The sequence below is a fragment of the Triturus cristatus genome, chromosome 4_1, assembly GCF_964204655.1.
Source record: "Triturus cristatus chromosome 4_1, aTriCri1.1, whole genome shotgun sequence".
Lineage (NCBI taxonomy): Eukaryota > Metazoa > Chordata > Amphibia > Caudata > Salamandridae > Triturus > Triturus cristatus.
Genome location: NC_140585.1, coordinates 757808511 through 757880599, shown reverse-complemented (window position 1 = coordinate 757880599; position 72089 = coordinate 757808511). Strand labels below are relative to the sequence as shown.

At 41.8% G+C, this 72089-nt stretch overlaps 2 protein-coding genes across 2 annotated transcripts; both read left to right on the top strand.

The window, feature by feature from the left end:
* The first annotated feature begins 15218 nt into the window (after positions 1 to 15218).
* Positions 15219 to 20008, top strand: LOC146855495 (interleukin-17A-like). Its single transcript, XM_085650615.1, has 3 exons — positions 15219 to 15466; positions 16336 to 16583; positions 19160 to 20008. The coding sequence occupies exons 1-3, from the start codon at positions 15434 to 15436 to the stop codon at positions 19398 to 19400; spliced, it is 522 nt and encodes a 173-aa protein (XP_085506741.1). The 5' UTR covers positions 15219 to 15433; the 3' UTR covers positions 19401 to 20008.
* Positions 20009 to 26670: 6662 nt separating this feature from the next.
* LOC146855494 (uncharacterized) lies at positions 26671 to 68414 on the top strand. The gene is made up of 4 exons (XM_085651148.1): positions 26671 to 26736; positions 30719 to 30895; positions 64889 to 65136; positions 67716 to 68414. The coding sequence occupies exons 1-4, from the start codon at positions 26671 to 26673 to the stop codon at positions 67954 to 67956; spliced, it is 732 nt and encodes a 243-aa protein (XP_085507274.1). The 3' UTR covers positions 67957 to 68414.
* Positions 68415 to 72089: the final 3675 nt, after the last annotated feature.

Here is a 72089-nt window from a genome sequence, read left to right as displayed (position 1 = left end):
TCACAAGTGGGTGGATCCATAAGAGAATCCTGCAATGTCAGCAGAAATATTTGGCAGAGATGCGCGCGCAGCCGCATGACGTGTGATTGACGTGCAACTAGAGGGTGAAGGGGACTTGACATTTAGCTCTACATGTGGAGACAGAAGTCTGGGGGGTCATGTCAACCTAATCCCAAATCATATCTAATATCTTATGTTTAAAGAACTGTATTATCCAAAAGGAAAGGTCTCTCGGACGGAATCTATTCTATACTGACTGTTAGTGCGTGTACAAGCGTCTAAGTGTCTACATGAGATGCGAGGGGGCAGGAATCTTCCATGGTAACAGGGGCTATGAATTACTTGCATGAGGACAGTGAGGCCTGGCCCTTTGCACGGTAGCTGGAAGAATGTTTACCTAAACTACTAGACAGGAATGCATCGGATGAGGAGCGGAGCAGATAATCTTGAAGGTGAAATACAGTTTTTGGCAGGCAACAGGCTGGATCAGGCACCGTTAGCCGCGCAGGGAGTAGGACAAAGTTCATGGATACAGATGCGGGCTCGGACTGGAGCTTTCAGAGGCAGAAGGCAGGAAAAGGCTTGATGGCAGAATTCAGGGCCTACTCGCCTGAATCTGTAAAATGTGGAAAGTGAACCACATAAAGTCGGTGGCCTTTCATACTTAGGAATGGAATATCTGACCCATTCATGGCGGATCTGAAAGAGGACATGTTGACGGTGGACGCACATGTATTTGCGTCTTCATAACTGGAACTGGAGGGAACATACATGTACTTATAGCATGCACATGGAGCCGTTGGGGTCTACGATAGGGGACATAACTGATCACAAAATTCATATTTCCTCATTCCCTCCTTGTCCCCTACGGACCCTCAGGAGATATCGATCTTCATCAATCCATCGATCTGTTCATATAGCATCATTTGTTCTTCTTTCTTCTTCCGGGATCTTGAACGAAAACTTGGATGCGGGATACACGATGTGGCACACAGACCACAAATCGCTGGCCCACATTGTAGACATAAGCAGCAACTGAATAGTATGAGAAAGCCAATACCTAGGAAGGATAGGATCCTCCATCCCCAGGCTGACAACACGCTCCAGAACCAACCGGACCAAGTCCAGGTGCCTGGACTCTGGTGTATCTGGCTTATAATCTTGTGAAGGCGAGTTATGGCTTTATATACTGACGGCGAGTTTTCTGGTATGAAAACACAGCAACTTGATCCGATGACCCTACAAGCTCCGCCCCTATCGGCCAGGATGACGTCAAGGACAAGACGATTTTGAAGCACAACAATCCGCATCGCAGACTGCTCCTCTGTTAAGTTGCCTAGGGCGGAAGTAGTCTCATTCACTACTGCTTCAAGGGTTCTGGTTAATCTACGTATCAGCTTACTATTAGTGACTGTACCTATATAGGGAAAGAAACCTTTATTGAAATCTGTGTATTGCTCCCATGCCGTTTCAGTGTAATCGACAATCGGGAGATCTCTCTGCTGTCTATTGTGTACTAAATGGGTATTTCTGTGATAGTCAGGAGGGGCTAGGAAAACAGGTGGCAGAAGGAATGCTATGTAACAGGTACCATCCCAATCTAGAGGTAAACGTATATATGCAGTCTGGCCACATATGAAGTAGGAATGACGGGAAGCTCTAAATGTAGACTTGCCTTGATCACTGAATTTTATTACAGTGGTGCATTTACTATGGCCCATGTGTATGGAACCATTCTTTCTTACACATAATTCCCCTTTAACTGGGAATACTGACATAGCGGGCAAGATTGGTGTAGCTTCGGATTCAACATTCAGAATCATGAGGTTAAGTGTAAAGTTACCTAATCCATATACTTCATTTTCTAGATCAGTTCCTGTTCTTTTGGGAAGTCCCTCCTTGTTAGGGTAGCAGACCTTAAGCAAAACTAGGTTCAGGTTTCCCCATACCCAGTTGTCTTGATAAACTACAGAATTTGAATCTAGGGAATTAATCAAACTAAACCATGCTCCACAGGAGCCATTGTGTGTGAACGGATACGGAAAGAGAGGCAAAACTCCCTTATAGTTCTGATAGGGAGGGAGTCGGCCACATATCCAACAATTGGTAGCATTGCTGGTCTGATGGGAATGATGTAACATACTAATGAATGTGTTGTTGCGCAGCGCAAATCTATAAGACAACTCATGCGGAGGTAATTCGCTAAAAGAATGTTCAGCAGTAGCATTGTAAGCACGCTTAGAAATAGGGTAATACATATGTAGCAATACACTAGAAATGATGATCAAAAGACTTAGAAAAAACAAAATTAATAATGTCACTATGCAGTGACTACGAAGCGATTTACAGTACGCATGTTTTCTAAGCTGTATCTGTCTATTTTTCTCTCTATTTCGGTCTAGAGGATACATGTCAGAGACAAATTCAACCGATTCACCTTGGAGAGGACTTAAACAATCAAATTGTCTGACTTGCTAGACCTTAGCTTCAGTTTATAGAGTTCGTGTTTTGTCTGTTCAACCAAGGGAAGTTTTGAGTCTGTCTGTGAGGGAATGCAGGGCTGAGTGTTCACATCGGACGGTAGTCCATAAAATTTCTTGATATGACTCGAGTGCAACCACCCTTTACGTCCCTCAACCTTCACGGCTGTCCTTGTTGTCAGCAAGACGAGTTTGGGCGACTTCCACCTGGGCTCCAACTGGGTCTTTCGGTCGAAATTCCTCACAAGAACCAGATCCCCTGGAACCACGTCATGGGGCTTCACCTCAGTGTTATCGGGAAAAACTGCAGCTACCTGTGAACGACAAGATTGTAGTGCAGACATCAAGGAAGCCAGGTAATCTGTCAGCATATTACAGTCAACATCAGTGATTTTACGAGGTATAGGCGTCCCCCACATATTTGGTGGTCTACCGAAGATCACCTCGTACGGGGATAGCCCTGTTCGAGAATGTGCTACCATTCTCATGTAAAAGAGCGCAACTGGTAAGGCTACTATCCAATCGACACCTTTTTCTCTACATATTTTGGACAATCTAATTTTCAGAGTTTGATTATGACGTTCCACGAGACCTGCTGCCTCGGGATGTCGAACACAGTGGAATTTCCATTGGTAACCTAATAGAAGTGAAACGTGTTTCATTAGTTCGGATGAGAACGGCTGGCCGTTATCTGAGTATACAACACGTGGTAAACCGTACCGTGGGAAGAATTCTCGAACTAGCTGTTTGGCAGTAGTCGGGCCGTGTAATCTGAAACGGGGTAGGCTTCTGTCCAACGGGAAAGAGCACAGACAACTACGAGAACATATTTGAATCCTCGACATCGTTCCATCTGGATATAATCCATCTGGAGGACTTCAAAAGCATGATCGGGAGGTTGAAATCCACCCTGCTCTACGGGGATGCTTTTACCTGGATTAAACTGACAACATATCATACAGGTACGTACTTTCTGTTTGGCTGCTGCTCGCAAGTGTTTGTTGAACCAAATGTGTTGAATGCTGTCTAGCATAGCTTTTTCTCCTAGGTGCGCTGGACTATGTATTGTGTTAATGATGACTTGAACCATGGAGTCGGGAAGAAACCATATAGATTTTCCCTTCGTCATCCATCCTTGATCCGTTTGGATCCCTCCTAATTCAGTCCATTTCTTTATTTCTTCTGTTGTAGCATGTGTCTGTATGTCAATTACATCAAGGGCGGGATCCTTAACTGCCATGCAATGTGTTGGTGTCGGAACTATTGTCTTTGTCGTGTCAGTTGTATGAGTCTGGTTCTGAGCAGTCTGTTTAGCTGTTCTGTCAGCTAGGTCATTACCCTGAGAAATGATATCGGTAACTTTTGTATGGGCTTTGCATTTCATAATCGATATTGCAGTAGGTAGATGAATCGCGTCTAATAGGGCTTGAATGAGGGGTCCGTGTTGGATGTGGGCACCGTGAGAAGTTAAATAACCTCTCTCTCGCCACAGTACGCCGAAGTCATGGACGACTCCGAATGCATAACGTGAATCTGTGTATATGTTGACTTTCTTATTTTTAGCTTGAATACAGGCTTGTGTCAGAGCGATGAGCTCTGCTGCTTGAGCTGACAGAGTGTTAATACAATTTGTTTCAATGACTTCAGTGTCTGTTGTGACTGCGTAAGCGGCCACTAACTCTCCTGTACTTGTTCTCATACATGAACCATCTACATACAATGTTAGGTCTGGATCTGATAAAGGGATATCTGTCAAGTCTTGTCTGGGTTTCGTCGTGATAGTAATGACTTCAATACAATCATGTGCTAATGGATCTGTTCCGTTTACTGGCAAAAGTGTGGCAGGATTTAATGTATTACAACGTCTGATTTCTATGTGTGGCTGAAACAATGTTAATTCATAACCTGTGAGTCTTGCTATAGTCAAGTGTTGTGTTTGTGTGCGGTTCAAGAGAACCTCTACTGCGTGTGGTACTTGTACTGTCAATTGATGTCCTAACACTATGGCATCGCTTTGTCTGATTGCTAAAGCTGTCGCTGCCACTGATTTCAGGCACGCAGGAAGAGCCTGCGCTACTGGATCTAATGTACTAGAGAAATAAGCACATGGTTTGTGTGATCCTGCTTGTTCCTGAGTGAGTACTGACAAGGCAGTACCTTCGCGTTCTGTAACAAATAGTGTAAAAGGCTTACTGTAACATGGTGTTGCTAAAACAGGTGCTTGGCATAAAGCTTTCTTTAAGCTTTCAAAAGCATGTGTATGTTCTTGAGTCCAAGGGAGGACAGTCGATGTGGCTGCCTCCTGTGTTGTCAACTGGATGAGTGGTTTTGCTAGAAATGCATATTGAGGGATCCACTGCCTACAGTATGAAGTGAGGCCTATAAAAGCCCGCACCTCCTTTTGTGTCTTGGGTGGTGACATGTTAGCAATTAACTGGATGCGGTCGGGTGTAAGCTGTCTTCCCTCCTTGGACAGCAAGTGCCCAAGGTAAACAACTTGCTGGACACAGAATTGCAGCTTAGAAGGGGACACCTTGTGCCCCTTGTCGGCCAGAAATCTTAAAACCATCAGTGACGCTTTTTCACATTCAGGTTCGCTTCGGGCGGTGATCAGCAGATCATCGACATATTGAAGCAAGGCAGTGCTAACTGGCATGTGTATACTGTCAAGTTCTCGTTTCAGTGCTTGGCTATAGATGCTGGGGCTTTCTGTGAATCCTTGAGGTGCGCGCGTGAATTTAAAACTTCGTCCATTTAAACTGAATCCGAACAAATATTGACTTTCCGGATCTATTGGGACGCTAAAGAAGGCATTCTTGAGATCAAGTACAGTAAAGAACGTTGCTTCTGAATCAATAGCTGTTAATAATGAAGAGATATCTGGGACCACAGGGTATTGTGGTACAATACATTTATTTAATTCGCGCAGATCAATAACTAATCGATATACTGGTGGTGCTTTTGGATCCGATCTTTTAAGAATCTGAATTATCGGAGAATTACATACATTGGAGTCGGTTTCCACAACCACTCCTTGTGCAATGAGCTCGTCAATGATTTGCAGCAAAGCCACAACAGCATCTGGTGGTAACTTGTATTGTCGCATTCGTGGTAGTACTACTCCTGTTTTTAGTGTGACTCGATATGGTGTAATGTTCATGCAACCAACATCAGTGGGGCCTTGTGCCCATAAATGTGTAGGTAAATTCTGCAGCCGGTGATCCATATCTCTGGACACGTAGTGACCTTTGAAGTCACGTAAAAATAATCGTACTCCTTCCGGAGAACAACATATTATAGCTCCTAGAGCTTTCAATGTTTTTATACCTAACAAGTTTTCTGGACATGATTTAGTAAGCAATAAATCTGTAGTACGTGTCAATGGACCAACCGTAAGTGGAAGGGGTTGCGTTACTTCATTAATGATAGGCTTTCCTGAGAATCCAAGGGAAATATTCTGTGAGCCTGAGAGGGGTGCCCCTGGAACTTCACTGCGTCGTATAGTTGTTCTGCTTGCCCCTGTATCAAGTAAAAACTTTCTGTCTTCCCCTAATAGTTCACTATGTACATAAGGTCCCTCTTGATCTACAGGAACCTCGATAAGGGGTAAGCCAACTTCCCTCTCAAGGCTATTTCATGTGTAGCGCTGATAATCGGGATAGTCAGTTTGTGCATACTGGTTCATCTGTTGTGTCGTTGCTTGTGTTGCAGCAATAGGCTGCGCTTGTGGTGGTGCTACGGTCTGTTGTGGAGCTGTTTGTTGCGGAGCTGGCCTAGATTGTGCATGCTGAGGGATTTGTTGTTGGTTCTGATCCTGTCTAGGTGGACGTAGTCTTTCCTGGGTTCTACCCGTGGCGATATTATGTTTCAGAACTGGACAATCGTGTATATAATGACCTTGTTGTTTACAATAGTTGCATGTCCCTTTCGCCGGACCTGCGGAATCACCCTTTTTATGACCATCAGCTGGAACTGACTGAGCCACAAGCATTTTCATTTTCGTATCTTTCATACGTCTTTGTTCATGTTCTTGTTCTTCTCTAATTCTATTGTGGTGATATTGTAACATCTGTAACATCTGTGACGGGGTGGTACCTTGCCAGGTACTCTCAAATTTCAATACTCTATTCTTAACTTGCGGCAGGGAATTTTCAACTAATTTTGTCACAAACAGATGTGGATATGACTCGCTACTTGCTTTTATGCCACTATTAATACCAAAACATTTTTCAAATCGGGAATAGAAATCACTAGTGTCTTCATCTTGCTTTTGTTTACAGGCTGAGATTGCACCCCAGTCTTCTTTTTTCGTAGTTAATAAACGTGGCAGTACCTGCACTAGTAATCCTGGTAGTGCTGTAGTCTTTTCCCCAAGCCCTGATCCTGCAGCTCGGGCCTTTTCTTCGTTTTCTAATGCTGTCCAATCTATCTTTTGGTCTCCCACCTCCCATTCCTTTTCTTTGAGTTTCTCGTAAACACCGGCAGGCATTAACACTTTTAATATTTTCATAATGTCGGGGTAGGTATACTCTCCCATGAGTAACATGTCTTTTATCTCACGGTGGAAACCTGCTGGATCCTTGTCATGGCTGGGTACTACTTTCTTCATTTCTAATAATTCAATTTTAGTTATAGGCGTGTACACAAACACGCGTGTAAAGTTATTATCTTCACCTCTGATTGGGTGTACTTCGCGTAAGGGATTCTGTCTATCTATGTGATACATTTTTCTTCCCATAGTGGGAACTGGAACATGTTCCGGGCATACGAAAACTATATACTGGTTTCGAAATTCTAGAATTTCATTAATTAAATCAGTACCTGACCCTCTCCATTTATTCGTGAGTAATTCGGTCAATATGTCAGGTAAGGGTCCAGGATCGGAGTGTTGGCCTTTATATAATATAAGGAGGTGCTGAATCATGTATATACTAGCTAAACGCTGTTCGTCTGGGGTAAGGTTCAGAAACGTGTGTGCAAGTGCATCATCACTGTATTTGCTGGGACTGTCAGCCCATTGTACTGCTGACCTGGCTAATTCTTGTTCGTCCATGGAATCGAGCATATGGTACCCCCTTCGGTCTCGGAGTAATTTATCAGCAGCTTGGAATAGGTGTTCAGGAGACCTTGTATTTAACATAGGGGCTTGAAAATGTCTGTTACATTCTGGACGTATCGGACGTATCGGATCATTAAAGCATCTGGTATTATTAAAAGATCTTCCTTTACCTACATAAGCCATTGTTTCTATTTGTCCTGTAGGCATTTCGTCCTCCTCTCCCTCTGATTCATGTTGATCTGACTCTAATCTTTCTGTATGTATTCGTTCTACTTCTTTGCGAATCTTACGGCACATAACTACTATACATGTCTGTTTATCATGTTTCCCTTCTGATATATTCTGGCCCCATCTGGTAAGTACTTGCATTTCCTCCTGATCCACCCCAGGCCTATCTCTGTTTCTGATCACACAGTTTATGAAGAAGCGTAACAGTTGTCTCTGTACATCCACATTCTGGTATTCCATAGCTTCGTCGATACTTTCAGGGCCTCGCCCTGATTGGACAAAGTGATATATATTGTCTAAATGTGTCACCATTCCTGGTAGCGTCGCTAAATACCTTGAAGCTTGTCGTATACGTAGTGATGACAGCAGCATACCGTCCCGTCTACCGGGCACAGGATCATATCTACAATCCACTAGATGCTCTTTAAACAAGCCGGAAGTTGCTAGTTGTGGTGTACGTTCGTATGCTAAATCCCTAAGGGATAATTTATTTCCTCGGGGTGGCGTGGCAAAGATTTCTGTCGTACCTCCTATCGCACCGTCTGAGGTGCTAGGCACGAAAGGATTTGTCGGATGTAAGATAGAAACTGTAGAGGTAGGAAAAGCGGTAGAAACAGATGGACCTGTGGGAATGTGCGTAGGAGTTTGTTGTTGCGGGGATACAGACGGATGATCTTGGCGTTGAGCACCATCGGTGGGCGGTGTGTGTGGCGGAGCATTAGCATATTCAGGAGCTACATCATCTAAATAGGAAGAAAGGAAAATATCCTTTGCTGTTTTGGGATGTGCTTTTATCGGGAGCAATGGGGGTGTCAAGTTTTTCGGTATTTCCGGGGTGGCCTGAGGTAACCCTTCGGCCAGAAGAGGATACATACCATTCATAAGAGTGTTTCGTTGTCTGTCTACTTGTTCTGCTTTTACTCGGGTACCTTCCTCAATTAATAAATTTTCTCGGGTTTTATTCGAATTCTCCCTACCTTTCTCTTCCTGTCTGAGCGCTTTTTCTGTACGTCTATATGATTCTTTACGCCATAATTCAATGGCATCTTTCTGTGACTGTCTGGCTTTCTTTTTCCATAATTCCTCTTCTACTCTCATGATGCAATCTGCATCCCAGGTCCCAGCTGCGGGCCATCTCTGACTTTCTGGTAAATCTTTGGTGTAGTCCACCCATAAATCAAGAAATAATACGGCATCTAGGCCATGCTTATGATACATAAAGTACCCTGGAGTGTCCCTAGGTGGAATGGGAACAGCTTCTTCGAGTACCCCTTTTCTGGTTTTGATCTGTCTTAATTTTGAAAAGAGCGGCATTTTTAGACCTTATTACTGAACACACTTAATACAATAAACACAATAATGAACAATCATTCACACCACAATATGTAGAACGTATTAAAACATTTAACATTTAACAGTTTAACGAACGATGATAACTAATAGGAAACTAATTACTGACATAATACTAACACTAGATAATACTGAATTATACGCAAGACATACTAGATATACTGCTAAACAGTACAGATACACTGCTGAAACAGTGCAGACCGGATTTGTGTACCCAAACCCGTCTTGACCGGCACAACCTATGTGCACGTCTAACTGCCTCCCCGGCAACGGTACTCACCGGGTAGCACGGAACGGAAGGCCTCGGAACTGAACTGGACTGGACCGGACTGGACTCGACTCGACTGGACTCGGAACTTCGGAACCTGGTGGGCCTCGGTATACCTCGGATCTTGCTCTCTCAGCTAGGCTCTGGTCGGGATACTTCGCACTTCTCACCGCCTCGTCTGGGTGTTGATCGCAGCCTCAGTCGCCCCCGCTTGGCCGGAGGGAGATACAGGAAATCCTGCAGGTACGCGTTTTTTTGTCCGTTCAGCTGTGGCAGGAGACCGGGCCTGCAACGCACCTCCGGCGCGTGAGATGAGAAAGTGTCCCTATTCGGGCGCCAATTTATGTGGTAAATATTTCATTACCGGTACTATTTTTTATGCGGTAAAGTCTAGTAAGAATAACTCAGTAAAAATAAGAGGCAGAATCCGTGGTATTAGAGGTTCTGAAAGGCTTTATTCCTCTACAAAGGAATTACAGTTCGAACCATAGGCTCCAAATTCCATCACCACGAAGGTTCAGGAAGGGAAGGCAATACATTATTGACAAGTAAAGATATTTATATGAAAAGTATTACATTAAGACAGATGCAGGAGGCGTAACAGCTGATAATACAGATAATGATACACATACGTAATAGAAAAAGGCGTACATATAGGCGTAACTAGAAACGTCATTAAACATGATGTCACAAGTGGGTGGATCCATAAGAGAATCCTGCAATGTCAGCAGAAATATTTGGCAGAGATGCGCGCGCAGCCGCATGACGTGTGATTGACGTGCAACTAGAGGGTGAAGGGGACTTGACATTTAGCTCTACATGTGGAGACAGAAGTCTGGGGGGTCATGTCAACCTAATCCCAAATCATATCTAATATCTTATGTTTAAAGAACTGTATTATCCAAAAGGAAAGGTCTCTCGGACGGAATCTATTCTATACTGACTGTTAGTGCGTGTACAAGCGTCTAAGTGTCTACATGAGATGCGAGGGGGCAGGAATCTTCCATGGTAACAGGGGCTATGAATTACTTGCATGAGGACAGTGAGGCCTGGCCCTTTGCACGGTAGCTGGAAGAATGTTTACCTAAACTACTAGACAGGAATGCATCGGATGAGGAGCGGAGCAGATAATCTTGAAGGTGAAATACAGTTTTTGGCAGGCAACAGGCTGGATCAGGCACCGTTAGCCGCGCAGGGAGTAGGACAAAGTTCATGGATACAGATGCGGGCTCGGACTGGAGCTTTCAGAGGCAGAAGGCAGGAAAAGGCTTGATGGCAGAATTCAGGGCCTACTCGCCTGAATCTGTAAAATGTGGAAAGTGAACCACATAAAGTCGGTGGCCTTTCATACTTAGGAATGGAATATCTGACCCATTCATGGCGGATCTGAAAGAGGACATGTTGACGGTGGATGCACATGTATTTGCGTCTTCATAACTGGAACTGGAGGGAACATACATGTACTTATAGCATGCACATGGAGCCGTTGGGGTCTACGATAGGGGACATAACTGATCACAAAATTCATATTTCCTCAATCTTCAAAAACATGCAAGTCTCCCAGGACACAGACTCACCATTACCCTCTACACTGTTTCTTCACTATCTTAAGTCAGCTCGCTCCCCTTCCCACGTATGATGTACCTCCCTTTGCCTAAGCATGTTTCTTTACTGTCTATTGTTAATTTCAAATTCCTCTTTTATTCTCACCAGTCATTCTATGTACTGCCCTGACAGGTTCTGAGAAAGAAAAAGTAGACTCGAGAGAGGGAGAACTTTAATACTCTGGCTCTGGTCTGCAGCATAATTAGGCACTTAGGGCCAGATGTATCAAAGGAATTTACCCATTCTGTGTCTATGGGAAAATGTGTTAGTACATAAGGCCCTTAGAGTTGTAATCCAGGATAAGGAAGCACATACTCTCTGTGTAGTAAATCACAATTTTGAATCCACGCCACAGACCTAGTCTACCTTCTCAGCTTCCCGTTTGAGAGGATAATCTCACACAATGCAAAGTAACAGACTTGAGATTAATGAAGCTGAATTGTTATAACATCAAGGGTAAACATGGCCTAGTGCCCTCCTCATCCAACTCCCCACAGGGGCGTGCCAGTAGAAGCACCAATAACTAGTATACAAAGGGACCTTCTTGCTTAGTAATTACTACATAAGTGCAGTCATTACACGCCGAGCATCAATTGTCTCTCTATCTATCCCCAGTGAGGAAAGCATGGGTTGAAGCTGACCCTCAGTTTTGAAGACCGTGGTGGTGCCATGCGTGTCCTCGGATTCATCAACCGCAATCTGGAAATGTTCTTCTAAATCTGGAGTCTTGGCAAATTTGCAATCCGCTTGGCAAACACTACTCTCAAATAGGCCACCAAAGGAAAAGCAGCTGAAAGAAATTGATGAAATATAGAAACGTTTCAGAAAGAATAGCCACTGACCTATTGGAATGGTATAGGGGAGCAGTGGTACCAGCTAAACAGTCTGGCAACCTAAAGATTATGATGGCTTGCGTAACATGTTGAGAAGTGATCATAAAGAAAATGGATAAGCATTTAGCTGCCCGAAGTTGTTCCTTTTTTCCAGAAGTGTCAAACGAGATATAGGAGTACCAGTTTCTGAATGCCTTTGTCCTGTTTCCTGCTGCTACAATAATGCAGCTGACAATTACATCATCAGTTAGTGGGGTTTCACCTTCACTGCTCAGCATTTAGCTTAGCCAGAGCACAATGACTGTGTCGCAATACTATTCATCCACCTTACGAAGGAACAACAGCAGGGCAGTTTTGCAAAGTAAGATATAACCTATTCTCACCTTCTGCTTGCTATGATTTGCTGTTGCGAAATTTGCATTTTCGCCAAACAAAAACATTGCATCATTGCATTTGAAAGACCAAATGGAGATATTTGGATGAAAACAGACCCAAAATGATTGTATTTATTGTAAACGTAACCATATCTGTCACTTTTATAAGCTGTGAACAAGTGGATGAACCCCAAAAAAAACTGTAATATCAGAGGACCTTTCCTGACAAAAAATGTATAACTTAACATGCAGACATAGAAGTGCCTACAAGTTGTCTGCATTTCATTTGGAGCAGCATTGTGCAGGCAGCGAGTGGGGCTTTCTTAATTACACTTCCAGCTCGGCCCAAAACAAAGGCCTGATTTAAATGTCTATCAGCCCTCTTTGCTTCAGTATTTCTTCATCATCATCATCATCATCAATCTTTTATCAGCCACAAAGACCATAAAAGCACAATAAAAACACAGTTTAAAACCATCAAATCACAATAAAATCATGAAAATTTCAACTGCCCGCCACATTTAAAAGAAAAGTAAGAGTACTTAAAGAAATATGTTAAAATCCCTGAGAATTACAAACATTTCCTGATAGCTTTTTGGGCTCACATATAAAAGTCCTTACAAACTCATAACCTTGAGATAGAGTGCATATCAACTTCACAGTTTCAGTGCTTGGGTAATAAAATGTAAGACTGAGCAGCATATAGATTTGGACTCCAAGCGCTGGAGGAAACACAAACCCTCCTGGTGATTATTAAAAAAAAATCTCCCTCTTAAAACTGGGCACAGAAATTGTAGCCTGGGAGAAGAATATAGCGTGTAAAAGAGCATAAAGTGCTTTGTAGAATGATGTGATTTTTCATCACACGGACAGTAAGGTAAAGTTGGAAACCAAGTCCCTAGCAATGGAAAAGCTGCCAAAAAGTGGATCTTATTCCCACGTAACCAAGTCAGGTAGAACCTTAGCTAGGGTTCATTTGCCCAGGTAAAATAGGGCTCCATACCTTTAGGAGTAGAAAGTGGCATGTGTGATTGAACCCATGACCATGTCTAGTGCCTTCATGAGCCTGGCTTCCTCACTATACGCAATATATTTTTCTTCCTTGAGTATAATAATGGATGGGAGCTATCTGGAGCCTAAATCCTATATGCCAAAGCAACAGAAGAAAGCAAAGACGCACAGCATGTAATCGCTTCACAAGTACTTAAGAGAAACTGTGATTTGAAGGCAGTTATGTAAGAGATGTGCTTGCACTGTAAGAATGCGAGGCGTATCTGTCTGGGTGAATAATTACACAAGTATTGATGAGAATGGCAACTACTTATTATTTCTTTTATAGCAATACACATCCCAATGTAAGGTGTGAGAGCACTTTAGATCACACACAAAGACACAATAAATCATACAAGTGTGTACCTCAAAGTACAGGATATGTTATATAAAACACTGATGGTTATAAGTTATAAGGTAAAGGATTCACATACTGTCCATACTCGCAACCAATATATATGGAGAGTGACATGACGGGAGGTACACAAAGTCAAGATATAAAGCCTAATGCACTGATTGTGGTTATCTGTACTAATAAGACTTTATTACATCCAGAAGGAACCCTTCTTTGCAATCTAAGAATAGCAACAGATTGAGAAAAAAAAAACAAGGAGGATCTAAACCCATGGCCTACAATTTGAATGCAGCTCCTTGTTGCTGGTAAATACATCAGTGTGCTATATTAGGATTGCAACTTATGAACCAGAAGTAACAAAATTGTCTCACTGTCAAAAACAGCAGTCCACTTACCAATCTGACTAAAAAGCAAATCTGTGATTTGCAACAGGCACGTTAACCCTATATGCTGTTTTATGGGTAAAATCTGTGACTGGACAAAGCACGGAACTCTCCCAGAACTGTGTTAACTACTAGAGTTATCTTACCACTATTATAATCTCCTCAAAATTGCTGCACAATTATCTGCAGACTGGGGAGTCTTAACCCTGTAAGATATTTTAAAAAAACAATGGCTTTGTGTGCAATTTAGGAACCCAGATTTACTGTCACAGATGTCCTTGCTGCCAATCTCTTTGCAGTATATTTTTTTCACAATAAATATAAAAGTTGACTGTCAGACTCTGCTTTCCAAGCTCCACCCCTCGTTACTCCATTCCCCTTCCTCTGCTACAGCTTGATGCCCAACTTAATGGTTTCCAGAGTGCATTTTTCCAATAGCACTGTGGGGTTCAAACGTGCATCTTAGGTACTTCTGTGCACGAGGTCCCGCCCCCGTCCAAAACGGTAAAATTGGTGTTCAAGTTGGCAGGTTTGCAGTTACTCATTAAAGTGTAATTTGTGCATCCAAGCAGACTATCCTACTGCATTCCTTCATTTGAGTATTCCCACTACTCGCTCAGCGAGGCCAGATTCTCCTTCCTGCCCCACAGATATCATAGTTTAAATACCTTTTCCTGCTTTCAGCTACTAAACTGTCAGTTACTATAATACTATGCAAAGAATAACTATTATTCCCCAAAAAACAGGCAGCTAATCATAGCTTCACAGCCGGATTTACTCATGCGGATTGGATTTGCGCATAGGTAAATGCAATCCACTGTTAATTGTAGATGGCTTTACAGGAGGCGGAGCTGGAAATGAAAGCAATTGTTCAGGACATGTTTTAGTTGCGAGTATAAACCCAAAGTGACGCAGGCCGGAGCTGTGGAGAGCTGCTTCTGTGAGCCTGTTACATTGAGGGATGTGATGACATCATTGAGGGGGGATGAGGAAGCAGCCACGGAAATGCCAAGTTGCCACCGGTGCGCGTGCTGCAAAGGTAATACTCCGATACGGAAGAGAAACCACCGGCGGGCTTGCAGTGAATGGCAGAGCGAAATCATAAATTATACTGTACGAGGACAGAACATTCAAAGTCCCTTTTTGTGCGCTGTCGCCAGGTTATCCCGGCGAACGGGAAGTCGGAGCTACGCTTTCCTCACTTACCCATGTTCCCTGTCTCTCAACTGGTAGAAAGAAACTTTCCTGAATGAAGGGAAGACCCAGGGCCAGAACGAGTAACACAGAGGGAAAGTCAGCTGGAAGCGGGTGAACCAAGAGGCACTTCACTATGGAAAGCCCGGGCGCCCGGAAAAGTCCTATAAATGGGGTGAACGAGTGTTCCCAAGGCAGAGACTCAAAGCTCCAGACCGAGGAAGCGACGAGCCATAGAAACCCAGAAGACCAGAATGATTTTCAGGACCTCAGCATGCTCCATTGTGGTAAGAAACCCTTTGCCTTCTATGAAATAGCAAAACGATGATCTGCTTTCAGCATATATGTATGCAGAAGGTTTGCACATTCTTTCATCAGCTGCTGGTTTGGCCACTTAATAAGTGTGTGATCTTGGGTGAAACCTTTCTAGCAGAACCTCGAAGCCATGCTGCTATTCCATGTCTGCAGGGGTGGAGCGTGAGGGCGCTTAGCAGGTCAGGCTACAGCAGTGTCTGTAAGGGATATAGCCCAATAGAAAAGCATTGAGGTCTTTTCAAAGCAACTCTTTCTATGCGACTGGAGACAAGTTCTAAAAATCTAAACACAAAACTAGAAACGGCTCTGGATCTTATCTGTTTTAGGAAAAAGGGAGATAGTTGGGGAGTGTTGTGTTGTGTTTTCACTTTGCGTCATTTAAAGAAGTGTATGTCCATCACACAGGGAACGAGTAGGACACTCTGCAGTCCTCACACAACTGCTCTTGACAGAAGACGTTTCCACTTTAAGAGACTAGATACAGGTTTCTTAGAACCGGCTTCTACTAATAGGTGGGATGCTGCAGACTGGATAGATATCCTTGTCAGTAGGCAGATATTGGTGCATGGTGTCCAAGAGCGCTGAAGGGACATTGAAAGGTATGTTTCATGAAATACTTTTAGCATAGTATAGCTTTGCATCACACAGCATTCAGTGGCAGCGTGTCACAGCATAAAAGCATGTTTCTGACAATTCAAACGTCGTATCATTCTTTCCCAAAATGATGATATTTGTATTATAATAATAGTAGAATTATTTCTGCCAAATTGTACTTGACCAAAGGTTGCCACTTTATTATTTGTAACATTCTCCATTTGTATTCCTTCATTTCCCCTTACAGGTCATCACACTACTGGCCCTTTGTTCCCCAGCAATTTTACTTCCGACCGAATATCCTGGCCAAGAGCTGTCTCATGAAAATGATCCAGAAAGAGACCTGGCAGCGAAGACCAGAGACAGGTGCCCTGGTAGAGGGAGTGCCAGGTTCCCTCACAGTGCCAAAATTGACCTCCGGGCCATTGACGCTGGTGCTGAAGACAGGATGATGGCAGACATCAGTAGCCGATCACTCTCACCTTGGGCGTACAGGTACGGATTCACAGCTCTTGACACTACAGGATCTGATTTGATACATCTTATCTAAGAATATGCCATGTTACCTCGCATGCTTTTTTAACGCATGCCATTACAACGCGGTCATTACAACGACCGCGTTCTAACAACGCATGCCATTACGACACAAGTCAGAACAACGACTTGCTCTTGGGGGGGCGCTGGATGTTGGAATAGTATAATTTACTATTCCAACTCCAGTCTGTGCAACAGCAGGGAAGGTGTTGGATTTTAAACACAACACCTTCTGACCCCTAGAGCAAGTCGTTGTTCCGACTTGCAGAGTAATGGAATGCGTTGTAACAACGCGGTCATTGTAACAACCGTGTTGTAATGGCATGCAGTGTTCCGGAATCGTGGCAAATGATGCTTACCCTTATCTAAACATGGCCAATGTGTACATCCTTTGAGAAATGTTTCAATTTAAGAATCCATTAGTTGTCATTTTAAATATTTGGTAATGGGCACACAAAGGCAGCCTGGGCAGTGCCACCAAGGGCTAGCTCAGCCACTTTCTTGAAGTCCCTGCTGTGGTCAGGAGTAGGAGTGAAACAATGAATGCCTCCCCAAACTCGTCACATTAATCCTCCAATCAACATGTTGTTTTTAGGTCACATCAATGTCTTCCAGTAAATGATGCGCCGTGGTCATATACATATTAGAGCCACATCCTCACTGCTATTTTTAAGAATCTGCAAAAAAATTACAACAATGTGGATAGATCCAACAGTGAGTGGTCAGCAGATATCATGTGATAGGTTATAATAAATCCTTTCTGAAATAGCCAGCGGCTCGGATAAAAGTGGATTCAGAGCCAGCTTGCTGAAGGAATTTTAATATATTTTTAGGGGTGAAACCTAATCAACCCATGGCAGCAAATGTATCGATTTGTTTGTTTTTGCAGCACTAAACACTCATGGGAAACAGCTTCAAATGTATACAGTAAATAGATGAATCGGGAATGAGAGGCGAGGCTGTGGCAGGGGAGGGTGGATGGGAAGAGAGGAGGAAGAGACAAGACTAATGCACAGTCAGAAGATCAGTATTTAGAAGAGGTCGAGATCCCAGGGATTCCATGAAGTTACAGGAAAGGCATTTCTGGGTCTACAATTCACATTCAGCTCTCCGCATTAATGTTGATATTTTTCCATGCACAGAGGATCCCATGGGCAGGATCCTTGTCTTCTCCACAGAGGCTCTTATTTTGTACCAACTGGAGGTGATAAGGAAACTGAATACAGAAGTTGGGGAAGCCGCCCCTAGTTTGATTCTGGTGCTTGTGAAAATCTAGAAATCGAAATCATGTCAGATACATATATGTGCAGCAGAAAGTGGCATTAGACTTGAGCATAAAGGAAGTGTTGTTTCAACAATGAAGCACAAAGCATACCTCACTGACTGACCCTCTGTTGCACATCAGTAGCTGGTGGTCTCAAGACTCTGCCTCTGTACTGCTCCCAGTAATTCTTGTAATGAACAAACACACAGAGGTGCCCACACACGTTCCTCACTGAACTCCCTTGCTAGAAGTCGTGGAAAGCTCTTTCGCTAGAGATCGTAAAGTAACGAGTCGATGTTTACTTTTTCCCTATAAAATCACACGGTGCACAACAATTCATAAATGACCATTTAGGTTATATAGGTTGGGCATTCGCAGTATCTTTTACTAAGAGCCATATAGCTGAATGGGGTGGGCTGTGGTGTCTAGCAAATATGATTATATTATTATTTCTAACATTTCTATCTCTTAGGTGGTCTGTTATCTTCAGACCAGTAAAGTGATAGCATTTCGTCACTCCACTCCATGGCGTACAACATTTTCTAATTGCAGAGACATTGTGGTGGCCCACAGCTGGCAGTGCGTAGTCATGCCTTGCGCATCTGCCAGCTTAGCTTGCACAGACTGATAACCCCTACCTTGGGGGCCATTGCTTTCATTCTTTCAGGTGGCTGAATTTGGACTAGAATAGTAAGCCAAGTTTATTATAAAGCCCTTAACCTATCAAATGAGATTTCTGATTAAATTGCCTACTTCTATAGAGATGAAACCGTGACAAACAGGGCCAGATATGGTGGTTACAAAATACCATTCATTTGAGCTATATATAAAAAAAAGGGAAGACAGAAAGGCAAATGGGAAATAAGGGAAGCAGGAATGAAAAACATAGATGAAGAAAGGTGGGAAGGAAGGAATGAAAATGGTATATAAATAGGGAAGGAAATACAGAAAGAGGCAAGGTAAGAGATGTAAAAGAGCGATGAATTCAGTAGAGGAAAGCAAAGAGGGGAAGCAAGGAGAGGGAGGCAAGGAGTAGGAAATTGACTAAAGAAAAAGCAGGTACAAAGGAGGAAGGTTTGAATACAATAAAGGAAATAGGGAAACACGGATCGCCAAAAGCACCTTCCTAAAGTCTTATTGCACCAAAAAACGATAATCAGGACGATTGATATTTCTCCTCACCTGTAATATACAGCCGTATTGTTGCATGTAATAGGAAAGTCTCGTAATGCGCCAACACTTTAAACTTTGCATTGTTCTGTTTTCTTTGCAGTGTGGATACGGATGTGGACAGGAAGCCTGGGGTCATCGTGGAAGCCAAATGCCTTCACTCCATGTGCCTGGACTATGAGGAGCGGAGGGACACTCGTTTGAACTCCGTTCCCATCAGGCACCAAATCCTTGTGCTGCGCCGGGAGCCGAAGGGCTGCGGCCAGAGTTACAAGCTGGAGAAGCAATGGGTCACTCTTGGGTGCACCTGTGTCCGGGCTGCCATCAGCTATGCCTCATACTGAGGCCCTGTGGGCTCAGACTGTGGCCTGGCCTCAGATCTGCTCAACACCTGTCATCGTTTTTCACTCACTGACTCGCAACAAAATGTGATTAACATCAACGCCACAGTCATAAAAACCCGAAACAGAAAGGTTCGGTAATGGCAAGTCTTATCAGTGAGTTCTTGGCATATCCATTCCATTGAGTCTTGCTAGGACAGTGACGCAACGCAGCCCTCATCAAAGCTTTATATAAATGTCTGAAGCTTTTCAGGTCATATTAAAGGGACACCATTTAACTGGCAATTATAATTGCTTAAGAAGGTTGGTCCAACAATGGGTTTTATACTTTTTTATATAGAAGTAGTGAACATTTCTAGGAAACTATTTGACAGATTATGACAGATTTTGAATCTGAAAGTCCACAAATGTATCCATTTAAATTCTAGTGGTTAAGTTAACTTCCTATTTCTTGGACTATGAGCTGGATATATTTATGTATTTATTTTTCTATCCATGTATTTATGATCTATTTACATTTTTGAAGAATTAATGTGTGTCCTACTAAGTCTCTACACAAGACAGTGCACCCAGTTTTTAACATCATTTGTTGAATAAATGTTTTATAAACTACTTATTTTGCACGTAGTTTCTTATATATCCATTAAAGGATCGAATAAAGCATATTCAATAACAACATTTCTACCATTGGCGCCATCAGATTGAAATAACTTTCAAAGTTATGCTGCACTTCAGTCCTGTATGCTCGTTCTGTAAAAGTTGATGCTCACAAAATCCATGGGTGGATGTTATGCCAACCCTCTTACTTGCAGGCGATACAATTATATAAGAAACCGCTCTGCATTCTTTACTTTACCAACAATTTTTAATTGATATTTTCAAGTACAAACATTTTAAAGTAAGCACATAAGATGCAAAGCATAGCACCCAGGCAATTTCACCATATACGTGCATAAGATGGATGGGAATCAGCTGAGGGTGGAAAGACCCCGAGAATTCTTGTCTGGGCATCGCAGGCTCCTTCTGCAGTACCAGGAGTTCAGCCTGTGCCCCTACTCCTCTGCCCAGCCCAACCCAGCCTGCATTCCCCGCAAGGAGCTAAGGATTCCTACGCAGTGGTATAGGAGGGAGACTCCAAAATGACACAAAGAGAACCATTGGGTGGACAATGGGTGGAGTGGGATGTTGGAGGGGGCTCTCCTCAGTGACCCCCATGACTATAGTTAGAAACCCTGAGGATAATAGTCAACCCCTGCAAGAGTGGATGGAATTAGTCTTCTTTCCCATTTTAACTTTAAAATATTTTCATGTTGAATTATATAAGATTTGGATTGCTTTATTATCTTATTATAAGCCAGGACACAATATTTGTACTGGTGATTTATAGCATTTCATGAATTTGCTTTTTGTTCAAAATTGCTTCTTGTTACTTTGAGTTCATCGGATTGAGGCTCTCTAGTTTGGAAAATTGTTAGATTGAGAGACTCCCTATAAAGACTTGATCACAAAAGCATCCACATTTTCATTAAAAACAACCACATTTTCATTAAAAACTGCCACATTTTCTTAAAGAAGCATTGATTATGATTTGTTTAGGGGAGGGAAAAATAACTTCAATGCTAAATTAAATGTAATCCTCTCCACTGGTCATTTTAAGCTGGTTTAATAACTTTTCCACCATCTTAAATACATAATTTGCAATGCATTCATTCAAAATCTTTCATGGAAATATATTAGGTATTAGAACTGTTAATAGTTTGGTTGCTCGAATTGATGATGAAAACCACAGTTTCTAAAATCATTGTGTCAGATGACAACCTAGGTGCCCCACAGATTCTTAATTAGATACATTCATGATCTAAATTTAAATTAAACCCATTTCCATTCAAATTGCAGCTTAATTTAATTTTTTGAGTCATTTTAAAACACTGAGCTATCAGAAAGTCTCAGGCATTTGAAGGAAATATACACATTGCTGGAAATGAAATAATATTGCTTTATAATCCTTCACACGATGAAACTGTGGGTTGCAGGACAATCCTAAAGGGAAATGATGCTATTGACTGACTGCACCGAAAGCAGATACTAACATTGCTATGAGCAGCACTTGAGCCTCTGCTTCAGTGGATTGCAAGCTGCAACCAGACAAATCTGTAAATGGTGACTCTCTATTCTATAATGAAGGAGAATGATACATTATTAATGGCTGTGGCCACATGCATGTATCTCAGCAACGCTCTGCGTTCTTGGATTTGAGCCTGGTTTGGATTTCTATTGTTTCTGAATTATGTGGTTTTTTTATGCTGTAAAATATTGCTTAGTTATTTTTTCTGAGTATCAACAGAATATATTAGATGCCAAAATGTCCCCTTACCCTCCTCAGAACCACAGTGTCATTTTCTAAAACCACTTTCTAAAGGGAGCTGCAGTTCAGAGAAATGTGCAAGGATTATATCCTTTTTGACATTAAAGCGCATTGCTTAGTCTCCTGTTGGGACATACCTAGGTAGATAAAATGCATCATTATTACCTGTTTTGGTAGGAGGTAGACCTTGCTCTGCAGCTCCTACATATGTTCAGTATATCTCAGTTCTGAGGTAACGGTGTGTCAATCAGTGACTAATTCAAGAAGTGAATTTATAAATCTGCGTTTTTAAGACAATCGAATGGATGTAAATGTGCTCTTGAATGTAAGGCTGTCCGCATTTCTTAGATTTGATGTGTGACAATGTTTCACTAATTGGTTAAGTCCTGATAGATATTATGTAATTATTTAGGTGTAACTGATAATGTTAGGTATCTTTTTGCTATCTAAAGCCACTTCAGTGTTAGATATTTACAGAGGACTTGCAGCAAGGAATTCTCTTTGATTGGGTCTTAGTATAGAAAGATTGTGAGTTAAAGCTGGTCATGAAACTAAATCTTCAGCTTGTATCATTTCATTTGCCTTGGAGATTAGTGCATCCATTATTGAATTATACGTATGCCCTTGAAGGGCTCTCAATAATCCTGAGTATGCTGGTAGAGATTCTCTGCCAGTGCATTTCAAGATGCATATCCATAGTTTGCTCCTAAAGCATATAAGAATAGAAGATTTACCTCCACCTCGCTCTTGGGCTATCATGGGATAAGCATTGAGTCTGTGTTCCTCATTAAAGTGAACACAGTGGGGAAACCTAGGGGAGTGTTTTACAACTTACACCCTTCGGCGGAGGAATAGATGGGATTGGAACAGGATGGTCCTACGAACCTACAGCTGCCGTCACAGGGCATTCTGGCACTCATCAACAACAAGCTTGGTGTGTCATTTCGCCTGTATGTTGAGACAACTGCAGCCACAGCACCACTTTCTGCCCTTGTGACTGTGCACCGTGGCCTTAGTTTGTCTGGGGCCTTCTGAAGACCCTTTAAGGATGTTTTAAGCAATGAACCAACTTACAGCATACAATCAAAGAGGTGGAGGAGACTACACCTCCCTCACTGTGCAGTAGCCTCTTGGATGTGCTATACACATACAGACTGTGTGCCCTGTTGCTCTGCAAACAGGCCACAATTTAACTAATGGATACCCAGTCCTAGACTACTCCTGGTGACACTTGATGCTCTTGGCCGTGCTGCTGGTCTCTGCTGGAGGGAGTACTAACCCCCAAGTGGTGCCCCAAAGGTCCTGGGGACCCTTGGCTGGTGTGAGAGTGTACTCCTCATGTCCCAAAGCTGCAATTCATCCTGTGCTTGGTGAAATCTATTACCTGCCCGACTTATAATATAAATGGTGTATCAGCTTTTTCGGCAAACCAATGCTCCTGACGAATAATGTGGACCAGCTACATTATCACATTTTATTTCAAACTAATGCTGATGTGATATAGAGATGGTTGAAATACTCAAAAAGGACTTTTCTATTCTATTAGTGTTGGAAATGTGCCCTCCTTCCTGCATTGTGCCTTGGGAGTTATTGTCCTTTAACTGAATCCTGTTTTTATTGGCTGTAGACTCTGCACACCTTACTACAGCTAAAAAGTGAAAAGTGCTTCTGCTCTCCATGTTAACCATGGAAAAATTGGTATATACCAGATTGGCACATGCCATTGACTTAAGTCTCTAGTATATGGTAAGGCGAAAGGCCTGTAAATTAAAGGCTACCTGTAGGCTGCAGCACTCATTGTTCCACCCACTAAAGGAGCACGGAAAAACACGTCTTAACTTGGCCTGCCACTGCTACCTGAATGTGCAGTTTTAAAACTTCAATTTCGACCTGGCAAAATAAACCTTTTGCCAGGCCTAATCTTTCCTTTTTTAATACTTATGGGTCATCCTTAAGATAGGACTTAAATGCCCAGAGGGCAGGTTGCATGGTATTTGACAGCATTACATGTATATTTATTGTTTTACCTGTCCTGGCAGTGACAAACCTCGAAATTCGTTTTTCACTGTGGCAATGCAGGCACTCCCATAGGTTAACACTGCTTTACACTATTACACTTAAGAAGTGGTAACTTCAGTTTGGTAATAGCTGGAAAATATTTCAAGAACTCATTTTAATAGTATTTTAAAAATCCAACTTAATGGTCGAGTTGGATTTTAAATTACTATTTTGGAAACACCACTTTTAGCAGGTTGTCATTTTCCTGCCTACAACCAAAGGGCTTTCCTTTCAGTGTACAGCTGCCACCTGACCCCTGATGGCTCCCCTGTGGTGAGATGTGTTTTACTCCAAAGACTCCAATATATTGACTAGATGTTAGATTGAAATTGAAACACATCGCTGGTGTTAACATGGTGCAGGAACAATCAGTGCTTCACTTGTCATTTGAATGATTGTCTGCTGCTAGTTGTCCTGATGGGGGGGGGGGGGGGAGGGGGAGTTCAAGATCCTCAGGGTGCACCTGGAGGAAAATTAATTTAGAGATTTTTTTCTTTTTGAAGGATGTGGTTTCAAGCAGGAGGGTGTCTACACTACGGACCACTTGGTAGCATCCTGAGGTGTTCAGTTTTTGCTCAAAGTAGCTAGAGGTATGGTAGTGAAGAGACTTATGTGCAAAGGCTGATGGTCTGAAGAAACTTCAATCTGGACCCATTTAACAATGAGCAATCTAGGGGAAGTGGGGACATAATGTCCTGTACCTGAGACCAACCTAGCAACTGCATGAAGGACTGCCTTCTGCAGGGTCAGGTAGATTTTAGGCAGATCCATGAACAATGTGTTGCCATAGTCTATCCTCTTGACTAGAGGATGGATAACAGTTTTGGGAATGTCAACAGGAATGTATGTTCTAAGACCTCTCTGTAGCCTAAGTTGATGGTGAGTGCTTTTTTTCTGGTGCATTAGTGGATGATGCTAATTCTCTGAGATTCACATGTTACAAAGCAGATCAATGGGATATAAGTAAACTGGATCTTTGAGGTGTATTACAGGGTGAAAGAATGCCTGTTAACTCTACAACATTATTCATTAAAAACAGCTAAGGTACCTTGGACAAGATATACTAATTCTATGAGTCTGAAGGTATGATATAGAACATATACATCATTGCAATGCGAGCATTCAGGGAGGATATATCAGAACTTTTAAGAATCTAAGCAATGCAAGATTTTAATGCTGTCAAGACTCATGACATTTCCAATGCATGAGGTGAATAGAAGATGTCTAAGAACTGCTAGAGAAAACAGAAGATGCTGCGATGTGCTACTTGGCAAACAGGCAGCAATTTAGATAATGGGGACCCAGTCCTAGACTTCTGCTGATGAATATGTCCTTTCCTTGGTGCAGTCTATTAGCAGCCTTTCTCATGTTATAAGGGGTGTATCAACTTTTTCAGCAAACCAACGATACGGCACAGTAACATGGATCACCTACATTAATATGTAGTATTCCAGTCTAATGCTTGTGTGATATAGACATGGTTGGGGTGCTCGAAAAAGACTCTGCATATATTTTAAATTGAGAACTTTGCACCTTTTCCATTGATCTGTCTGCGGTACAAGTCTATTAAATGAATGACTGGCTCTAACCTGTCACCTTTCTGTAGTACACCAATACGAGCAGTAGCGGCCACCATACATGAAAAGTGGGTGGTGGGGGACGGGTGGGGTGGGGCGGGGCAGGAGGGGGAACTAATCATTCTTAAAATTTTACCTTTTCTTCTGCTACCACAGCCGCTGCTTCTACTGACGTCCACCTCGGGACTTTCCCTGCAGTTTCTGGGAACGCAGGCTCCCTACCCAAGCCAGGATTCATCTGACTGGCCTGCTCTGCCCCTCAGACAGTCCCTGGGAGCCTGCGCCATTTCTCCAAACTGGCTGTGAACACAGACATAGAAATGCACATGTATGTTTGGCCGGCCTAGGACAGCCAACCAGCCAAACATGCATGCGCACTTCTAAGTGAACATGCATGCACACTTCTAAGTGCCCACCACTCCTCACCGCCCTGCCCTCCGGGCTACACTCATGTGTAAGGCAGTCACAGAAAAATCAAATGATGTTTTATCATTTTCTTTTTCTGTGACTGACGAGTGGGGCGGCAGACTTCCACCATTACGGAGGGGCCGCCCCTGTGTAAGCAGTGAACTATCCTGAGCAAACAATGCTTTTGAGCTTGTTCATGAGACAAAGAAAAGGGGTACGTTGACTTGATAAGACAATATTTTAATATGGCATGCTGGAGTCTCTAGGGAGTAGGCACATACGTATTTCATTTATTTTTTTGTATTTTCTGATTCGCTAGTAAGACCTGTAAAGTGTGGCAGAGCGATTCACAGATGGCAGTGGTACAATTTGCACTTGATAAGCAAAGAGCAACGCTGCAGAAGACATATAATGAACCTTGTACATTGTGTAGAAGTTTTGAAATGACTTGATGTTATGAGCGTGATATACACATTTTATGGAGGTTCAAGTGAGAGGGATACTTCAGAGCATATTTAGGAGTGGTGCGCTCTACTCCATTCCGCTAGATTGGTGGATGCATGTACTCTACTGACATGGCAGATTACATCCCACCAAAACTTAAGTATGAGATGTGTATGCCTTCAGAGGAACCACCACCACAGCAGCTCCTTTGAAGGCACTACAGTTTTGCCATGATGACAGCATGTTTATTGTCCCTGCATAGCAAAGTTTTTTGTTGATCAAAAAAATAACCCTCCCACAGCAGGAATTTTATACTGGAAAAAAAAATGTCCCTGAGGTGCTGGGAGGTTTTTCCCAATGCATAGAGATCATTAATTATATTTCCTGTTCGGGACCGATAGGCTTTCCCAAACAGTACAGGATGAGGTATAAAAGTCGGAACCTCAATCTTCTGGATGGTCTGATGTTGATTGACCAACGGCCCAATGTCAGTCAGGCTGTCAGTCAAAGGTCACTGCGGTCAAATCAGAGACTCAGTTGGTAGATGCAGTACAATTCACGCAAACCTAAATAAAGTGGGGGAAACTCGTTTTACAGTAAGGAGCCTATTTAAAGTACCCTGCCCTACCAAGTCTAAATAATCCCCATAATCATATATTCACCTAAATATCTATTTAAAATAGGGGTTCATTTGGATTATGAACATGAATAAGGAGTGTATATAAGTTATGAACATATGCCTAACATAGGAAGACTCCAAAATGTTGGCTACATATTAGTTGAAATTGAACAATTTTGCTACATTAGGAGTTAACATCGTGCTGGAACCATAGGTTCTTCGTTCTCATTTGAATGATTTGCTGCCGGGAATCATTCCGATGAATGAAGGGATGGAGTTTGAGATCCTCTGGGTGCACTTGGATAAGAAATCATTTAGTGCCTTTTTCTTTTGAAGGAGGGAGGTTTCAAGTAGCAGGTTGTCTGCTCTCTGGAGCACTTGGTGGCATCTTGAGATAATCTGTTTTTGATTGAAGTAGCTGAGGATACCAGGGTGAAGAATTTGTGGACAAAGCATGCTAGTTTGAAGAAGCTCCTAGCTTCAGACTACAGTCATTTAACATGAGTAATACAGGGAAATAGGGTCACAACGATACCCGAGACCAACCTAGCAACTGCCTGGTGAACTGCCTTCTGTGGTGTCAGGTAGATTTTGGGCAGATCCATGAGCAATGAATTGCCATAGTCTATCCTCTCATCAACTACAAGTTGGGCAGCAGTTTTGATGATGTCAACAGGAATGTATGCTCCAAGTCCTCTCAGCAGCCTGAGTTGATGGTGAGTACTTTTTGCCATGGCGTTAGAAGCTTAGGCTTTGTTGTATGTGAATACAGCATCCACTATTTGTGGGTTGCAAACCAGAATATTGACAGGGTAAAGCCAGACTTGGATGGGAAGTTTGCATCAAAGTGGAGACCTGAGAAGGAATCCAGTTTTAAGAATATTGAACTTTAGAGGTTTGACCAGCATCCAGGATTTACATTTTCTTGGATAGGAATGGCCACTCAATCATTTGTAGTTAGCCTAACCTTGTGAGCACAATTACTAATGATGCAATTTTGATGTTTACTGCGAAATCAGAAAGATACTTTACTAATGGAAAGGGGTGAGAGTGGTGGCATTACATAAAAAAGAACTGAGGCAAAGCCCTAACAACTACCAGCTACTGTCTATACTACAAAAGCAATTAAACATATTTGCATGCATGCTTCTGAATGAGGTATTGGATTGGTGAAACAACAATAACAGTCTTACATTTCCGAACAGAATTTGAAGAAACAATGCATAATCAATGTCATTAGCAACAATAACAATGCATGCCCCATTCAAGGGGCAAATCAGCTACATTGTGCCTCTATAGACTTTGTCAAGGCTTTTGATTGTGTATCTACACAAAGTATGCATACAATTGCTTAAAATAGGTGCACTAACAATCTAGTACATCAATTAGACGAAATATATATCAACACTTGGTTATCAAACCAATAAAAACCACTTAGAGTACACATAAGATATCTTGCCATTCTGGAGTAAGACAAGGTTGCGTCTTAGAGCCATATTTATTCAACATCTATGTAAGTGATTTTTTTCATTACTGAATGCTCATCTATCAAATGCACATCATCTTGGGAAGATTAATGTCCAAGCATCTTTTATGCGGATCACCTCCTATCTATGGACCACACGGCAGCAGGACTACAAACATCGCTGACCATATTAGCGCGGTATGCTCTTCTATACATCATGTTTTAGTGCAAAGGAACAATAATCTGGTGTTATAAATAGTTGAGGTGTTGTTCTGCCAAATATGATAAAATTAACGAAAATGAAATAATGGAATTTTTTGAACGGTAAAGAATTACGTGCATGTATAGCAATTGTAAAGTTTTCAACAGATTTCAACACTTAGCTTACATAACTGATTTATTAAGTTTATACGTTTTTTAGACCAAAATAAACTAAGTATTAAAGTAAACTAAACTAAATTAGAGTCCAGTTTATAGATGGGGTTGGGATAAAGGTGGTATCTGTGGGCTGTAGCAGGAATTTGGGTGCTAGGGATGGGTTCGGCCCTCTCCATCAAGGCAGCGATAACATAAATTATGCTAGAAATTTTACATTTAAAGTCAAGCAAGGACTGTAAGGATGGAGTTGAGCTGCAAAGCTGAAACACTAGCCAATTGGCCTGAATTGTATTTCATTAAACTAACCCAGGGGGACCAAAGAATACATGCATTGTAGACTACCATCTCTGCTCACTTTGAAGTAGCTAATGTAGCAGTATCCAAACTAAAACAAAGAATCCTCAAAATCAGTCCAGAAGAACAAATCTGTGGCTAATGGTTATATCAGAAAGGGGGAGGGGAAATTGCCTCAGGAAGATATGTTATGAAACTCTTCTAATGTTCAGTATTGAAATCTCCATTCTAGTCTCTGACAGTTCCCTGGATGCGTAGAGTTCCCTTTGCCAAACTAAAAGATGGTTCAAGATGATATTGCTTTTATTATTATTTCCACTTCTACTTGTTAGGTACTTGGTTTAATACTGGATTCACAAGAAACACCTTACAAATCTTAACTTTTACAATTGCATAAATAAAGAGGTATAGTCTTCAATAAAAGCTTAGAGTCACCGTTGAGGGTGTATTCTTCTTTACTTAAGTAGCATCTGTGCTGAGACCCCATCCACACAAAAGACCAGTACAACTGACACCAATCACTGTTCCAACATTACACCTTGGTGACCAGTTTACATTCTGGAATTTAATGATACAGAACACCACATCACCTCTAGCCCATTACACACACAATACTAACAATACAGAAATAAACCAAAGTATAGCTATAACATATGTGTGAACAATAAGGCAAGAATAACTTTAGCCCCTAAGTTCAAATCAACAAACATAATCCTGTAAGCAAAGAGGAACCTTTTTTGTATGAAGGGGTCTTGCAACTATCCCCTCAGTTACATGTTCAGGCACTCCAAGATCAGTTCCAGACACAGCACAAGTTTAACACTTCATCACCCTCCTTAGATTCTAAATCCTGTGGTAATCGGTTTTCACCGCATTTCTAAAGACCTTAATGACTCTGAATGGGTGACTGAATTTGGAGGTGCATTCATCTCTCCTCGGGGATTTGATCTTTACCCAATCACCAACAACCACAACAGTCGTTTTCACAGCCTTGCGTCTGTCATACCAAAGCTTCCTTCTCTCCATCTTCTCCTTCTCTCTCTCTTTCACCCTTCTGCACAACCCACCTTATCATCCACCAAACTTCTCTTCACCGTCACCCACAAAGGAGTAACTTCTGTGTTGGCAATCCTCCCTTTACACAAACGAAACAGAGTCTCACCAGTGGAATCTATACTCACATACTTTCTCCATCATGGCTAGTTCTCACATCTCTTATCTGAGTTACAACCCCTTAAAAGAAATAAGAATACCCTTCTAATTTGACTTAATCTTAACTATTAACAGATCAGGACGATACTGGATCAAGTCCCATATGACAGACGCCCTAAAAGAATCGGCATCTAAGGCCTACTAAGACATAAAATGACCATCTGTCTTTTGCAAACAGGTATTTTTTAGTAACAATCAGTTTCAATCTAATGTAGGGTATTTGGGCTAATTTATTCTTTCTCCTTTCAATCAATGGGTGTATTAAATCAAGATTGATATGGCTTTCTGTCTCTAAACGTTAAATAGAGCTCTCTACATCACAAACGGGTGTGAACTCACTTTCTATCTTCTTCCACCTGGAAGGTTTCCCTCTCTCTTTCGTTGCTGAGACCTGCATGTATAAGCAATTATAAATAAATAGATCCAAATAGTTGCTATAAATGAAACATTGAGTACTTCAATTTTCCCTATATCTTATATATAATGTGTTTATATTTTCAGAATAAAAGTCCCCTCTCTCCCTTTTTACTCTTTGATGGTCCTGAGGAAGGTGATCATAGTTACACTTTCACCGAAACGTACGTAGACCAGCTATTTCACAACTGGACAACAAGCACTAAATGGATCAACTATAACCCAATGAGAAAAGAAATCCAGCCTGTTGTTAATGTCATCAAAGTAAAACTCGACAGTTTGTGAGACTAATGTGTAAAAAGATCTATCCAGTTGTGTGTTTTTACAATTCCCTGTGTGTATATTTCTTTGTGTATGGTATGATTGTTGTGACACAAGATCAGATAGCTAGTTGTGAATGAAGATATTTATGTTTGCTTGATGAGGGGCACTTCCAATGGTTCATAGTAGTTCTTTGACACCAAGGTAATAGTTATTCACATCATTGTTTACTTATATTTATTCATCTTTAGAGTTTCTGTTAAGTACAAAAAAAAGGAAATGTAATATGAACCTATTTTTGATATACAAAAAAAACTTTTTGCTTCTTACTAAAATAAAAAAAACAAAGAAAAAAAGCAATATTTGTGTGTAGACATTGTATTGATGGGGAAAATTGTTTGTGTTGTTATTTTGATTTTTGTGAGTATTTACCATTTAAAATAAGAAAGGTCAGCTAAGAGGCATAAAAACTTATACATTTAGTTCTCAAATCTCTCCAGAGGCAATGGCTCATTGTAATGTCTCTTTTGATACCTTCACAAACCTTTCTACAACACGGTTACTTTATGTTGAATACCTCTGGCACTTAAAAATTCTTCCATCACTCTTGAGGTGAATTGGATCCCATTATCTGACAAAAGTGAGGGATTCCTTCTCTTTCAAAACATTCTTCCAAAAACTCGATAACTGCCTTAGACTCTACCAAATTAACTACTTTAATGTGAGGCCAGTGGGAACCCATATCCATGCACAGGATCACATACCTATCTTGGGACTTAAGTTTCACAGGACCCAAGAAATCAATCAAAATGTCAGACCATGGACCGACAGCTTGCTCCCTCACCACCATTGGCTGCATCCTACATTTCTAAATCTTATAACTGCACCTGCATTCAATACACTCACAAACTACTATCTCCAACTGCATTTCCATCGCTGGCCACCAGTATGACTCCCTTATCCTCTCTTTAGTCTTAGCAATCCCCATGTGACTTGCATTAGCGTTATGCATCAGTTTGTCTCTCAGGTCCCTTGAGGGAATTATTTGCTGCCTCTTATTAGCAGACAATGCACCACAGATAAATCCTCTTTGACCTGCTGATAACCCTTGAGATCCTGCTCACACTCCTTTTTGTCACATCATCCACTCAAGATCATTGTTGTGAGAAGTTGGCCTGGCATATGCTGTCCACTAGTTATAGTGGGCACCTTGCACCAGTCCAAACAACCCTTATTAATGATTAGGTTTAAGTCTTGATGGAGTGTAAAGCAGCCTGGTTTTCCAGATTATAACCTCTTGAATAACTAAATGAAAGGAGAACCACACAAGGTATACATATAAAATATATGTATTTATTTCTAAACACTCTCTACTAACCTCTTTATGAAGTTAGAGAGGAAGGCACACAATAATACAGTTCTAAAACGACAATAAATAGCACAATATACAATGGGCCCTAGGGGCGGACCAAACCATATATTAAGAAAGTGGTATAAGAACCACGACTTGACTAGACACAGTGCCTAGAGCACGTAGAATCGCTGGGACCCCAAGGAACCACCCAAGGTAGTGACATAGGAGACCCACAGGGGACGCGTGCAGTGTGAGAACACAGGCGCAAGCCCCATACTATTCTATGGGAAAGTCGCGGTTGGAATTTTAGAAGTTAAGGACACTTAGGAGAGGACTTTGAGCAAACCCCTTTAGACTTAGGGGGTTCTAGGGCCAGCACCCATGGGAGCACCGTGGTACTCGAGTTACCTCACCCAGGGAAGCCGAGTGCATAGGTGTCAAATGGTGTCGGGAATCGTTGTTTATTTTAATGGTGATCTGCTGCAAAGTGCTGCTGCCGGGAAGAAGAAAAGTGTCTGGTATGATCCAAGCCTGGATTGAAGATCAGAAGAGCCTGAAAGCAGAGGGGACAGAGTCTGGGTCACTTGCCAGTGACTAGGGGCACGATAGACGAATGCCCACCGATGTCGTGTGTTTCAGGTGCGAAGCAGTGAAGCTTGACTCTGCAGCCACGAGGACCAGGAGGCATTGACGACAACCAGGATCTGGATTCGAGCTGTCCCATAAGGAATGTCGAGTGCTGCAGTGTCGGTGCTCGGATTGAACACAACAAGCCTTGGCAACAGCAACCCATGCAGGAAGAGAAAAGATGCTTCGGTGCGTACCATCAAGGTCCTGGGGACTTCCCAAGCAATGGAGAGTCAGGGCACGTCTGGAGCAACCAGGGAGGCCCCATTAAATTTAAAGTTGCCTTCACAGAGACCCACCAGTCGATGGACCAGGGATCGTGAAGGGACCTCGAGAGAAAACACAAAGGGCTAGCTCACGGAACACGGCAATCTTTGGTGCAAATGATGCTCTGGGTCAGGGCTACAAGTAACCCAAAGCTCAGCTGCAGGAGTCATTGGAAAGCTGATTCTTCTGCAAAGTGACGCGGTGTCCAGGGGCTCGGGTTGCACGGTCGCCACAAGGGATACGGGCCTCAGACTTGCTGTGATCAAACTCTAAGACCACGGAAACCCACCTCCTGTGTTGCAAATTTCTTCGGAGTCCTCAGGAGCTTCGGAGATTCAAACTGGTCAGATGCGTCTTTGGTGCCGGCCTTGCAGGAGAGTAACTCCTTTACTCCAAGGGAGATTCTTCAGTCAACTAGTTCAATGTAGATCGTCGAATTTCCAGGATTCAGTATCAGAGTTTCGTCCAGGTGTAATCTAAAATCCTTAAGCCAGGGATACTTATCTTATACCCAAGGAAGGGGTAGGACAAACTCTAGGGACCCACCTATGGGAGGGTCAGGAAAGAGGGGTGGCTACACCCATTTCCTTTGTCCAGTTTCACGCCAGAGAAGAGGCTGGTAGGCCCTGAAACCGGTTTGAGCTGGACTATGCACAGGGACACCAAATGTGCCCCCAGTGCTGAACTTCAAAGCACTCTTGGAGTGCACCCACCCAGCTCCAATACACTAACGCCTGTCTGGGAGGTGGGGACACCTCCCTGTGCCAGGAAACCTATTGTCCAGGCCTCCCCTGCCAGAGTTTTGTCCAGCAGCAGGAGGGCAGACTCGTGTCTGTGGCTGGCAGCATCCATTTTGTAATGCCAGGGCTCTGTTAGCTGGTACCGGGTATACCGGTGCTGTCATGTCTCTTCCCCTAAAAGAGTGGGATCATACTCCCACACCAGTTACTGGCCTTCAGTTGTCCACCTGCCACATTTAGCTTCAAACCATTCTTTTTTCTCCTTCACTGAGAACACACTGTGCATATGAAAAATACATTGACCCATTTTCAAATTGGAAGTTATATGATGGAAGGAGAAGGGTTCTCTGAACTTGTGGTGGTTATGCGCTCAAAGTGTCATGCATCAGGATGCACATACTTCCACACAGTCACTGTGGTCAGCTTCACAAAAGAACATTTTTGGTTCTTAAATATACACTTATAGCCTCAGTGATGCAAATCAGAAACCTCTTAACAGATAAGGCTGAAGACTACATGTGTATGTCACATCTCACATTGTGCCAGTTTCAGTGCACTTCAGGCAAGGGCATCCACCGCCTGCATTGCCATATACAGTGTTCTTTTATGATGCAATTATTGCCATGATCAGAATGCCACATTCGTCTACCACCTTCCTGGTGGAATTTAATTCCAAAGTTTTGATTTGTTTAGGCAAAGTGCTTTGCTGCCACTGATAATGCTCTTCAAATTGAGCACGCATGATAGATAACTTTATTTTGCATCCCTTGCTCTGTATACTGCCTGAAACTAACTGAGGGAAGAGAGCTTTCTATGTTAACAATATAAAATGCGAGAGCATATTGGAGGTTATTAATGAACCAGCAAACAAGGAGGTAGCAGCCTTCCTCTGAATCGTGTGCACGGTTGTGACTAGAGACAGGTGATGGGTTTAACTTTGGTCGCAAAATGTGGCCAATTTGGCAAATTCAATATTAGTGAAGGTGAACTATGTTTTTGGATCCTGCTAAATTTACCCTCCTGAGCTATTGCTGAGGTATAACAGTCCACTAATGGCCTCTTGTGCTGACCTCACCACAGTCTTTACTGTGAGTAAATCATTAAATTAGCTGAAAATTAATTACATTTTAATGACATGATTCATGAGGGCCATGGATAAATTGTCTACAAAAACACAAAACTTACTCAGCAAATCAGTACTCAGTCATTCAAAGAAAATCTATGTAAGCAGCTTTGCAGTTTTACTAAAATGCCTGCATGATCTTCAAAAACATGCAAGTCACCCAGGACACAGACTCACCATTACCCTCTACACTGTTTCTTCACTATCTTAAGTCAGCTCACTCCCCTTCCCACGTATGATGTACTTCCCTTTGCCTAAGCATGTTTCTTTACTGTCTATTGTTAATTTCAAATTCCTCTGTTACTCTCACCAGTCATTCTATGTAGTGCCCTGACAGGTTCTGAGAAAGAAAAAGTAGACTCTAGAGAGGGAGAACTTTAATACTCTGGCTCTGGTCTGCAGCATAATTAGGCACTTAGGGCCAGATGTATCAAAGGAATTTACCCATTCTATGTCTATGGGAAAATGTGTTAGTACATAAGGCCCTTAGAGTTGTAATCCAGGATAAGGAAGCACATACTCTCTATGTAGTAAATCACAATTTTGAATCCACGCCACAGACCTAGTCTACCTTATCAGCTTCCCGTTTGAGAGGATAAGCTCATACAATGCAAAGTAACAGGCTTGAGATTAATGAAGCTGAATTGTTATAACATCAAGGGTAAACATGGCCTAGTGCCCTCCTCATCCAACTCCCCACAGGGGTGTGCCAGTAGAAGCACCATAACCAGTATACAAAGGGACCTCCTTGCTTAGTAATTACTACATAAGTGCAGTCAGTCATTACACTCCCAGCATCAATTGTCTCTCCATCTATCCCCAGTGAGGAAAGCATGGGTTGAAGCTGATCCTCAGTTTTGAAGACCGTGGTGGTGCTATGCGTGTCCTCGGATTCATCAACCACAATCTGGAAATGTTCTTCTAAATGTGGAGTCTTGGCAAATTTGCAATCCGCTTGGCAAACACTGCTCTCAAATAGGCCACCAAAGGGAAAGCAGCTGAAAGAAATTGATGAAATATAGAAACTTTTCAGAAAGAATAGCCATTGACCTATTGGAATGGTATAGGGGAGCAGTGGTACCAGCTAAACAGTCTGGCAACCTAAAGATTATGATGGCTTGCGTAACATTTTTTAGAAGTGATCATAAAGAAAATGGATAAGCATTTAGCTGCCCGGAGTTGTTCCTTTTTTTCCAGAAGTGTCAAACGAGATATAGGAGTACCAGTTTCTGAATGCCTTTGTCCTGTTTCCTGCTGCTACAATAATGCAGCTGACAATTACATCATCAGTTAGTGGGGTTTCACCTTCACTGCTCAGCATTTAGCTTAGCCAGAGCATAATGACTGTGTCGCAATACTATTTATACACCTTACGAAGGAACAACAGCAGGGCAGTTTTGCGAAGGAAGTTATACCCTATTCTCACCTTCTGCTTGCTATGATTTGCTGTTGCGAAATTTGCATTTTCGCCAAGCAAAAACATTGCATCATTGCATTTGAAAGACCAAATGGAGATATTTGGATGAAAACAGACCCAAAATGGTTGTACTTATTGTAAACGTAACCATATCTGTCACTTTTATAAGCTGTGAACAAGTGGATGAACCCAAAAGGAACTGTAATATCAGAGGACCTTTCCTGACAAAAATGTATAACTTAACATGCAGACATAGAGGTGCCTACAAGTTGTCTCCATTTCATTTGGAGCAGCATTGTGCAGGCAGTGAGTGGGGCTTTCTTAATTACACTTCCAGCTCGGCCCAAAACAAAGGCCTATTTAAATGTCTATCAGCCCTCTTTGCTTGAGTATTTCATCATCATCAAGCTTTTATCAGCCACAAAGACCATAAAAGCACAATAAAAAACACAGTTTAAAACCATCAAAACACAATAAAATCATGAAAATTTCAACTACCCGCCACATTTAAAAGATAGTAAGAGTACTTAAAGAAATATTTTAAAATCCCTGAGAATTATAAAATTTCATGATAGCTTTTTGGGCTCACATATAAAAGTCCTTACAAACTCATAACCTTGAGCTAGAGTGCATATCTCCTTCACAGATTCAGTGCTTGGGTAATAAAATTTAAGACTGAGCAGCATATAGTTTTGGACTCCAAGCCCTAGAGGAAACACAAACCCTCCTAGTGATTATTAGAAAAAATCTCCCTCTTAAAATTGGGCACAGAAATTGTAGCCTGGGAGAAGAATATAGCGTGCAAAAGAGTATAAAGTGCTTCGTAGAATGATGTGATTTTTCATCATACGGAGAGTAAGGTAAAGTTGGAAACCAAGTACCTAGCAATGGAAAAGCTGCCAAAAAGCGGTTCTTATTCCCACGTAACCGAGTCAGGTAGAACATTAGCTAGGGTTCATTTGCCCAGGTAAAATAGGGCTCCATACCTTTAGGTGTAGAAAGTGGCATGTGTGATTGAACCCATGACCATGTTTAGTACCTTCATGAGCCTGGCTTCCTCACTATACGCAATATATTTTTCTTCCTTGAGTATAATAATGGATGGGAGCTATCTGGAGCCTAACTCCTATATGCCAAAGCAACAGAAGAAAACAAAGACGCACAGCATGCCATCACTTCACAAGTACTTAAGAGAAACTGTGATTTGGAGGCAGTTATGTAAGAGATGTACTTGCACTGTAAGAATGCGAGGCGTATCTGTCTGGGTGAATAATTACACAAGTATTGATGAGAATGGCAACTACTTATTATTTCTTTTATAGAAATACACATCCCAATGTAAGGTGTGAGAGCACTTTAGATCACACACAAAGACACAATAAATCATACAAGTGTGTACCTCAAAGTACAGGATATGTTATATAAAACACTGATGGTTATAAGTTATAAGGTAAAGGATTCACATACTGTCCATACTCGCAACCATTATATATGGAGAGTGACATGACGGGAGGCACACAAAGTCAAGATATGAAGCCTAATGCACTGATTGTGGTTATCTGTACTAATAAGACTTTATTACATCCAGAAGGAACCCTTCTTTGCAATCTAAGAATAGCAACAGATTGAGAAAAAAAACAAGGAGGATCTAAAACCATGACCTACAATTTGAATGCAGCTCCTTGTTGTTAGTAAATCCATCAGTGTGCTATATTAGGATTGCAATTTATGAACCGGAAGTAACAAAATTGTCTCAATGTCAAAAACAGCAGTCCACTTACCAATCTGATTAAAAAGCAAATCGTGATTTGCAACAGGCACGTTAACCCTATATGCTGCTTTATGAGTGAAATCTGTGACTGGACAAAGCACAGAACTCTCCCAGAACTGTGTTAACCACTAGAGTTATTTTACCACTATTATAATCTCCTCAAAATTGCTGAACAATTATCTGCAGACTGGGGAGTCTTAACCCTGTAAGATATTTTAAAACACAATGGCTTTGTGAGCAATATAGTAACCCAGATGTACTGTTGCTGGAGCAGAGTTTTCTGTTGAAAATGTATCGGGTTTTGAAGCTCCAGTTTGTCTATATGTTGTGGAATAAAATTATTAATTATAATCTCTAATTATTTGTTTTGTGTGAAATTCTGATTAATCAATACGAACTAACAGGAGAAAACTACACGTGGGAATGCATTCATGTGCTTAATAATAATGTGCAGGTTTTATTAAATAGATATTGCTAAGTGTTGTTTGTTTTAAAAGTACAAAAACGCTTTTGAAATAACGTGTACTAATGCTTTTCTGTGTTGCAAAGGCTAGATAATTACATACACATAAGGGTATTAGTGGGGTTAACACTGTTTAATCACTATGCTGTGGTAACGTTGTTTTTGTCTCTTTTAATTAAGATGGTCTGTTTTGGCCTATTGAAAAATGGCTGCCGTTTAAAGCCTACATTCGAGTGATGAAATTTTGATCAGAAGGCCTTGCTGAACCTGGTCGAGAGTCATCTGACCACAGTCTTCGCCTGGTTTTAAAAAGTTTCCGTGAGGACAGCAGTTCTGGGCGAAAGTCCAAGTGTCCTTGGAGGACAAGGGAGCCACAATGAACTTTGTGATCACAATGCTGGTTCCGAGGAAATGTGAACGTAAAAAGAAACATTTGCAAATCCGAGTTTCCTTCTTCCGTCTTTTTATTTTTGTGATTTTTCTGAGCGGAGATTTTTACAAATGTAGCGATGCTACATCCTTTCCTGCTCGCTCTGCTCAGCGGTTCAGCGGATATCTAAAACATTTTTTGTTGCTTTCTTTTGTTAAATTTATTATAAATATACTAGACTAGAGAGGGTCTGTGTCTTTGCGTTTTGAATTTTGAGGCCACTTCTTCCCAAACTTGCGTTGGTGAGGATCTTCGATGCTGTGAGGACGGCGACTTGAGAGACTTCTATCGAGAGACCTGTCCTGACCCATTTATGACATTTAGCTAGAATAGGTAACTATGAGAATAATGATTTTGCTTTTGAATTGATTTTCCATTTGAACTAATTTTAGATAAATTATCGTTATTCTAAATACAGTGTTGGTGGTTATTTCTTGTCAATTATTGAGTACTCTATTTTGATTATTGTTGTTTAGATTGTTGTTTAAATCATGACTCAAGACAGTGTCAATTTGGTCTTATCGACCTTAGTGCAGATGCAGGGTGTTTAGAAGGTTTTCTCTCCACAGGTTCAGTGACAATAGAGTAATTGAGTGTATGTTAGTAAAATGGGCCCAAGTGTATGGTGAGTGTATGTGCGTGTAACTGTGAATTTACTCTATCCGTGGAAGTAGGGAGAAATTATATACCCTGATCTGGAGCAATTTCCTGGTAGCAGAATTTGATGGTTTTGATGATTGTCTTGATCTGATTAGATTGCTTGTACATTGGCTTTTGTTTATTGATTATTGATTGATGTTGGTATATGTACTAATACTATATGTTGGAGTCGTCGTGTTGAGTTTTATGTAGTGCTTCTGGAACTTGGGAGCTGGTAGCAGTTCCGTAGTAGGGCAGAGGGAAGTATATACTGCTCTCGGGAAAGACGGGATTGTTGGTCCTGTATGTATGCAGGAGAAACGTGTGACAATTGAAGTTGCGCGTCACATTGTCTGGGTTCGGAATCAGTGACATCGTCGTGTGTTACTATTAGAAATATATTTCTAGTATAAAAGGAGTGTGTATGGTAGCGAAGGTTATCTGTGAAACTCTGGTCTTAAGTCCCAGGGATCCGTAAGGTTCACCGTTAAAGCTTATCGCGGGAGAAGTAATAGGTATTCTCTGAGCTTGTCTGAAGGACTGGGCGGAGGTAGACACTGCTTGGTTAACGTGTGTTATAATTCTGTAGTAGGGCAGATTGTTCGCTGTTCTCGGGAAGGCAGGATTCTGTGTGTATGTACTATATTTTCTTGTGTGAATGTGCGTGAATGTATGAGTATTTAGTTGATTGTAAGACTCTTTGGAGCAGTCCTAGAGAAAACAGTTAATGAATGCATGTTAGAAGGGCAGAGTAGAGGGATGTGCTACTGTGTCAACGAGAGTATTAATTCCGTACTGAAAACAGAAGTGAGTGGAAGACGGGATTCTTGTGAAATAGATTTTCTTTACTATTCTATGGTTAGCGAAACAGACAATGGAGATGTTTATATGTTGTAACTAATAGATTTTGTAGAATTTGACACGAAGTCTACTGAGAAATTTTGTAAAGGAGGGGTAGACGAGTGACAGGAGACAGGAGTAGGAGAGACTGCAGCGACTGCTGACGTCAAACAGACCGCGCTCTGATTGGATAGTGGATCAGTACAGTGCTCGCGCTGGGATTGGTGCGTTGGTGTGAGCCGCGCAAGGGTTGGAAGGGATACAGGGTGACGTAGACGTTCCAGGATTGGTGCGTTGGTGTGAGTCGCGCTGTTATTGGATAAAATATCGTATTGTACAGTTGTATTACGGAAGGGATTAGAAAGTTTTGGTAAAAGCTAAAATGTATTACCAAGAAGAGAAGAAGAAAAAATCTTTGTTCGGAAAGATTAAAAAATGGTTTGACAAGGATAAAGATGTTAAAACAAGAGAAGGTGAATTGTTACCTCCAACGAAAACGCCTGCATCCTTCATGGCTGCGAGATATGGGTATCATACCTGTATATGGTTGGAGAATTGGGTTAGGTATACTAAAGAAGATGGTGTCCTAGCATTCCCAGAACATGGTTCATTTAATCTGGCCGTGTTGAGAAATTTACGGGAAAAGAAGTTGTGTCTTGACCCAAGACCAAGGCCGACACAGTTTGAGGCTCTAGTGGAATGGGAAGAGGAAGTACATGAGCGAGAAAAACAGAGGTCTGGAGGAAATTACAGATACATGTTCGGAAAGAGACATGATCGTGAAACTCATCATGATCGAATGAAGAGATGGCGAGATGCTAGTATGTCAGAGGGATTATGTCCTATGAGAAAAGTTGAGGAAAGGGTTCCTGAGGCAAAAGTGAAAAGATATGGAATTAATGAATATGAGGATGAGGTCTTGAATGACATGATTTACAAGAGACCACCTCCATATAGACCAGAACCAGAAGAGAGCTGAGGAAATATGAATTTTGTGATCAGTTATGTCCCCTATCGTAGACCCCAACGGCTCCATGTGCATGCTATAAGTACATGTATGTTCCCTCCAGTTCCAGTTTTGAAGACGCAAATACATGTGCGTCCACCGTCAACATGTCCTCTTTCAGATCCGCCATGAATGGGTCAGATATTCCATTCCTAAGTATGAAAGGTCACCGACTTTATGCAGTTCACTTTCCACATTTTACAGATTCAGGCGAGTAGGCCCTGAATTCTGTCATCAAGCCTTTTCCTGCCTTCTGCCTCTGAAAGCTCCAGTCTGAGCCTGCATCTGTATCCATGAACTTTGTCCTACTCCCTGCGCGGCTAACGGTGCCTGATCCAGCCTGTTGCCTGCCAAAAACTGTATTTCACCTTCAAGATTATCTGCTCCGCTCCTCATCCGATGCATTCCTGTCTAGTGGTTTAGGTAAACATTCCTTCAGCTACCGTGCAAAGGGCCAGGCCTCGCTGTCCACATGCAAGTAATTCATAGCCCCGTTACCATGGAATATTCCTACCCCCTCGCATCTCATGTAGACACTTAGACGCTTGTACACGCACTAACAGTCAGTATAGAATAGATTCTATCCTAGAGACCTTTCCTTTTGGATAACACAGTTCTTTAAACATAGGATATTAGATATGATTTGGGATTAGGTTGACATGACCCCCAGACTTCTGTCTCCACATGTAGAGCTAAATGTCAAGTCCCCTTCACCCTCTAGTTGCACGTCAATCACACGTCATGCGGCTGCGCACGCATCTCTGCCAAATATTTCTGCTGACATTGCAGGATTCTTTTATGGATCCACCCACTTGTGACATCATGTATAATGACGTTTATTAAATTACGCCCATATGTCCGCCTCTATTAGTTACGTATGCACATTTTATCTGTACTATCAGCTGTTACGCCTCTTGCATCTGTTTCACTGTAATGCATTTTCTATAAAACTGCTTATCTGTCAATAATGTATGCCCTTCCTTCCTGAACTTTCGTGGTGATGGAATAGAAGCCTGCAATTCGAATTGCATTCCTTTGTATAGGAATAAAGCCTTTTAGAACCTCTAATACCACGGATTCTGCCTCTTATATTTACTGAGTTATTCTTACTAGACTTTACCGCATAAAAAATAGTACCGGTAATGAAATATTTACCACATAAATTGGCGCCCGAATAGGGACACTTTCTCATCTCACGCGCCGGCGGTGCGTTGCAGGCCCGGTCTCCTGCCACAGCTGAACGGACAAAAACGCGTACCTGCAGGATTTCCTGTATCTCCCTCCGGCCAAGCGGGGGCGACTGAGGCTGCGATCAACACCCAGACGAGGCGGTGAGAAGTGCGAAGTATCCCGACCAGAGCCTAGCTGAGAGAGCAAGATCCGAGGTATACAGAGGCCCACCAGGTTCCGAAGTTCCGAGTCCAGTCGAGTCGAGTCCAGTCCGGTCCAGTTTCAGTTCCGTTCCGAGGCCTTCCGTTCCGAGCTACCCGGTGAGTACCATTACCGGGGAGGCATTTTACGTGCACATAGTCTGTGCCGGTCAAGACGGGTTTGGGTACACAAATCCGGTCTGCACTGTTTCAGCAGTGTATCTGTACTGTTTAGCAGTATATATAGTATGTCTTGCATATAAATAAGTATTATCTAGTGTCAGTATTATGTCAGTAACTAGTTTTCTATTAGTTATCATCGTTCGTAAAACTGTTAAGTGTTAAATGTTTTAATACGTTCTATACATTGTGGTGTGAATGATTGTTCATTATTGTGTTTACTGTATAAAGTGTGTTCTAGCAACCATCTAAAAATGCCGCTCTTCTCGAAATTAAGACAGATCAAAATTAGAAAAGGTGTACTCGAAGAAGCTGTTCCCATCCCACCTAGGGACACTCCAGGGTACTTTATGTATCATAAGCATGGCCTAGACGCCGTATTATTTCTTGATTTATGGGTGGACTACACCAGAGAGTTACCAGAGAGTCAGAGATGGCCCGCAGCGGGGACCTGGGATGCAGATTGCATCATGAGAGTAGAAGAAGAATTATGGAAAAAGAAAGCCAGACAGTCACAGAAAGATGCCATTGAATTATGGCGTAAAGAATCATATAGGCGTACAGAAAAAGCGCTCAGACAGGAAGAGAAAGGTAGAGAGAATTCAAATAAAACCCGAGAAAATCTATTAATTGAGGAAGGTACCCGAGTAAACTCAGAACAGGTAGATAGACAAAGAAACACTCTTATGAATGGTATGTATCCTCTTCTGGCCGAAGGGTTACCTAAGGCTACCCCGGAGATACCAAAAGACTTAACTCCTCCATTGCTCCCGATAAAAGCACATCCCAAAACACATCCCAAAACAGCAAAGGACGTTTTCCTTTCCTCCTATTTAGATGACGTAGCTCCCGAGTATGCTAATGCCATACCACACATACCGCTTGCCGATGGTGTTCAACACCAAGAGCATCCGTCTGTATCCCCGCAACTACAAACTCCTACACAAGTTCCCACAGGTCCGTCCGTTTCTACAGTTTTTCCCGCATCTACAATCTCTATCCTACGCCCAATGAATCCTTTCGTGCCTAGCACCTCAGATGGTGCTACAGGAGGTACGACAGACATGTTTGCCACCCCGCCGCGAAATAAACAGACCCTTAGAGATTTAGCACTCCAACGTACACCCCAATTAGCGACATCCGACATGTTTAAAGAACAGCTTGTGGATTGTAGATACGATCCAGTGCCAGGTAGACAGGACAAATTGCTCATATCATCACTACGTATACGACGAGCTACATTATATTTAATGACGATACCAGGAATGGTTGAACACCTAGACGAAATATATCGCTTTGTCCAAACAGGGCGAGGTCCAGAAAGTATTAACGAAGCTATGGAATACCAGAAAGTGGATGTACAAAGACAACTACTACGTTTTTTCATAAATTGTGTGATTAGGAATCAAGACAGGCCTGGGGCAGATCACGATACCATGCAAAGACTTGCCAAATGGGGTCAGAACATATCAGAAGAGAAACATGATAGACAGGCGTGTATAATCGCCATGTGTCGAAAGATCCGCAAGGAGGTAGAACGAATACATAAAGAAAGACGAGAAACAGACAGAGTAGAATCAGAAGAAGAGGAGGAGCAAGAATCAGAACAATTAGAAACGATAGCTTATGTAGGTAGAGGAAGACCCCATAATAATACTAGAGGCTTTAATGACCCGATACGTCCGATACGTCCAGAATATAATAGACATTTTCCAAACCCTATGTTAAATACAAGATCCCCTGAACATCTATTCCAAGCCGTTGATAAATTACTCCGAGATCGAAGGGGGTACCACATGCTCGATTCCATGGACGAACAAGAATTAGCCAGGTCAGCAGTACAATGGGCTGACAGTCCCAGCGAATACAATGATGATGTACTTGCACACACGTTTCTGAATCTTGACCCATACGAACAGCGTTTAGCTAGTATATACATGATTCAACACCTCCTTATATTATATAAAATCCAACACTCCGATCCAGGACCCTTACCTGACATATTGACAGAACTACTCACGAACAAATGGAGAGGGTCAGGTACTGATTTAATTAATGAAATTCTAGAATCCCGAAACCAGTATATAACTTTCGTATGCCCAGAACACGTTCCAGTTCCCATTATGGGAAGAAAAATGTATCACATAGATAGACAGAACCCGTTACGCGAAGTGCACCCAATCAGAGGTGACGGTAATAACTTTACACGCGTGTTTGTGTACACGCCTATAACTAAACTGGAATTATTAGAAATGAAGAAAGTAGTACCCAGCCATGACAAGGACCCAGCAGGTTTCCACCGTGAGATAAAAGACATGTTACTCATGGGAGAGTATACCTACCCCGACATTATGAAAATATTAAAAGTCCTATTACCCGCCGGTGTTTACGAGAAACTCAAAGAAAAGGAATGGGAGGTGGGAGACCAAAAGATAGATTGGACAGCATTAGAAAACGAAGAAAGGGCCCGAGCTGCAGGAGCGGGGCTTGGGGAAAAGACTACAGCACTAGCAGGGCTACTAGTGCAGGTACTGCCACGTTTATTAACTACGAAAAAGGAAGACTGGGGTGCAATATCAGCCTGTAAACAAAAGCCAGATGAAGACACTAGTGATTTCTATTCCAGATTTGAAAAATGTTTTGGTATAAATAGTGGCATAAAAGCCAGTAGTGAATCATATCCACATCTGTTTGTGACAAAATTAGTTGAAAATTCTCTGCTGCAAATCAAGAAGAGTATTGAAATTCGAAAGTACCTGGCAAGGTAATACCCCATCACAGATGTTACAGATGTTACAATATCACCACAATAGAATTAGAGAAGAACAAGAACACGAACAAAGACGTATGAAAGATACGAAAATGAAGATGCTTGTTGCTCAGTCAGTCCCAGCTGATGGTCATCAAAAGGGTGATTCCGCAGGTCCAACGAAAGGGACATGCAACTATTGTAAACAACAAGGTCATTATATACACGATTGTCCAGTCCTGAAACATAATATTGCCACAGGTAGAACCCAGGAAAGACCACGTCCACCTAGACAGGATCAGAATCAACAACAAATCCCTCAGCATGCACAACCTAGGTTAGCTCCGCAACAGCTAGCTCCGCAACAGGCAGCTCCACAACAGATCGTAGCACCACCACAAGCGCAGCCTATTGCTGCAACACAAGCAACGACACAACAGATGTATCAGTATGCACAAGCAGATTATCCCGATTATCAACGATATACATGAAATAGCCTAGAGAGGGAAGTTGGCTTACCCCTTATAGAGGTTCCTGTAGACCAAGAGGGACCTTATGTACATAGTGAACTATTAGGGGAAGACAGAAAGTTTTTACTTGACACAGGGGCAAGCACAACAACTATAAGACGCAGTGAAGTTCCAGGGGCACCCCTCTCAGGCTCACAGAATATTTCCCTTGGATTCTCAGGAAAACCTATCATTAACGAAGTAACACAACCTCTTCCACTTACGGTCGGTCCATTGACACGTACTACAGATTTATTGCTTACTAAATCATGTCCAGAAAACTTGTTAGGTATAAAAACATTGAAAGCTCTAGGAGCCATAATATGTTTTTCTCCGGAAGGAGTACGACTATTTTTACGTGACTTTAAAGGTCACTACGTGTCCAGAGACATGGATCACCGACTGCAGAATTTACCTACACATTTATGGGCACAAGGCCCCACTGATGTTGGTTGCATGAATATTACACCATATCGTGTCACACTGAAAACAGGAGTAGTACTACCACGAATGCGACAATACAAGTTACCACCAGATGCTGTTGTGGCTTTACTGCAAATCATTGACGAGCTCATTGCACAAGGAGTGGTTGTCGAAACCGACTCCAATGTGTGCAATTCCCCGATAATTCCGATTCTTAAAAGAACGGATCCAAAAGCACCACCAGTATATCGATTAGTTATTGATCTGCGCGAATTAAATAAATGTATTGTACCACAATACCCTGTGGTCCCAGATATCTCTTCATTACTAACAGCTATTGACTCAGAAGCAACGTTCTTCACTGTAATTGATCTCAAGAATGCTTTCTTTAGCGTCCCAATCGATCCGGAAAGTCAATATCTGTTCGGATTCAGTTTAAATGGACGAAGTTTTAAATTCACACGCGCACCTCAAGGATTTACAGAAAGCCCCAGCATCTATAGCCAAGCACTGAAACGAGAACTTGACAGTATCCACATGCCAGTTAACACTGCCTTGCTTCAATATGTCGATGATCTGCTGATCACCGCCCGAAGCGAACATGAATGTGAAAAAGCGTCACTGACGGTTTTGAAATTTCTGGCCGACAAGGGGCACAAGGTGTCCCCTTCTAAGCTGCAATTCTGTGTCCAGCGAGTTGTTTACCTTGGGCACTCGCTGTCCAAGGAGGGAAGGCAGCTTACACCCGACCGCATCCAGTTAATCGCTAACATGTCACCACCCAAGACACAAAAGGAGGTGCGGGCTTTTATAGGCCTCACTTCATACTGTAGGCAGTGGATCCCTCAATATGCATTTCTAGCAAAACCACTCATCCAGTTGACAACACAGGAGGCAGCCACATCGACTGTCCTCCCTTGGACTCCAGAACATACACATGCCTTTGAAAGCTTAAAGAAAGCTTTATGCCAAGCACCTGTCCTAGCAACACCATGTTACAGTAAACAGTTTACACTCTTTGTTACAGAACGCGAAGGTACTGCCTTGTCAGTACTCACTCAGGAACAAGCAGGATCACACAAACCATGTGCTTATTTCTCTAGTACATTAGATCCAGTAGCTCAGGCTCTTCCTGCGTGCCTGAAATCGGTGGCAGCAACAGCCTTAGCAATCAGACAAAGCGATGCCATAGTGTTAGGACACCAATTGACAGTACAAGTACCACACGCAGTAGAGGTTCTCTTGAACCGCACACAAACACAACACTTGACTATAGCGAGACTCACGGGTTACGAATTAACATTGTTTCAGCCACACATAGAAATCAGACGTTGTAATACGTTAAATCCTGCCACACTGTTGCCAGTAGGCGGAACAGATCCATTGGCACATGATTGTGTCGAAGTCATTACTATCACGACGAAACCCAGACAAGACTTGACAGATATCCCTTTGTCAGATCCAGACTTGACATTGTATGTAGATGGGTCATGTATGAGAACAAGTATAGGAGAGTTAGTGGCCGCTTACGCAGTCACAACAGACACTGAAGTCATTGAAACAAATTGTATTAACACTTTGTCAGCTCAAGCAGCAGAGCTCATCGCTCTGACACAAGCCTGTATTCAAGCCAAAAATAAGAAAGTCAACATATACACAGATTCACGTTATGCATTCGGAGTCGTCCATGACTTCGGCGTACTGTGGCGAGAGAGAGGTTATTTAACTTCTCACGGTGCCCACATCCAACACGGACCCCTCATTCAAGCCCTATTAGACGCGATTCATCTACCTGCTGCAATATCGATTATGAAATGCAAAGCCCACACAAAAGTTACCGATATCATCTCTCAGGGCAATGACCTAGCTGACAGAACAGCTAAACAGACTGCTCAGAATCAGACTCACACAACTGACATGACAAAGACAATAGTTCCGACACCAACACATTGCATGACAGTTAAGGATCCCGCCCTTGATGTAATTGACATACAGACACATGCTACACCAGAAGAAATAAAGAAATGGACTGAATTAGGAGGGACCCAAACGGATCAAGGATGGATGACGAAGGAAAAATCTATATGGTTTCTTCCCGACTCCATGGTTCAAGTCATCATTAACACAATACATAGTCCAGCGCACCTAGGAGAAAAAGCTATGCTAGACAGCATTCAACACATTTGGTTCAACAAACACTTGCGAGCAGCAGCTAAACAGAAAGTTCGTACCTGTATGATATGTTGTCAGTTTAATCCAGGTAAAAGCATCCCCGTAGAGCAGGGTGGATTTCAATCTCCCGATCATGCTTTTGAAGTCCTCCAGATGGATTATATCCAGATGGAACGATGTCGAGGATTCAAATATGTTCTCGTAGTTGTCTGTGCTCTTTCCCGTTGGACAGAAGCCTACCCGGTTTCAGATTACACTGCCCCGACTACTGCCAAACAGTTAGTTCGAGAATTCTTCCCACGGTACGGTTTACCACGTGTTGTCTACTCAGATAACGGCCAGCCGTTCTCATCCGAACTAATGAAACACGTTTCCCTTTTGTTAGGCTACCAATGGAAATTCCACTGTGTCCGACATCCCGAGGCAGCAGGTCTCGTGGAACGCCATAATCAAACTCTGAAAATTAGATTGTCCAAAATATGTAGAGAAAAAGGTGTCGATTGGATAGTAGCCTTACCAGTTGCGCTCTTTTACATGAGAATGGTAGCACATTCTCGAACAGGGCTATCCCCGTACGAGGTGATCTTCGGTAGACCGCCAAATATGTGGGGGACGCCTATACCTCGCAAAATCACTGATGTTGACTGTAATATGCTGACAGATTATCTGGCTTCCTTGATGTCTGCACTACAATCTTGTCGTTCACAGGTAGCCGCAGCTTTTCCCGATAATACTGAGGTGAAGCCCCATGACGTGGTTCCTGGTGACCTGGTTATGGTCAGGAATTTTGACCGAAAGACTCAAATGGAGCCTAGATGGACATCGCCAAAATTGGTTCTACTAACTACAAGGACAGCCGTGAAGATTGAGGGACGTAAAGGGTGGTTGCACTCGAGTCATATCAAGAAATTTTATGGACTACCATCTAGTGTGAACGCTCAGCCCTGCATTCCCTCACAGACAGACTCAAAGCTCCCCTTGGCTGAATTAACAAACTCTGAACTTTATAAACTGAAGTTAAGGTCTAGCAAGTCAGACAATTTGATTGTTTAAGTCCTCTCCAAGGTGAATCGGTTGAATTTGTCTCTGACATGTATCCTCTAGACCGGAATAGAGAAAGAAATCAACAGATGCAGCTTAAAAAGCATGCGTATTGTAAATCACTTCGTAGTCACTGCACAGTAACATTATTAATTTTGTTTTTTCTAAGTCTTCTGATCATCATTGTCAGCATACTATTGCACATGTATTACCCTATTCTTAAGCGTGCTTACAATGTAACTGCAGAACATTCTTTTAGCGAATTACCTCCGCATGAGTTGTCCTATAGATTTGCGCTGCGCAACAACACATTCATTAGTATGTTACATCATTCCCATCAGACCAGCAATGCCACAAATTGTTGGATATGTGGCCGACTCCCTCCCTATCAGAACTATAAGGGAGTTTTGCCCCTCTTTCCCTATCCGTTCACACACAATGGCTCCTGTGGAGCATGGTTTAGTTTGATTAATTCCCTAGATTCAAATTCCGCAGTTTATCAAGACAACTGGGTATGGGGAAACCTGAACCTAGTTTTGCTTAAAGTCTGCTACCCTAACAAGGAGGGACTTCCCAAAAGAACAGGAACTGATCTAGAAAATGAAGTATATGGATTAGGTAATTTTACACTTAACCTCATGATCCTGAACGTTGAATCTGAAGCTACACCAATCTTGCCCGCCATGTCAGTATTCCCAGTAAAAGGGGAATTATGTGTAAGAAAGAATGGTTCCATACACATGGGCCATAGTAAATGCACCACTGTAATAAAATTCAGTGATCAAGGCAAGTCTACATTTAGAGCTTCTCGTCATTCCTACTTCATATGTGGCCAGACCGCATATATACGTCTGCCTCTAGACTGGGATGGTACCTGTTACATAGCATTCCTTCTACCACCTGTTTTCCTAGCTCCTCCTGATTATCACAGAAATACCCATTTAGTACACAATAGACAGCAGAGAGATCTCCCAATTGTCGATTACACTGAAACAGCATGGGAAAAATACACAGATTTCAATAAAGGTTTCTTTCCCTATATAGGTACAGTCACTAATAGTAAGCTGATACGTAGATTAACCAGAACCCTTGAAGCAGTAGTGAACGAAACTATTTCCGCCTTAGGCAATTTAACAGAAGAGCAGTCTGCTATGCGGATTGTTGTGCTTCAAAATCGTCTTGTCCTTGACGTCATCCTGGCCGATAGGGGCGGAGCTTGTAGGGTCATCGGATCAAGTTGCTGCATTTTCATACCAGAAAATTCGCCGTCAGTATATAAAGCCATAACCCGCCTTCATAAGATTATAAGCCAGATACACCAGAGTCCAGGCACCTGGACTTGGTCCGGTTGGTTCTGGGGCGTGTTGTCAGCCTGGGGATGGAGAATCCTATCCTTCCTAGGTATTGGCTTTCTCATACTATTCAGTTGCTGCTTATGTCTACAATGTGGGCCAGCGATTTGTGGTCTGTGTGCCACATCGTGTATCCCACATCCGAATTTTCGTTCAAGATCCCGGAAGAAGAAAGAAGAACAAATGATGCTATATGAGCAGATCGATGGATTGATGAAGATCGATATCTCCTGAGGGTCCGTAGGGGACAAGGAGGGAATGAGGAAATATGAATTTTGTGATCAGTTATGTCCCCTATCGTAGACCCCAACGGCTCCATGTGCATGCTATAAGTACATGTATGTTCCCTCCAGTTCCAGTTTTGAAGACGCAAATACATGTGCGTCCACCGTCAACATGTCCTCTTTCAGATCCGCCATGACTGGGTCAGATATTCCATTCCTAAGTATGAAAGGCCACCGACTTTATGTGGTTCACTTTCCACATTTTACAGATTCAGGCGAGTAGGCCCTGAATTCTGTCATCAAGCCTTTTCCTGCCTTCTGCCTCTGAAAGCTCCAGTCTGAGCCTGCATCTGTATCCATGAACTTTGTCCTACTCCCTGCGCGGCTAACGGTGCCTGATCCAGCCTGTTGCCTGCCAAAAACTGTATTTCACCTTCAAGATTATCTGCTCCGCTCCTCATCCGATGCATTCCTGTCTAGTGGTTTAGGTAAACATTCCTTCAGCTACCGTGCAAAGGGCCAGGCCTCGCTGTCCACATGCAAGTAATTCATAGCCCCGTTACCATGGAATATTCCTACCCCCTCGCATCTCATGTAGACACTTAGACACTTGTACACGCACTAACAGTCAGTATAGAATAGATTCTATCCTAGAGACCTTTCCTTTTGGATAACACAGTTCTTTAAACATAGGATATTAGATATGATTTGGGATTAGGTTGACATGACCCCCAGACTTCTGTCTCCACATGTAGAGCTAAATGTCAAGTCCCCTTCACCCTCTAGTTGCACGTCAATCACACGTCATGCGGCTGCGCACGCATCTCTGCCAAATATTTCTGCTGACATTGCAGGATTCTTTTATGGATCCACCCACTTGTGACATCATGTATAATGACGTTTATTAAATTACGCCCATATGTCCGCCTCTATTAGTTACGTATGCACATTTTATCTGTACTATCAGCTGTTACGCCTCTTGCATCTGTTTCACTGTAATGCATTTTCTATAAAACTGCTTATCTGTCAATAATGTATGCCCTTCCTTCCTGAACTTTCGTGGTGATGGAATAGAAGCCTGCAATTCGAATTGCATTCCTTTGTATAGGAATAAAGCCTTTTAGAACCTCTAATACCACGGATTCTGCCTCTTATATTTACTGAGTTATTCTTACTAGACTTTACCGCATAAAAAATAGTACCGGTAATGAAATATTTACCACAGAGCACACCAGTTGTTTCTCTGATAAGAGATACATTGCGTATCATTGAGACAGAAATTGTGACACCTGAGTTAAGAAGTGGTAATCCTTTCAGGGAAAAGGAGAGAGAGAAAAGATGTGGTGATGAGAATACGAGAGAATTAGCCAGAACTACATCTGAACTGACTGAAAAGATTAGAGAGCTGACAAAGAATCTAGAAGCTGTTACGGTGCCTGTAACAATAGGTCCAGTTATGCCTATTTTTGATAAGCAGAGGACGAGTGAGAATGGTTTGGTGGTTCCATATGTTGGAAATAAGATAACAAGTTTGGCTGGTCCCTCAGGAGATTCAGGAAGAAGGACAGAAAGTAGTGATCTGAGACAATCCAGACAGGACACATGTAATGAAGGATTAGAGGTACAGTCTAATTCGAGATTGGATGATGCTAGTGATGCTGGTTGTTCAGGGATGCCAATTTTAGAACCACAGAAGAAAGTGGTTCCAGTGAGAAAATCTACTGAAATAACAGCTGAAGATTTGAATGAATGGATGAAAGTTCTTCAAAAGAGGGATAAAGATTCACAGGCAATTGATGTGGCCAAGTTACGTGTAGAATTAGAGGAGCTTGTTGCAGGGACAATTCCTACAGAAATTCTTAAAAATCATCATGATGGAGAGTTGTTATTCATGTGCAAAAACATCACCTGGAGAGCTAAAAATACACATGACAGGTTAAGAGCAATAGCGAATGAACAGGGAGTAGACATTGATAAGGTGAAAGCCTTGCAGAAGTCTTACAGGATGGATTTTACGGACAAGGATATTGAAAATCTGAATGGTGCTGGTAGAACAGGACAGATTAAGGAAATGGTCGCTTTATTGCGAAGGTGGGGTGATGTAGAAAAGTGGAAGGATAAGTGGTATAAGAAAAGAGAAGAATCAGTAGAAAGGACTTATTCAGCATTTCCTGTGAGAGAAAAAGAGAAAACAGTGGATGCTTATCCTATGAGAGAAATACCTGGAGGAGGATATGTACATGTTCCATGGACCAGACAGGATATTTTATCATTTACGAATGATTTCCCTCGACTGAGAGAAAAGCCCGTCGAGTGGTATAGGCAGGTAGATAGGTTTGTGAAATTGTCAAAAGTGCTGTGGATTGACCTGAATAGTCTGTTTGATATAATTGTTCCAGCAGACTTGTGGGCTGAGTGTAAAATAGTTGTGAGTTGGCCTACTGAGGAATATCCAAGAGATCAGAGAACAGGAGCACCAGATCCAGAGGTAATGAGGAAGTATGATCAGGTGATTGTATACCTGAAAAGTAAAGTTCCTCCCAAAGAAACAGACTGGGTTAAGATAGATCGAACACATCAGGAAGCAAAAGAATCAGTTCATGCTTTTTACGAGAGGCTGATACTGGCGTTTAAACAATTCAGTGGAGATGAGCACCTAGGTGACAAAGATTTGAGTCATTTTGTATACAGATTTGTATATGGCCTGAGACCTGAGATTAGTGAGAGAATTCGTGAGCATACAGTGGACTGGCAGAGTAAGAAAATAGATGAGATTCTGAGACATGCAAAATACTTCAGTGATGAAATTGAAGCAAAACAGAGAAAGCTGAAAGAAAAGGCAATGTGGGCACAAGTGAAGGTTGCGGAAAGACAAGAAGCACAGTTGGTGGAACAGGCAAATAATCCAGGGAATAGGCCCAGATATGCAGGGAAAGGAAAGGGGAATCTTGAGGAAGCTAAAAAGAAGTTCCCGTGTCACAACTGTGGCCAACTGGGACATTGGAGATCTGAATGTACAAATCCACCATTAGCGAATAATGAAAGTAAAACCTTAAATCAACAGGTGCAGAACGAGGGAAATAATCAACAGCAGCAACAACAGAAGGTTGTGAGACAGCAGAGTCAAGAGCCAAAACCGCCCTTGCCACAGAATAGAGGGTTACAAAAGTACAATCAGGATTCGGGATTCTACAATGATGAGCAGGTAAACAAACCAAGGCGTTCTAACCAGGTACAACAGTACTTGTTAAAGAATGAAGGGAGTGAGTCTGAAGGTGACTATTGACGGTGCCGAGGAGAGGAGGAAGAGTGCATACTTGGTGCAACTAGACCAGGCAGGACCATTTGTAGATGGGAAAATAAATGAAGAAGGTGTTACTTTTTTAGTAGACACAGGTGCGACAAGATCAACTGTCAGGTCAGCAGATATTAGAAATCTTCCTCTCTCGGATGAAGCAATCCAAGTAGTTGGTGTAGCCAATACACAAATCAAGACACGTCTTACTGAACCAGTAAGGGTACAAATAGGGAAATTTTCAGATATGCACAGATTCGTGGTCTGTGACACTAGTCCAGTGAACTTGTTAGGTAGGGACTTGTTGTGTAAAATGAGCTGTGCAATTTTTTGTACGCCAGATGGAATAGCTTTTGAAACACCAAATGAGGATGTTTTATACCGAATGACTCTAGAAAATAGAGAGAGTGAAATGGTTGGTGCATATGCTGTGTTTGATCCAGAGGATTTGCCTCAAGAGCTGAGAGACACAGTGAAGAGAACAGTTTGGGATTTTACTGGAGAGGATGTGGGATTGATGAATAATGTAGATCCTGTGAAAATGTCAGTGAAAGAGGGAATTACTTATCCTAACATTCCTCAGTACAAAATGACAGCAGAAATAATTGAAGGAATAACTCCTATTATTGAGAAAATGATTCAGCAGGGAGTTTTGAGAGAACTACTGAGTAGCCCGTGTAATTCACCGATAATGGGGCTAAAGAAGCCTAATGGGAAGTTCAGGATTGTGCAGGATTTGAGAAAAGTTAACAAAATTGTGGTGGCATGTTGTCCTATTGTGCCAAATCCGTCAGTGATTTTGTATCAGATTCCACATGATGCTGAGTGGTACACAGTGATTGATTTGTGTCATGCTTTCTTTTCGATTCCATTGCATCATGATAGCCAGCCGATTTTTGCATTTAGGTTTGGCCAGCGTATTTTGGCATGGTGTCGAATCCCACAGGGGTATACAGAGAGTCCTTCGATATTCAATCAGTTACTGAAAACTCAGTACTAGTGCAGTATATTGATGACCTACTTGTGGCATCAAAGACACGTGACGCTTGTGAAGTAGATACCATAGCTTTACTGAATCATCTGGCAGATGGAGGGTTAAAGGTATCTCCAGCCAAATTGCAATTTTGCAAGAAAGAGGTGCATTATCTTGGACACAATATTGAGAAAGGTCTGAGAAAGGTGACTGATGATAGGATCAAAATCATCAGGGAAATGAAAGCCCCAAGGACCCAGAGAGAAGTGAGGATGTTTCTGGGGATGGTGGGTTATTGTCGTCAGTGGATAATTAATTTCTCCCTGATAGCAAAGCCACTGATTAAGCTGACAAAAAGTGAGATGACAGACCCATTGGAACTGGATGGAGAACAAATGGCAGCATTTGAGGAATTGAAAAGCAGAATGTGTGAAGCACCTGCTTTGGGTATGCCAGACTATGAAAAAGAGTTTGAGTTGTACTGCAGTGAGAGAAATGGATGTGCACTTTCAGTGTTAATCCAGAAGCATGGACTACTGAGAAGGCCTATTGCGTACTTCTCATCGACACTTGACCCTGTAGCTGTGGGTTTACCAGGTTGTCTGAAATTATGTGGCTGCGACATGCAGAAGTCTGGAACAGAGTGAGGGAATAATAATGGGATATCCTGTAAGGGTATTCGTACCTCATAATGTGGCAATTCTTTTGACAAGAAGCAGAACTCAGTACATGTCACATAGTCGGCTGACTAAATATGAGAAAGTCATTCTGGGAGCATCAAATGTGACTCTTGAGAGATGTGTGAATGTGAATCCAGCGACATTGTTGCCGGATATTGAAAATATGGGTGTCAAAACAGAAGATGATCCCAATTGTTTGGATGTGCTGGATTACTGTACAAAACCGAGATCAGACATAAAGGATCTTCCATTACTTGAGAGTGATCATGTGCTGTTTGTGGATGGATCATGTCTGAGGAATGATGAGGGTGTGCTGAGTGCAGCATATGCAGTGTGCAAGGTTTCAGAAGTGATGGAAGCTTCACCATTAAAAGGAGTGAAATCTGCACAAGTTGCTGAATTGGTGGCATTGACGAAGGCTTGTGAAATTGGGAAAGATCTGAGAGTGACTGTGATGACTGATAGTCAGTATGGATTTGGAGTTGTGCATGATTTTGGCCAGCTTTGGCTACAGAGAGGTTTCTTGACGTCGAGTGGGACTCCAATAAAGAATGCTGAAGTGATTGGGAAATTACTTGAGGCGATACAGCTGCCTAAAGAGTTAGCAGTTGTGAAATGTGCTGCTCATGGACAAGGAGATGATTTTGTAACACTTGGAAACAGATATGCGAATGACATTGCTCAGTATTGTGCGAAAAATAATCAATCGATTAACAGGGAACGAGAAGGGGAAATGTCTTTTTGTTCTGTGATGTTTACTAATGTCCTAGAAACGTGGGATGAAGTGAAACAGTTGCAGGATGAGGCAGGAAAGGAAGAAAAGAAAGACTGGATCAAGGCAGGTTGTGCCCCAAGAGAAACAGACCATGTTTGGGTCTATAGAGATGGTAGACCAGTCATGCCTAATTCCATGTTGTCGACAATGGCAAGGATGTATCATGGCCAGGGACATTTGGGAAGGGATGCGATGATCAGGTCTTTTAAACAGACTTGGTACAATGCAAAGTTCAGGACAATTGCAGAGAGCATCTGTCAAAGATGTTTGATTTGCCAGCAATTTAACACTGGGAAAAAGACAGTGGTGAGTCTGGGAACGATAGGCAGAGAAGGTGGTCCTTTCACGAGAATGCAGATTGATTTCATTGAAATGCCCCAAGTGAACAGATTGAGGTATGTTCTAGTGGTAGTCTGCTTGTTTTCAAGATGGGTGGAGGCCTATCCGACTAGGAGAAATGATGGAATAACAGTGGCAAAGTTACTGTTAAGAGAGCTGATTCCTAGGTACGGATTTCCAGTAACGATTGAGTCTGATAGAGGTGGACACTTCTATAATGAGCTCATGAGTTTGATTTGTGAAGCATTGAGCATACAGCAGAAGCTACATTGTGCATACAGGCCAGAGGCTTCTGGCGTGGTTGAGCAGATAAATGGCACAATCAAGAACAGAATTGGTAAAATGTGTTTAGCCACTGGAATGAAATGGCCTGATGTCTTGCCTCTAGTGCTAATGACTATTAGATCTACTCCAGATAGAACTACTGGTTTGAGTCCACACGAGATTTTGATGGGACGTGCAATGCGTCATGCATTTGTACCTGTCAATAAGTTGATGACAATAACTGATGATATGATTTTGGATTACTGTAAAGGCCTGGCTGACGCAGTTCATTCTGTGTTTCACCAGGTTGGAGAAGAAGCTACCACACTTGAGAAGAAGCACGCTCATGATCTGAGTCCAGGGGACTGGGTGAGGATTAAAGTGCACAGAAGAAGAAATTGCTTGGTTCCAAGGTGGGGAAGGCCAAGACAAGTTATTCTGACTACGACAACTGCAGTGAAGTGTGCTGGTGTGAAAAACTGGGTACATGCAAGTCATACTCTGAGAGTTCCAAACCCAAAAGATGGGACTGGTAAGGAGTATTTTGAAGAATCAGATTCCAGTGATGATGAAGAAATAGACCCAGTGAGAAGGAATCAGGGTTTTGAAAGAGCTGAAGGAGAAAGAGAGTCAGGTGATTCTTTCTTTCCAGGAGAAGCTTCAACTTCAAGAGAAATATTGAGAGTTTCAAAAGGGAGATCAGATTCTGTAAAAGAGCCTGAAGTTCTGACAAGCAGTGGTGGGAAAAGAAGAGAAAAGAGCAATTCCACAGAAACTACTCCTGAATCACAGGAAGAGGAGATTGAAGAACCACTTGAGATTATACCTGAAGAAGTAGGGTTAGAAGAAGATAGAGAGGGACAGATTGCGGAAGACCCCCGAGGAGGTGTAGGGAACATTCTTGATAAGCTAGGTGAAGGGACAAGTAGACAGCAAGAAGATTGCGTGTCGGAGACCCGAGGAGGGACAGAAATAGGGAAGTCTCAAACAGTGGTGTAAAAGACTGTGGAGCGAAAGAAAACTGCTGAAGAACGAGAGACATTTGAAACAGAATCGGATGAAAGTGAGAATGAAAAATCAGAGGGTCGAGTTCTGAGAAAGAGAACTTGGATTGGAGAAAGAAATAATAAAGAAACACGACAAAAAAAGATTGTGAGAGGAGATCTTTGGCCTAACAACAGAATAAAGAGGCTGAGATACAGACTGATAAGAGCAAATACCTCGAAAGCTGAACAAGTGAATGAGGTATCGAGTCAGAATCCAGCAAAAGGTGAAAAACGAAAAGAATCAAAAGAACCAGAGGAGATCAAGAGAATAAGAAAACCTAACCAGAAGTATAGGTCGCCGGAATGGACGTACGTGGCACTGTCTGAAGGTAAAGAGGCAGAAAGTCAGGGAAATCCAGAGGAGGCCATACATGAAGTGGTTGAGGAAGATACAGGTGAAATCCTGAAAGTAATCTTGACTGACATTGGAGAAAAGTCGGATACTGAGGATGATGTTGGAGATCTAATACAATTTGATGTTGAAGAACATGAAGTGAAGAGTGATGAGTATCCAAATTGAATGAACAGAAGAAATCACTTGGAGAAAAGTGAAAAGAAGAAAGTCTGAAAATTGATTGTTTGAAAAATCCAGAGTTCAAGAAATTTCAGTAGTGGAGTAGTAGAGGCTAAGTCAAAAGAAAAGGTCAAAGTAGTAAAATGGCTAACATAGAGAATAATCAAAGTAGATGTGCCTTTTTGAAAAGATGGTGTAGAATGTGCTGTTGCTGTACTGGATTATTAATGCTGTTATGGGGTGTATTAGCTTTATTAGTTACTTTTAGAGTTACAATAGGTACATTTGAGATACATGCAGAGAATGTGACTAATGTAGAGAAGAGTTCACAGAAAGTAGTTCCAACTGGAATTAGTAATACTTACATACATAAAGATAGGTCAATTAATGATTTTTCTAGTAATGTTTTTTCAAAATTGTTATATGAATATGTGAAGACAATGGAAGTTAGGGATTGCTACGTATGTATGCAGTTACTTGCATCCGTTTCAGAGGGTGTTACTTATCACCATTTACCAGTTACGTATGGAATTTTATGTAGTATATTGAGTAGTGTTTTTTATTTGTTAGGGAAAATAGATTATGAGATGTCTAACAAAGATAGTATTTTTGGGCACTTGCCTATGAACAAAAAGCTGAATCCAGCTAAAGAAGCTAACATTTTTGGTGAGATTTTTATTGAGAAAGAAGAGTTAACATTAGATTACATTTTTAAGAATAATTTAACTTGCAGTCTGAAAGAAGAGGAGAAGGCTTTCCTAAACATGGTAGAGGAAAGGAGGATGAGCATGCATGAGAAGAAAGGGAAATACAAAGTGAGTGAGACAATTTGGGACATTGAGATGGGGAAAGAATTGAGAAATGGGGCTAGTCCAACTTTAGCTCTAGATGCACCACAAAAGGGTAAGCTATGCATTACAAGAAGGAAATCCCAATATGATACATACTTTGTTGGGACTAGTGAGTGTCATGATACATACTTCATTGCAACAGGATGGGGTTTCAAGGCAGGAGAAGATCCAGTTTTCCCAGGAGTGTATTATGTTTGTGGGAACAAGGCTTATTACAAGTTGCCTGACCATTGGTATGGCACGTGTTATGTGGGCCTGGTCTTTCCAAAGATTTTTCATATAGATAGAATAGAAGATGTAGAACATATTAATTTACTAACACGTTTTAAGAGAGAAACTTGGTCAGAAATAGTTGGTGATATATTTGGAGCTTTAATTCCAGCAGTGGGAATTTCTTTGACTGCATATGGAATTAGAAAACTGTCAACAGTGGTGGATCGCTTGTCGACAAATACCGCTGGAGGGTTTGTTTTGGTGAATACGGAATTGATTGCCGTACGTGCCATGTCTATGCAAAATCGACTTGCCCTTGATATTCTATTAGCTAAGGAGGGTGGAGTTTGTGGAATGCTGAAAGTTCAACATTGTTGCACTTACATTCCTGACAAAAGCAAGGACCTGAAGGTCTATATCAAAAATATTACTGATTTGCATGAAGAATTAGTGCCACTGGAAGCTGAAAGTATTTGGACTAAAATAGCTAATAAAATAGTTGCTGTTAAGAGTTTTATTGCAAAAATAGGTAGTACTATTATAGGTAAGATATTGTTTCCTTTGACTTGTATAATTGTTGCTTTATTGATACTGAGATTGGTGTGTGTGTTGTAAAAACAGGGGAGGGAAAAATAAATTAATTAAAAGAAATATTGAAAAGGGAAATAAAAGGTCAAAAAGAGATCCACAAGAAATAGAATTAGAAGAATTGAGGGAGAGTGTTTACTTGGAAACAAAGAGGGATGATGAAAGGGAGTTTGGTGTCTAATGTTGTGAAAAGAAAAAGACATTTCCAATTTCTCCTAAAATGGGACTAAATTTTACAAAGACATTTCCAATTTCTCCTAAAATGGGACTAAATTTTACAAAATTTTTTTTTTTGGGTTGTTTATTTGGTGATAATATCACCAAAGGGGGGATTGCTGGAGCAGAGTTTTCTGTTGAAAATTTATCGGGGTTTGAAGCTCCAGTTTGTCTATATGTTGTGGAATAAAATTATTAATTATAATCTCTAATTATTTGTTTTGTGTGAAATTCTGATTAACCAATACGAACTAACAGGAGAAAACTACACGTGGGAATGCATTCATGTGCTTAATAATAATGTGCAGGTTTTATTAAATAGATATTGCTAAGTGTTGTTTGTTTTAAAAGTACAAAAACGCTTTTGAAATAACGTGTACTAATGCTTTTCTGTGTTGCAAAGGCTAGATAATTACATACACATAAGGGTATTAGTGGGGTTAACACTGTTTAATCACTATGCTGTGGTAACGTTGTTTTTGTCTCTTTTAATTAAGATGGTCTGTTTTGGCCTATTGAAAAATGGCTGCCGTTTAAAGCCTACATTCGAGTGATGAAATTTTGATGAGAAGGCCTTGCTGAACCTGGTCGAGAGTCATCTGACCACAGTCTTCGCCTGGTTTTAAAAAGTTTCCGTGAGGACAGCAGTTCTGGGCGAAAGTCCAAGTGTCCTTGGAGGACAAGGGAGCCACAATGAACTTTGTGATCACAATGCTGGTTCCGAGGAAATGTGAACGTAAAAAGAAACATTTGCAAATCCGAGTTTCCTTCTTCCGTCTTTTTATTTTTGTGATTTTTCTGAGCGGAGATTTTTACAAATGTAGCGATGCTACATCCTTTCCTGCTCGCTCTGCTCAGCGGTTCAGCGGATATCTAAAACATTTTTTGTTGCTTTCTTTTGTTAAATTTATTATAAATATACTAGACTAGAGAGGGTCTGTGTCTTTGCGTTTTGAATTTTGAGGCCACTTCTTCCCAAACTTGCGTTGGTGAGGATCTTCGATGCTGTGAGGACGGCGACTTGAGAGACTTCTATCGAGAGACCTGTCCTGACCCATTTATGACATTTAGCTAGAATAGGTAACTATGAGAATAATGATTTTGCTTTTGAATTGATTTTCCATTTGAACTAATTTTAGATAAATTATCGTTATTCTAAATACAGTGTTGGTGGTTATTTCTTGTCAATTATTGAGTACTCTATTTTGATTATTGTTGTTTAGATTGTTGTTTAAATCATGACTCAAGACAGTGTCAATTTTGTCTTATCGACCTTAGTGCAGATGCAGGGTGTTTAGAAGGTTTTCTCTCCACAGGTTCAGTGACAATAGAGTAATTGAGTGTATGTTAGTAAAATGGGCCCAAGTGTATGGTGAGTGTACACGAGTGTTGTGCGTGTAACTGTGAATTTACTCTATCCGTGGAAGTAGGGAGAAATTATATACCCTGATCTGGAGCACTGTCACAGATGTCCTTGCTGCCAATTTCTTTGCAGTATATTTTTTTCACAATAAATATAAAAGTTGACTGTCAGACTCTGCTTTCCAAGCTCCACCCCTCGTAACTCCATTCCCCTTCCTCTGCTACAGCTTGATGCCCAACTTAATGGTTTCCAGAGTGCATTTTTCCAATAGCACTGTGGGGTTCAAACGTGCATCTTAGGTACTTCTGTGCACGAGATCCCGCCCCCGTCCAAAACTGTAAAATTGGTGTTCAAGTTGGCAGGTATGCAGTTACTCATTAAAGTGTAATTTGTGCATCCAAGCAGACTATCCTACTGCATTCCTTCATTTGAGTATTCCCACTACTCACTCAGCGAGGCCAGATTCTCATTTCTGCCCCACAGATATAATAATTTAAATACTTTTTCCTGCTTTCAGCTACTAAACTGTCAGTTACTATAATACTATGCAAAGAATTACTATTATTCCCCAAAAAGTAGGCAGCTAATCATAGCTTCACAGCCGGATTTACTCATGCGGATTGCGCATAGGTAAATGCAATCCACTGTTAATAGTAGATGGCTTTACAGGAGGCGGAGCTGGAAATGAAAGCAATTGTTCAGGACATGTTTTAGTTGCGAGTATAAACCCAAAGTGACGCAGGACGGAGCTGTGGAGAGCTGCTTCTATGAGCCTGTTAGACAGAGGGATGTGATGACATCATTGAGGGGGGATGAGGAAGCAGCCACGGAAATGCCAAGTTGCCACCGGTGTGCGCGTGCTGCAAAGGTAAATATACTCCGATACGGAAGAGAAACCACCGGCGGACTTGCAGTGAATGGCAGAGCAAAATCATAAATTATACTGTACGAGGAAAGAACATTCAAAGTCCCTTTTTTGTGCGCTGTCGTCAGGTCATCCCGGCGAACGGGAAGTCGGAGCTACGCTTTCCTCACTTACCCATGTTCCTTGTCTCTCAACTGGTAGAAAGAAACTTTCCTGAATGAAGGGAAGACCCAGGGCCAGAACGAGTAACACAGGGGGGAAAGTCAGCTGGAAGCGGGTGAACCAAGAGGCACTTCACTATGGAAAGTCCGGGCGCCCTGAAAAGTCCTATAAATGGGGTGAACGAGAGTTCCCAAGGCAGAGACTCAAATCTCCAGACCGAGGAAGCGACGAGCCATAGAAACCCAGAAGACCAGAATGATTTTCAGGACCTCAGCATGCTCCATTGTGGTAAGAAACCCTTTGCCTTCTATGAAATAGCAAAACGATGATCTGCTTTCAGCATATATGTATGCCGAAGGTTTGCACATTCTTTCATCAGCAGCTGGTTTGGCCACTTAATAAGTGTGTGATCTTGGGTGAAACCTTTCTAGCAGAACCTCGAAGCCATGCTGCTATTCCATGTCTGCAGGGGTGGAGCGTGAGGGCGCTTAGCAGGTCAGGCTACAGCAGTGTCTGTAAGGGATATAGCCCAATAGAAAAGCATTGAGGTATTTTCAAAGCAACTCTTTCTATGCGACTGGAGACAAGTTCTAAAAATCTAAACACAAAACTAGAAACAACTCTAGATGTTATCTGTTTTAGGAAAAAGGGAGATAGTTGGGGAGTGTTGTGTTGTGTTTTCACTTTGCGTCATTTAAAGAAGTGTATGCCCATGACACAGGGAACGAGTAGGACACTCTGCAGTCCTCACACAACTGCTCTTGACAGAAGACGTTTCCACTTTAAGAGACTAGATACAGGTTTCTTAGAACCGGCTTCTACTAATAGGGTGGGATGCTGCAGACTGGATAGATATCCTTGTCAGTAGGCAGATATTGGTGCATGGTGTCCAAGAGCGCCGAAGGGACATTGAAAGGTATGTTTCATGAAATACTTTTAGCATAGTATAGCTTTGCATCACAGAGCATTCAGTGGCAGCGTGTCACAGCATAAAAGCATTTTGCTGACAATTCAAACGTCGTATCATTCTTTCCCAAAATAATGATATTTGTATAATAATAGTACAATAATTTACGCCAAATTGTACTTGACCAAAGGTTGCTACTTTATTATTTTTAACATTCTCCATTTGTATTCCTTCATTTCCCCTTACAGGTCATCACACTACTGGCCCTTTGTTCCCCAGCAATTTTACTTCCGACCGAATATCTTGGCCAAGAGCAGTCTCATGAAAATGATCCAGAAAGAGACCTGGCAGCGAAGACCAGAGACAGGTGCCCTGGTAGAGGGAGTGCCAGGTTCCCTCACAGTGCCAAAATTGACCTCCGGGCCATTGACGCTGGAGCTGAAGACAGGATGATGGCAGACATCAGTAGCCGATCACTCTCACCTTGGGCGTACAGGTACGGATTCACAGCTCTTGACACTACAGGATCTGATTTGATACATCTTATCTAAGAATATGCCATGTTACCTCGCATGCTTTTTTAACGCATGCCATTACAACGTGTTCATTACAACGACCGGGATGTAACAACGCATGCCATTACGACACAAGTCGGAACAACGAATTGCTCTTGGGGGGGCGCTGGATGTTGGAATAGTATAATTTACTATTCCAACTCCAGTCTGTGCAACAGCAAGGAAGGTGTTGGATTTTAAACCCAACACCTTCTGACCCCTAGAGCAAGTCGTTGTTCCGACTTGCAGAGTAATGGCATGCGTTGTAACAACGCAGTCATTGTAACAACCGTGTTGTAATGGCATGCAGTGTTCCGTAATCATGGCAAATGATGTTTACCCTTATCTAAACATGGCCAATGTGTACTTCCTTTGAGAAATGTTTCAACTTAAGAATCCATTAGTTGTCGTTTTAAATATTTGGTAATAGGCACGCAAAGGCAGCTTGGGCAGTGCCACCAAGGGCTAGCTCAGCCACTTTCTTGAAGCCCCTGCTGTGGTCAGGAGTAGGAGTGAAACATTCAATGCCTCCCCATACCCGTCACATTAATCCTCCAATTAACATGTTGTTTTTAGGTCGCATCAATGTCTTCCAATAAATGATGCTCCGTGGTCATTTACATATTAGAGCCACATCCTCACTGCTACTCTTAAGAATCTTCTAAAAAAAATGACATCAATGTGGATAGATCCAACAGTGATTGGCCAGCAGATATCATTTGATAGGTTATAATAAATCCTTTCTGAAATAGTCAGCGGCTTGGATAAAAGTGGATTCAGCGCCAGCTTGCTGAAGGAATTTTGATATATTTTTAGGGGTGAATCCTAATCAACCCATGGTGGCAAATGTATCGATTTGTTTATTTCTGCAGCACTAAACACTCATGGGAAACCGCTTCAAATGTATACAGTAAATAGATGAATCGGGAATGAGAGGCGAGGCTGTGGCAGGGGAGGGTGGATGGGAAGAGAGGAGGAAGAGACAAGACTAATGCACAGTCAGAAGATCAGTATTTAGAAGAGGTCGAGATCCCAGGGATTCCATGAAGTTACAGGAAAGGCATTTCTGGGTCTACAATTCACATTCAGCTCTCCGCATTAATGTTGATATTTTTCCATGCACAGAGGATCCCATGGGCAGGATCCTTGTCTTCTCCACAGAGGCTCTTATTTTGTACCAACTGGAGGTGATAAGGAAACTGAATACAGAAGTTGGGGAAGCCGCCCCTAGTTTGATTCTGGTGCTTGTGAAAATCTAGAAATCGAAATCATGTCAGATACATATATGTGCAGCAGAAAGTGGCATTAGACTTGAGCATAAAGGAAGTGTTGTTTCAACAATGAAGCACAAAGCATACCTCACTGACTGACCCTCTGTTGCACATCAGTAGCTGGTGGTCTCAAGACTCTGCCTCTGTACTGCTCCCAGTAATTCTTGTAATGAACAAACACACAGAGGTGCCCACACACGTTCCTCACTGAACTCCCTTGCTAGAAGTCGTGGAAAGCTCTTTCGCTAGAGATCGTAAAGTAACGAGTCGATGTTTACTTTTTCCCTATAAAATCACACGGTGCACAACAATTCATAAATGACCATTTAGGTTGTATAGGTTGGGCATTCGCAGTATCTTTTACTAAGAGCCATATAGCTGAATGGGGGTGGGCTGTGGTGTCTAGCAAATATGATTATATTATTATTTCTAACATTTCTATCTCTTAGGTGGTCTGTTATCTTCAGACCAGTAAAGTGATAGCATTTCGTCACTCCACTCCATGGCGTACAACATTTTCTAATTGCAGAGACATTGTGGTGGCCCACAGCTGGCAGTGCGTGGTCATGCCTTGCGCATCTGCCAGCTTAGCTTGCACAGACTGATAACCCCTACCTTGGGGGCCATTGCTTTCATTCTTTCAGGTGGCTGAATTTGGACTAGAAGAGTAAGCCAAGTTTATTATAAAGCCCTTAACCTATCACATGAGATTTCTGATTAAATTGCCGACTTCTATAGAGATGAAACCGGGAAAAACAGGGCCAGATATGGTGGTTACAAAATACCATTCATTTGAGCTATATATAAAAAAAAGGGAAGACAGAAAGGCAAATGGGAAATAAGGGAAGCAGGAATGAAAAACATAGATGAAGAAAGGTGGGAAGGAAGGAATGAAAATGTTATATATATAGGGAAGGAAATACAGAAAGAGGCAAGGTAAGAGATGTAAAAGAGCGATGAATACAGTAGAGGAAAGCAAAGAGGGGAAGCAAGGAGAGGGAGGCAAGGAGTAGGAAATTGACTAAAGAAAAAGCAGGTACAAAGGAGGAAGGTTTGAATAGAATAAAGGAAATAGGGAAACACGGATCGCCATAAGCACCTTCCTTAAGTCTTATTGCACCAAAAAACGATAATCAGGACGATTGATATTTCTCCTCACCTGTAATATACAGCCGTATTGTTGCATGTAATAGGAAAGTCTCGTAATGCGGCAACACTTTAAACTTTGCATTGTTCTGTTTTCTTTGCAGTGTGGATACGGATGTGGACAGAAAGCCTGGGGTCATCGTGGAAGCCAAATGCCTTCACTCCATGTGCCTGGACTATGAGGGGCGGAGGGACACTCGTTTGAACTCCGTTCCCATCAGGCACCAAATCCTTGTGCTGCGCCGGGAGCCGAAGGGCTGCGGCCAGAGTTACAAGCTGGAGAAGCAATGGGTCACTCTTGGGTGCACCTGTGTCCGGGCTGCCATCAGCTATGCCTCATACTGAGGCCCTGTGGGCTCAGACTGTGGCCTGGCCTCAGATCTGCTCAACACCTGTCCTCGTTTTTCACTGACGGACTCGTAACAAAATGTGATTAACATCAACGCCACAGTCATAAAAACCCGAAACAGAAAGGTTCGGTAATGGCAAGTCTTATCAGTGAGTTCTTGGCATATCCATTCCATTGAGTCTTGCTAGGACAGTGACGCAACGCAGCCCTCATCAAAGCTTTATATAAATGTCTGAAGCTTTTCAGGTCATATTAAAGGGACACCATTTAACTGGCAATTATAATTGCTTAAGAAGGTTGGTCCAACAATGGGTTTTATACTTTTTTATATAGAAGTAGTGAACATTTCTAGGAAACTATTTGACAGATTATGACAGATTTTGAATCTGAAAGTCCACAAATGTATCCATTTAAATTCTAGTAGTTAAGTTAACTTCCTATTTTTTGGACTATGAGCTGGATATATTTATGTATTTATTTTTCTATCCATGTATTTATGATCTATTTACATTTTTGAAGAATTAATGTGTGTCCTACTAAGTCTCTACACGAGATAGTGCACCAAGTTTTTAACATCATTTGTTGAATAAATGTTTTATAAACTACTTATTTTGCACGTAGTTTCTTATATATCCATGAAAGGATCGAATAAAGCATATTCAATAACAACATTTCTACGATTGGCGCCATCAGATTGAAATAACTTTTAAAGTTATGCTGCACTTCAGTCCTGTATGCTCGTTCTGTAAAAGTTGATGCTCACAAAATCCATGGGTGGATGTTATGCCAACCCTCTTACTTGCAGGCGTTACAATTATATAAGAAACCGCTCTGCATTCTTTACTTTAACAACAATTTATAATTGATATTTTCAAGTACAAACATTTTAAAGTAAGCACATAAGATGCAAACCATAGCATCCAGGCAATTTCACCATATACGTGCATAAGAGGGATGGGAATCAGCTGGGGGTGGAAAGACCCCGAGAATTCTTGTCTGGGCATCGCAGGCTCCTTCTGCAGTACCAGGAGTTCAGCCTGTGCCCCTACTCCTCTGCCCAGCCCAACCCAGCCTGCATTCCCCGCAAGGAGCTAAGGATTCCTACGCAGTGGTATAGGAGGGAGACACCAAAATGACACAAAGAGAACCATTGGGTGGACAATGGGTGGAGCGGGATGTTGGAGGGGGCTCTCCTCAGTGACCCCCATGACTATAGTAAGAAACCCTGAGCATAATAATCAACCCTTGCAAGAGTGGATGTAATTAGTCTTCTTTCCCATTTTAACTTTAAAATATTTTCATGTTGAATTATATAAGATTTGGATTGCTTTATTATCTTATTATAAGCCAGGACACAATATTTGTACTGGTGATTTATAGCATTTCATGAATTTGCTTTTTGTTCAAAATTGCTTCTTGTTACTTTGAGTTCATCGGATTGAGGCTCTCTAGTTTGGAAAATTGTTAGATTGAGAGACTCCCTATAAAGACTTGATCACAAAAGCATCCACATTTTCATTAAAAACAGCCACATTTTCATTAAAAACTGCCACATTTTCTTAAAGAAGCATTGATTATGATTTGTTTAGGGGAGGGAAAAATAACTTCAAAGCTAAATTAAATGTAATCCTCTCCACTGGTCATTTTAAGCTGGCTTAATAACTTTTCCACCATCTTAAATACATAATTTGCAATGTATTCATTCAAAATCTTTCATGGAAATATATTAGGTATTAGAACTGTTAATAGTTTGGTTGCTCGAATTGATGATGAAAACCACAGTTTCTAAAATCATTGTGTCAGATGACAACCTAGGTGCCCCACAGATTCTTAATTAGATACATTCATGATCTAAATTTAAATTAAACCAATTTCCATTCAAATTGCAGCTTAATTTCATTTTTTGAGTCATTTTAAAACACTGAGCTATCAGAAAGTCTCAGGCATTTGAAGGAAATATACACATTGCTGGAAATGAAATAATATTGCTTTATAATCCTTCACACGATGAAACTGTGGGTTGCAGGACAATCCTAAAGGGAAAGGATGCTATTGACTGACTGCACCGAAAGCAGATACTAACATTGCTATGAGCAGCACTTGAGCCTCTGCTTCAGTGGATTGCAAGCTGCAACCAGACAAATCTGTAAATAGTGACTCTCTATTCTATAATGAAGGAGAATGATACATTATTAATGGCTGTGGCCACATGCATGTATCTCAGCAACGCTCTGCGTTCTTGGATTTGAGCCTGGTTTGGATTTCTATTGTTTCTGAATTATGTGGTTTTTTTATGCTGTAAAATATTGCTTAGTTATTTTTTCTGAGTATCAACAGAATATATTAGATACCAAAATGTCCCCTTACCCTCCTCAGAACCACAGTGTCATTTTCTAAAACCACTTTCTAAAGGGAGCTGCAGTTCAGAGAAATGTGCAAGGATTATATCCTTTTTGACATTAAAGCGCATTGCTTAGTCTCCTGTTGGGACATACCTAGGTAGATAACATGTATCATTATTACTTGTTTTGGTAGGAGGTAGACCTTGCTCTGCAGCTCCTGCATATGTTCAGTATATCTCAGTTCTGAGGTAACGATGTGTCAATCAGTGACTAATTCAAGAATCGAATTTATAAATCTGCATTTTTAAGACAATCGAATGGATGTAAATGTGCTCTTGAATGTAAGGCTGTCCGCATTTCTTAGATTTGATGTGTGACAATGTTTCACAAATTGGTTAAGTCCTGATAGATATTATGTAATTATTTAGGTGTAACTGATGATGTTAGGTATTTTATGCTAGCTAAATCCACTTCAGTGTTAGATATTTACAGAGGACTTGCAGCAAGGAATTCTCTTTGATTGGGTCTTAGTATAGAAAGATTGTGAGTTAAAGCTGGTCATGAAACTAAATCTTCAGCTTGTATCATTTCATTTGCCTTGGAGATTAGTGCATCCATTATTGAATTATACGTATGCCCTTTAAGGGCTCTCAATAATCCTGAGTATGCTTTTAGAGATTCTCTGCCAGAGCATTTCAAGATGCATATCCATAGTTTGCTCCTAAAGCATATAAGAATAGAAGATTTACCTCCACCTCGCTCTTGGGCTATCATGGGATAAACATTGAGTCTGTGTTCCTCATTAAAGTGAACACAGTGGGGAAACCTAGGGGAGTGTTTTACAACTTACACCCTTCGGCGCAGGAATAGATGGGATTGGAACAGGAGGATCCTACGAACCTACAGCTGCCGTCACAGGGCATTCTGGCACTCATCAACAACAAGCTTGGTGTGTCAGTTCACCTGTATGTTGAGACAACTGCAGCCACAGCACCACTTTCTGCCCTTGTGACTGTGCACCGTGGCCGTAGTTTGTCTGGGGCCTTCTGAAGACCCTTTAAGGATGTTTTAAGCAATGGACCAACTTACAGCATACAATCAAAGAGGTGGAGGAGACTACACCTCCCTCACTGTGCAGTAGCCTCTTGGATGTTCTATACACATACAGATTGAGTGCCCTGTTGCTCTGGAAACAGGCCACAATTTAACTAATGGATACCCAGTCCTAGACTACTCCTGGTGACACTTGATGCCCTTGGCCGTGCTGCTGGTCTCTGCTGGAGCTAGTACTAACCCTCAAGTGGTGCCCCAAAGGTCCTGGGGACCCTTGGCTGGTGTGAGAGTGTACTCCTCCTGTCCCAAAGCTGGAATTCATCCTGTGCTTGGTGAAATCTATTACCTGCCCGACTTATAATATAAAAGGTGTATCAGCTTTTTCAGCAAACCAATGCTCCTGCCGAATAACGTGGACCAGCTACATTTCACATTTCATTTCAAACTAATGCCGATGTGATTTAGAGATGGTTGGGATACTCAAAAAGGACTTCAGATACATTTAAATTGAGAACTTTGATATAGATTCTATTAGTGTTGGAAATGTGCCCACCTTCCTGCAGTGTGCCTTGGGAGTTCTTGTCCTTTAACTGAGTCCTGTTTTTGTTGGCTGTAGACTCTGCACACCATACTACAGCTAAAAAGTGGCAAAAGTGCTTGTGCTCTCCATGTTAAACATGGAAAAATTGGTATATACCAGATTGGCACATGCCATTGACTTAAGTCCCTAGTAT

Excerpts from the sequence above, each read along its gene's own strand:
- LOC146855495 (XM_085650615.1), top strand. The coding sequence starts at position 15,434 with ATGATTTTCAGGACCTCAGCATGCTCCATTGTG. Across the intron at positions 15,467-16,335 it reads CCTCAGCATGCTCCATTGTG|GTCATCACACTACTGGCCCT; the intron begins GTAAGAAACCCT and ends TTCCCCTTACAG. Across the intron at positions 16,584-19,159 it reads CTCTCACCTTGGGCGTACAG|TGTGGATACGGATGTGGACA; the intron begins GTACGGATTCAC and ends TTTTCTTTGCAG.
- LOC146855494 (XM_085651148.1), top strand. The coding sequence starts at position 26,671 with ATGAGGTATAAAAGTCGGAACCTCAATCTTCTGGATGGTCTGATGTTG. Across the intron at positions 26,737-30,718 it reads TGATTGACCAACGGCCCAAT|AATAAAAGTCCCCTCTCTCC; the intron begins GTCAGTCAGGCT and ends TTATATTTTCAG. Across the intron at positions 30,896-64,888 it reads CTGTTGTTAATGTCATCAAA|GTCATCACACTACTGGCCCT; the intron begins GTAAAACTCGAC and ends TTCCCCTTACAG.